This window comes from Cajanus cajan, chromosome 3, assembly GCF_000230855.2.
Source record: "Cajanus cajan strain Asha chromosome 3, NIPB_CcT2T_4, whole genome shotgun sequence".
Taxonomy (NCBI): Eukaryota; Viridiplantae; Streptophyta; class Magnoliopsida; order Fabales; family Fabaceae; genus Cajanus; species Cajanus cajan.
Genome location: NC_138519.1, coordinates 23,107,496 through 23,179,584, shown reverse-complemented (window position 1 = coordinate 23,179,584; position 72,089 = coordinate 23,107,496). Strand labels below are relative to the sequence as shown.

The 72,089-nt window shown below is 31.2% G+C and overlaps 2 protein-coding genes and 1 long non-coding RNA gene across 4 annotated transcripts; 1 reads left to right on the top strand and 2 right to left on the bottom strand.

Annotated features, from left to right (window-relative positions):
- Nucleotides 1-9,842: 9,842 nt before the first annotated feature.
- Nucleotides 9,843-10,851, bottom strand: LOC145956524 (uncharacterized). The gene is made up of 3 exons (XR_014432782.1): nt 10,700-10,851; nt 10,471-10,573; nt 9,843-10,374 (listed from the first exon to the last, which is right to left on the bottom strand). It is a non-coding gene; the product is annotated as an uncharacterized LOC145956524 (long non-coding RNA).
- A 19,944-nt stretch (nt 10,852-30,795) lies between these two features.
- On the top strand, nt 30,796-35,545 carry LOC109817898 (serine/threonine-protein kinase D6PKL1). Of its 2 annotated transcripts, none has more exons than XM_020383250.3 (3): nt 30,796-30,936; nt 31,928-33,371; nt 34,444-35,545. In XM_020383250.3, the coding sequence occupies exons 2-3, from the start codon at nt 31,966-31,968 to the stop codon at nt 35,321-35,323; spliced, it is 2,286 nt and encodes a 761-aa protein (XP_020238839.2). In that variant the 5' UTR covers nt 30,796-30,936; nt 31,928-31,965; the 3' UTR covers nt 35,324-35,545. The 2 variants fall into 2 exon arrangements, with proteins under 2 accessions (XP_020238839.2, XP_020238838.2); XM_020383249.3 differs by having other exon boundaries at nt 30,820-31,132.
- A 4,751-nt stretch (nt 35,546-40,296) lies between these two features.
- LOC109817900 (nitrate regulatory gene2 protein) lies at nt 40,297-47,381 on the bottom strand. Its single transcript, XM_020383255.3, has 4 exons — nt 45,853-47,381; nt 45,545-45,729; nt 44,346-44,569; nt 40,297-41,234 (listed from the first exon to the last, which is right to left on the bottom strand). Exons 1-4 carry the CDS (start codon nt 47,015-47,017, stop codon nt 40,445-40,447), a joined length of 2,364 nt encoding a protein of 787 aa, XP_020238844.1. The 5' UTR covers nt 47,018-47,381; the 3' UTR covers nt 40,297-40,444.
- Between the last annotated feature and the right edge of the window lie 24,708 nt (nt 47,382-72,089).

Below are 72,089 nucleotides of genomic sequence, written 5' to 3'. Positions count from 1 at the left end.
AACTACTAAAATAACTTATAAGTTAGAACTTAGTTAATTAAGGCTTAAGATGCCACGGAAACTTATCAAGTTCATTGATCAACACAGTGATTGTGGATCATCCCAAAAAACACTTTAGTTGCATTGATGATGACCGAAAATATCAAGAATTTGGAAAAAAGAAAAAAAAAATTAGTGCATTTGGCATGAATAGTAGTACTGCCCTTAGAGTTAGGACAAGTTTTGTTGGAATCTTATTCATAGTTGTATGCAGGATTGCAGGGAAGAAGTCAAGTTTGTTACAAGACATGCAGTAATATGATTTTAAAGTTTTGTCATCCCATGGAAAATAATAATATGTTTTATCATTGAAATCGGAATAAGGGCATGTTTGTTTCTTATTTTTCAAAACTGTTTTTTGTTTTTAAAAGTAAGAAGAAAAAATTATTCGATTAGAGTAATTTTTTTTAAATAATAACTCTTTTTTCGGTTTTTTAAATAAAAAATAAAACATCTTTTAAGTTATTTCAATCTTTTAAAAAATATCTTATAATTTTTTTAAGAAACTAAAAAACCAAAATAAGTGATTATTTATTATAAATAGGTAAATTTTATTATTAATAATTTGTTTAATTTTTTTGTGTTATTATTAATTGGTGGGGTCGAGACACCTCTAAATTTTATTTAAAAAATTTAAAATAAAATAAAAATTAAGGTTAAGTAATAAAGGTGTTTAACAATTTTAGAATTTGAATGATTAGGGATAATTAACTTATTTGAGTAGTTACATAAGTGGATAATTTTTCATATTAATTTTTATTATTTAAAAATTTAAGAATAAAATCATTAAAAAATATGAAAATGAAAAAATAATTTTAAATCGATGTATTTCTTTTATATATAAGTATAAATAATTTGTTCAATTTTTGTATGTGTGTGTGATGGATTGGTCTTAGTGTTAATTTCTTTATATGAGGAATAATTGTGTATTAACTTAAATAAGTTTGTGTTTAGGATATTCATGTTTCGTTCCACATCTAAAGTTAATTAATTTTTATTAAGTTTTTTTTTACAACATAGGATTTAAGTTTTAGAAATTAGATTTTGTATATTTTCAAAATTATTTTAAATTATTTTTCAACTTTAATAGATATTTTATAATTTAAAAATAAATTATTTTTAATAATTATATATTGATAATTAAAAAAATCATGATTCAATAAATAATATTTTAATAACTATTCATTGTATTCATCTATACATTCATATATAGACCTAAAAAAGGTATGTACAAAGTTCTCATTAAGGGCACATCTAGGTTGACCGAGAAACAACTCATAGACCATGAATTGATTTGTAACTTTATTAGGTGCAAGTTATGATATTAGTTATTTTTGTAATCTTATTTTAATTGGTCTTTAATTATCACAAGTTAGGCCAAAAGTTGTTAATTGTATTTTTTTTTATCAATTGTAACTTTATTTCTAAAATTATGATTAAGAAACCACTTGTTATAAAATTAGTTGTTATGAAACTAATCGTTATGAAAATATATAATGGATCCTAAATTGTTGCACCTTATTCTAAATTCCTTTTATCAAAACTTCCATCTTTTCCTTAACTTCACATTGCAGATTTTCACATATGGATTCAAGCACAAAATTTGACTTTTTTAACCAAATTATAGATGAGGAACTTGAAGACAACATTGACAAAGACATAATGAAGATGATACTCAAGATGCAACAACAATCTGATAACACCACTCATCAAAGGGAAAAAAAATAATTATAGATCAATGTCATGAAGAAATGACACAATTGATTATTGAATGATTACTTTTTTAACAATCCAATTTATGTAGATACTCAATTTCAATTAAGGTTCTCAATCCTTAGACATGCATTCCATCAAATTGTAGAAACCATTGGTCATTGTGATGAATATTTTCATAAAAGGATTGATGAAATTTAGAAACAAAACAAAACACCCTAAAGCCACTCTATACCCTAATATATTTCTAGGAGCACACACACACACAAATTACTTATATTTCTAGGAGCACACACACACACAAATTACTAACATTTGGGAAGGGGGACATAAGAGTTAGAGTGATAAGGTGGTGTGGGTTTGAATCCCCAAAAAAGCATAATATACTAATTACTAACATTTGTTTATCAAAAACACACATAAAAACAAAACATAAGCATTGTAATCCAAGAGATCAACATCTCCATACTCAACCATCCCTTGATAGTCCTCATGTAGCTTTAAGCCATCTCTATCAAGCTAATCTCATTATACTATTGTGTCAAAGATACAATACAAGGTAAGCTTGATAGCAAAAGAATAAACATATACAATAATGTATACAACATGCCTATAAGCAATTACAAATGCAACAATCCTTAGATTTCATGTCTCATTGGCTGCATTCTAGCATATTTTAGAAGGTGACACTTCATACAATTCCTCATTAATTAGAACCATTTACCAATTAAAACCCTCCATGAATAACTCTTTTTGAAATGTTTGACCGCCTTTAGGATCAACAAATATTCCTACAAATCAACACAAGACTTTTCAATATATTTTGTCCTCACTCACAAAGTCAATCATTTCTAAATCGTTATAAGTTAAACACATTTAATTGCGAAATTCTTAAGCGATGAATTATCGAAAAGTATATCCATCTTGTTGATATAGATAGTGTTAATTAATTTCTTTTAAATCATTGTTAACTATATAGTCTCTCACTTATATAAATCTTTAAATCCTTCTCATTCTAATATATTTAAGTTGCTAAAACAAGTACATAGTCACATTGTTCCCACACATTGCAACCATCATTACATAAGGAGACATAAATTACACATCCATAACACCACATCATGTAATGCATACATCTCATCACATGATTAATAATACACAATGCATTAAAACCATAAAGCCTAAAGATTCACATAGTATAGATTCACTTAAACGACATCTCCCACTAAACAACTTCAAACACTTTCCAAAGAAGCCACATCATTATCTTTTAAACCACCTTAAAAACATTTTCAGAGGCACCATAAACCAAGAGGCTCATCCTCCAACACTCACATCAACATCATCATGCAAATATGAACAAAAGAATCATGGCCAAGTTCAGACAAACGTCTCCACACAAGACATATTTACACCTCAACAAATAATTTGCCATAAATAGACACATCACACATTCGCACACATAGGACACAAAGCATAAGACAACGTTCCTAGCCTCCAAGGCTATCATGAACAACTCAAAACACACTAGATCAACATCTAGGCAAAACTTGAGACTCATTGAGCGAGCCCTTCCCGCTGAGCCAATTTTTATTTCTCACTTCAACACATTTACTTGATTAAATTAATGGAATCATCCTCTCATTTTACGATCAATATATAATAGTCCTATTCCATTCGAGTAAAATTACATTAGAGGATACATTTGTTTCGTAAAAAGACAAAGTCATCTAGCATATTATAATTTAAAACTGATATCTACCCATTATGATTATGCAATATTTTGGAAAAGACCCAATATATTTTTATTTTTTGGATTTTCTTAAGTATCTTCTTTTAAAGACAAATTGTTTGAAACACCATGGAATCACTGCTATATTGTATGAAACTAACCCCTGCTACTAATATCTGTTAACCCAACATTCTCTATTTTCATTTCAAATTATTTCATCCGAAACATGTACCAAAAAAATCATAAAAATCAACATTCACCACATTTAGAAATTAATATTCATCAACTATATGGATACACACTCTCGATCATAGTGTCCATGAAAATGTGTTATCATGGCAGATTTTTGCAAATTGGAATAATCTGCATGATACAAATTTGGTCTGGCGCAGACATGGATTAAACAGCTGTCAATTAACATCGATCTGCATCAATATTCTTGTCTATACCTGCACACACACACACACACATATATATATATATATATATATATATATATATATATGTATAAGTTGCTTTCCAGGGTTATATATGGATCGATTTAGAACACCAATCTCATTCCTTAGGCAACGGCATGCACGAGAAGTCACTGTTACACTTCAGAATTGGAGGCTGCAATATGCTCCTAACACAGCCATCATTGACAATGACTCATTTTGCCGAAATCTTCATTTTTATTAATTAATAAGTAGTTTTAATCCATAATTCAAATTCCTTACCAACATTTTGGTATAGTACGAGTGTAATTAGATTCATATCTTTTAAATAAAAATAATTTTATATTTGAGTTTTATGAATGAAAATATAATTAAGAGAAAATAATTTACGTCAAATTTTCTTATAAAGATTAATCATGGTTAAAATAAATTAATATTTTTACACTTATAACATACTGGTAAATAAAAATTCAAAATTTCACATAATGATTTAAAAAATATAGGAGAAAAAACAATCGACTTATTAACATTCGGGTAAAAAATGTCACATATTAAAGGAAAAACTAAAACACTAGGATGTTTGTCAGAATAATAACAATCATTTAACACATATTAAACTTTTAGCATAAATGTTATAAAAACCTAAATATTGTGGAAACAAACTTGTACTTATTTGAATGTAGATGATTTTTTCTTTTAATAAATAGTTGGATCAGTGTTACCACGTTAATTCCTTTAAAATTTTGGTCATTAAATCATCTCTTATTTATTTTCACAACTTTAGCTTTCTAATACTACAAAAAAAAAATATTGTGTATCGATACACAATATTTATCATTTAAAATTATTTTTATCTATACTATAAATAATATATATATATATATATTAATATATTAATTAAAAAAATATGAGTATAAACTATATAATATATGATATTGAATTTTATTTAAAATCAATATTATAATTATGTTTGTTATATATCAAAATAGAATTATATCTATATATATTATATTTATAAAGACGTCTTTTGTATGTCAATGTAGATAATATTCCTTGTAGTTTAAACAATTTTTCACCAAAAATGAAAATTTATATGTACGCATAATTAGGAAGTTACACAACAATAATATGTGTATGTAAATGAAGTAATTAAGTGTCTCATGTCTATCTTACATAACTTTTTTTCTCCAAATTTATATTAATTTTGTCAACAAAGTTATTGTGTCATTGAATAATTAATTTTATTTCTAAAATTTTAAATTAAATACAGAATTTAACCATAAAAGTAATGTGATTATATATGGTAATCCTATCCAATTAAGTAGTTACAGAGAGGAATAAAGAAGGGAATAATGTTGTGAAGTGGCAACAGTGTTTGGGGAGGAACACAAGACAAGAGTCTTTGATTGGTCCCTATTGAGTTCAGTTTAGTTTTGTTTTTGTCAATTATTATTGCACTGCAAATCTGGTGCATTGCCAGTGCACGGAAGCCGCCATGCACGCGCATGCCTTCCTTGCAGTCCAATGTCTCCCGCCATATCGTACGCTCACTATTTGTCTACTTCCAAGGGCGTTTCCGACATTTCACACCACCCCAAGACGAGTCCAACTAAATGTTTAACTTGACAAAAATATCATAACAATGTTGGATATAATTGAGTTCTTTTTAAGTATCTTGATAGGAGTTTGGTCTCTTATTAATAATTTTTACATCTCAAAAGGAATAATTTTTTTTTATTATTGGTTAAAAGATATCTTTATTGTAATATTTTTTTATTAAACTGTACTTTAGGTCCTCTTAAAATTTTTAATTTATAATTTTGGTCCTTAACTTTTAAATCAATAATTTTAACCTTTTAATTTTTTAAGATGCACATTTTTTTCAAATATTAAATATTTATCTGTTAATCATTAAAATTGTTATGTTAACTATGATTTGACATTAAGTAAATAATGTGATAGTTAATATTTAATATTAGCTCTACTCGTTATTATAGAATCTAAAATTTTAAGTTATTTTAATTTTTTTAAGATTCAATTTATTATGTCTCAAATGTTAATTATATTATTTTTTGTCCCTATTAAATACTTTTTAAAAATTCAAAAAAGTAAATAAAATCTATTTAATTTATGTCTCTAAAAGTACAAATAGTGTCATTTTTATTTGTTTTTAGAGTGCAAATTATAACACTATTTTTTCTTCTCCAATATACTTGGTTTATATGTGTTGTTTATGGGTCAGGAGAAAGTTAATGATGAAAAAAGTCTTAGAGTTAAGTATCTTAGAATTTATAGAGAGAGAGAAAAAAAAATAGTTTTATTTTGAGAGAGCATGTGAAGCGAAAGCTGTCACAATGGAATCCTCAAGGACCTTATTATATATTCTTTGTGTGTAAGATTAGTCATAAAAAGCTAATTGACTTGTGTTAGAGATTGACATGACAAAATCTACTTCATGTAAACTTTCAGTTTATTCAATAAAGTGTAATATTCAGTTAATCTTTTTTTCCACTCTTAATGGTTATTTTGGGATTGGCCAACCATAATATCACTACTACAGGATGTATTATCTACATCGGTTTTGGAAGGTGATCTACATCGGTTATAAAACCGATGTAGAATAGAGAGACTTAGTAATACAAAGACTTCTACATCGATTTTAAAACCGATGTAGATTTGTACATAATCTACATCGGTTGTCAGAAAAACCGATGTAGATTTACGTTCAAATTTACATCGATTGTAAGTAAAATCGATATAGATTTGACCATAATTCTACATCGGTTATACCGACAACCGATGTAGATGTATACTTAAATCTACATCGGTTCTACTTGAAATCGATGTAGATTGCATTTAAAAAAAATTAAATTATTTTTTTAGATTCTTTCTGGGTTACTTGTATAAACATATTTCATTCATAGTATAATTTCTAAATCTAATTTTTGAGTTCCAGTTCCCTCAATTAGAGGTTATCAGATACAATAACTACTCTAATAAAGCTATAACTTTCAATTCCATTTTATTCCCAAACAACAAAATAGAAACATTACTCCATTCCATCACAAAATATCAAAACACTAGTATTGTAATGTTATTCCATACCATCTCATCTTTTCCATTCCACCCATCATTAGATATCCAAACATAGCCTAAGGATTTTAAAAAAAATGACATGACATGACATGGTTTTTTCCATTCTTGAAAACTTGATTAGTGTTGCACCTTCATGAGTCAAATTTGTTCTTTCCATAAACTACATCTATCATGTTTTTGGGTAAAAGAAACAAGGAAACACCAAACTAATGATATCGATGATGCCATGTGCATTCTGAATTTCAGTCAATATCAATATCATTCAAAGTAAAGAAATTGTACATGCATCAATATCATTCAAAGTAAAGAAATTCAAAATCTTCATATCAGTCAATTGCTCAAGTTGTAGCAGCCAATAAATTCAGACAAAGTAAATGTGAATGCCGATTTATAGACAAATCATGCATTTAGCTACTATTTCAAAAGATTCCACTCTAAGGCATGCTAACAAGCTACAGAATAATATTTTGGACAAATTACAAATAGATCCTCTTGACCAAAACATGATAACCAAACTTTAACTACTTAATTTATATTATTTTCGGATAAGAAAATAAACTTAAAAATAAAGGCAGAAAATTGTTTTGGAGATATATTGTAAACAATCCTAATTAAACTAAAAATCATGCACTATTTCTAAATTTTTCTAAAAAGAATGTTGCCCATTGACTCTGAATGTCTTCCAATTTGGTTTCCAGCAATGGTGCAACATCATCAAAAAGCTGTAACATACCGTATAATATATTAGTTACATAAAAATCATGTAAATAAATTAATTAATGATAGTAAAAGTAAAAGAATTACATTACCTCAATCCAATCATTTATTACTTCCCCTTCAATTATGTCTAACATCCAATTCATCACATAATATCCACATTTGTAACCTCTTTGTTGTTGATTACTCTAAAATGAAAATTAGATTGAGTTGTATAAGTAATTTTTAATTTAAGCTAATAAAAAAACATTTCAGGCATATTGAGGTTACAAATCAATTACCATGGGATAAATCCAATCTAGGTTCTTTGGTTGTGTTGTAGATCTACCCCCCATGACATTATAGACAACCATAACACAGAAAATAAATGAATGTAAGTTACATGGTTAAAATTTATAACAGAGAGCATAAAATAAATACCTGTTACAAACTAAATCACTACAAGAAATTCGTCATTTTGCGGGGGTTTTTTTTTAATAATGCGGCGGTTTTCGCCCCCCTCAAAATAAGTAATGGCGTTTTATAAAAACGCCGCAGTTACGTTCGCCACTAGCATTATACGGCGATTTTTACAGACCTCCGCTACCGTTTCCATTTTGCGGCGTTTTGTTTAGAGGGAGTTTTTGACCTCCTCAATTTGAATGATGTTTTTTTTTATTTCACAATATATTTTATTTTTTAATCTGAATTACATTTAATCTGAATACAAAAAAATAAGGAGGTACTCATAACATAATCCAAATCCCATTAAGTGGACAATTTAAATAAAAAAAAGGAGATACTCATAATATATTTTATTTTATTTCACAATATATTTTATTTTTTTAATCTAAAATAAGGAGGTACTTATAAGAAAAAAAAAAGAATTTAAACTTAGCTAGTTCAATTTATTGCACGCCCTTTTTCATTTAAAAAAAAAGGATTGTACGGGAAAGATAAATTTAAATATTAACTTTTCAAAATTGTAATTGTATATCAAAACGTATTTTCGGACACATTTGATCAATTTGACATTTACTAAATTTTTGTATATTTTTGTTAATCCACATCCAAGATTATTCTTACACATTCTACAATAAAAACCCGTACAAGGAAAATACAAAATTCAACCCACAATGAAGAGTCCCAATTTAGTGACCTTTACCACTAGCATAAGTTTCAAGTTTAAATTTTCACCAGTATTTCCATATAAGTGAAATTTTCTCTACCCCTTAACCCCAACTCTATTCCTTCTTCCTATTTCAAATTACTCATGAACTCCTAATATGTATCTTGTATCGTACCCTCACCAAACTTGCCGGGGAATTTATAGACACAGTAAAGAGAACAGGTAATATGTTCAACGAATAATTAAGCATAGCAAAGCAAAATAATTTTAAGAAAGGAATACAAAACATAAGTAAAAACTACAATAGCTGTCCACTAATTCTCAAATTGAAGCATCCAAGGCGAATGGAGACTGCAACATATTTTACATACTCGCAAATTAAGGACTAAGCTTCATTGTTTAGAAGTTTAGATTAATTCACACACACCAGCTAGAAAAACCAAAACCACAGAAATTTTAAGAATAAAAAAGTCATACCTAGCTAGCAATCAGAGTACGTAGTGCACACTACAAAATAGTCGTAAACTTTGTCTCTTGCTAGTATCAGCAATTTAGACAGTCACCAACTGAAGTGAACTAAAGTAAATTGAACTTCACACTCTCTTGGAACTAAACTAGAAGCATATCCATCAAACTGAAACATTTCTGAGTGCAACAATTAAAATTTCTAACATTTGCTAATTTAAGTTTCTAACATACTAAAAGTAGAAGAAAAAACTCCAAAATGACCTTACTTCATATGATAATAAATATATAAATAGGGTAAGTGTACAACATTAGTTAATGTTAACTTTTGTCAATTAAAATATTATGTTAATATATATTTAAAATTCTATTACTGAATTGATACAAATGTTCATATTATATTTGAATAAATTTAGAGTTTAGTGTCATTTAAACAAACCTTAAGGCAGTGGATTTTAATTTACTCTAAATATATTTATCAGCATATCAATTATATATTTATATGAACTGGTAAAACAAAGAACAAATGCAAATGTATCATATTTTATGTTATTAGCATTACTAATGTAGAAATAGAATTAAAGAACACAAAGGACAAACCAGTATTCATTTTATGTCTATCATTAAGCAGTTCCCAAGCAACACAAAGCACTTTTCAACAGTTGTGGAAGAGAAAACTAGCTTGCTCTTAATTTTCCAGAACAAGACAACATAGAGATATCATGCAAAAGTTTTTCAAAAAGCTTAAGGGAGATTTAGAGGGATATCGTGTAAAATGGTAATATCAAAACAAATTGACCACCAAAAACAGAATTTATATAAATCTAATCCTGCAAGGGTATGTAGATTGAAGTACAATAGACTAAAAGTTAAATACTACATGCCTTTATTGACACTACGACCAAGATTGTTGTTTTCCTTCAATGGATCAATGATGTTAAGATGTTTCTAGGGAAATGCATGCAAATTTAAATCAGAGTCCCTTGAAGGTACTGAGAATGATTCCACACAGCTTCTAATGAATTCTTCAGTCAGTAGAGTATTCCCTCCATTTTCAGGCACCTCAGCTTCACATAGCAAGAAATAGATAATTAAAAAAAACCCATAAAGCTACTTAATGATACAAAAAATAAATAAATTAAATTAAATTAAAAACTGCCTACCTACTACATTAGGCAGAGAAAATTTGCTAATTGGTCCCTTCAAACTAACACAATAATTGTCCCAATCGAATTTACTGAAGTAGTCCAAAAATCTGTAGAGAACCTGGAAAGGCAGAGTGTACAAAATTCTTACTGAAAGGATGCATCACGACCATCATCATGTGTTGCAGATTTGCTTTTCCATTTTTTCAAGAAAAAAGTATGATCCAGCTAGATTTGATGAACTTACTGCTAGAGGACCATCTAAGGATACATGAAACTGATGGAAAATATACAGAACCAGTGTTTCCAAAGCATATGTTGAAATCAGACCATGATGGGCACCCAGTACACGGCTCTCATAATAGCACCAAGCTTTAATCCGGATGATACTTCGTTTGAAGAGATGATCCTTGGCAACAAGTCGATCAATCTATAAATTATAAGAGCATAATTTACTTAATATCAGATACTAATGGGATGTAATATAATATAAAACAAAAGGAAAAGTCACTGTAATAATGCACAATATTCCAAACTATAATGTTAGTAAGCATATAGATGCTATGACACAAAATAATTGTTTCAAAAGTCTCGAGACTGCTCAAATAAAATAAAGAAAATCAAATAAATAAATTAAAATCATTCTGTTTTCTGAAATGTTAAGTGAAAATGCAGAAAACTTCAAATTAAAAGCATTGTGTTACAAATATGGCCCTAATGTCGTCGTCTAGGGCGAGAGAGAGGGTTGAGCAGAGAGAGGGTTGAGCAGGAAACATACTTGAAACACTAGAAGCTAGGGCGAGAGAGAGGGTTGAGCGGAGCAAAAACATGGGAGATTGTCCCTAATGTCGTCGTCTAGGGAGAAGAATGTGGGAGGAGCGACGCACGGATGAACGAAGCTGCACGCGTGGATGAACGGAGTAGCGCGCAGATGAACGAAGCGGCGCGCAGCTGAGCGAAACGGCACGCGGCTGAGCGGAGCGGCGCGCGACTGAGCGGAGCGGCGCGCGACTGAGCAGAGCGACGCGCGGCTGAGTGGAGCGGTGGAAGTGGATGAGTTAAGTGGTGCGCTTGGATGGAGAAGCGGATTCTGTAAAAGGCAAATGTGGTGAAAATTGGAGGGATTGGCTGAAAATAAATTGTGGGGGAAAAGTAAAAGAGGGAAAATGGTGAAAAGTTTCAGGGAAAAATGCCTTTGAATTTGGGAGGGCATAAACCTCCTCAAAATATGATAAAAAACGCCACTATTTTTACAATTTTGAGCGTTTCTCCAACTCGCCGCAAGTCATGTTAATTTGAGGGGGTTTTTAAAACCTCCGTAAAATAACCCCCACTAAATAGCATTTTTTTTGTAGTGAATTTTACCTTTTAATTAAATTTTTGATTTGAACATTTGGCTTACGATGCAAAGAACAAAACCAAACAGCAACATTTTTTGCCAGACAGAGAACCAATAACTGCCAATGATTTCTACATTTAGGCACAATTAGTTATTCAATAGATACATAAATACACAAATTAAATGGAGTTCACAAAGATGCACTTACTGATCAACATAAGAAGCAAAGTAAATTTGCTTTGGTGAATTTCGTAACCTTTCAATGATATAATTTTGAGACTCCGGTTTTTTATTCCCGGATTTTTGAATTGATTGGGGCTCAAGAAATCCATACAAGTCACCATGATTGAGTTCTTCAATTTTACGATTCAAATATCTAAAATACATACAAAAGAAAAAAATTAATAGTGAAGGAAATCATAATTAAATAGATAATGGCACTAACAATTGTGTACTTACAACATCCATAATTGTATAATTGAGATGTTAAGCATTGCTTCACGTTGTAATAATTCATATATATCTTGAAATGAAATATACAACGTAAAATCATCATCGCTGATCCCAAATAGACTTGCAGGACATATCACCTGAAATTGGGAACTTGGGTAAGTAGCAAACTTAAAATATAAATATGTTAAATAGTCTTTATATTAGTTAGTCAAGTCACCTGAAATGGTTGTCCATAAAGTAAGGACTTTGATGCCTCACGTAACCCAGTGATAGGATCACCATTGGGTTCCGACCTATCAATAGATGGAACTCGTTTATTTGCTCGATGAATATCCTATAGAATAAATCAAACATCAAACATTAACATGAATAAATAATATGTATTTGTAATTAAAGTTAATATGATTCCGGGAGTTCCTCCAAACACTTCAATACGGATGAATGGAGATTCTGAAAAAAGTGATTAAATCCATAATATTGAAGTGTTAAGACATAGTTAACCCAGAAAAAGAAAAAGACAAATTATGTGATTAAATATATTACATTTCACTACATGATTAAATATATATGTGAATGGTTGAATAATTGAAAAATAATAATGGTTGATATATAACATTTTAAGACCCTCCACTACTATCAAGTTTCAAAGTCTGCTCCAAGTCAGCTAGAAATAGACGTTGGACTTGATTGTTTTAGAAAGATTGGACAAGATACTATAAACTAAAGAAAAGCAAACAAGTCCATAGAAAATTAGGTAGTCATACAACAGTGGTGAGTAATAATTAGTTATGGTTCATGGTACAATTTCTGCAAAAAGGATTACAACTTGAAAAAAGTGGACAACAAAGTATGCTCGAAGTTTCTTAGTGGGTTGTGTTCGCATTCATAGCAGGTTGTGTTCACATTCACAGCAATTTGCAGTATATATACACAAGAAAAAATATTCACAACCCGTAATACCACTAAGCCATAGACACCCTGATCCAACTATCAATCAAAAAATCCACAAATCGAAAACGAAATGAAATTAGACATCAGCGGGTAGAAAAGATAAATAAATAAAATTAAACTTTTCTTTGGATAACAATAAGAAGCAACTACATAAAACAACCTAAACCCGATCAAACCCTAAACATTCATTAGAAAGTTACACCAGGTGAGACAAACCTGCTATTCGAAAGCAAGACAATGAGGTTTCCGATGCTTCAAGAGAGGCTTCTTCGAGGGAAAGAGCTTGCACGAAACAAAAGAATAAGCAAACGAATGCTTCCAGATTTCAGATGATGCTTATAGAGGGTTATTCAGGGGAAAAGGATTCAGGGGCAAGGGCTTATGCACGCGCGAGGTAAGCAAATGAATGCTTCTCAATATTACATTGGTCACTTAGTGAACCAATGTAGATTTCTTTATGTTTTAGGGTTATTCACAAAAATTCCACCGTGCTTTTAATACTACATCGGTTCTTCTTAAACCCAATGTAGAACATTTAATATTTACATCGATCCCACTCAAAAATGATGTAAATATGCTTTATATTATACACTTAATTACAATAATGCCATTGTGCCTTATTTTTACATCGTTTTTTTGTTAACCAATGTAGAAATGGTGATGTAGATCAATATTTTTGTAATAGTGTATGAACCCATGGATTTAATTGTTGTGGGGAAATACTTTTAAAATCATGATCTAGAAAGGAACCCTAATAACATTGATTAGTAGAAATAGTGTAAGAACTATTAGCCAACATGGAAACCTCATATCTTAATACAAATCCCTTAATTAACTTTACCAAAGAACAAAGATTTTAATTAAGATATTTAGAATTTCTAATCTAAAGGATTATGATTAAAATACATTTTGTGGGTTATTGGATTAATAAATATTTAATACTAAATTAAATAATTGATAGATGTATATGAAGAAGGTTAGTGAAATCAATCCCCATAATTGTGATTACAACAATTTTACATTGCTTTCTAAAATTGAAACCATAAAAGACAATTTTAATTTACGTATTCAAAATCTAATTCTTATTTTCCTAAATAACATTAAAATTAAATTAGTAAATTATTACAAGAGTTTATATGAATTTGATACTTGAATTTGACTCATTTTACTATTTGCAATATTAGTGCGCTTGCCAAATATCTAACATCAAACTATATTGTCTTATATTAGAAAGTCTAAACTTTACAACCTTGTGACTTCGATCTAAAGTCAATAAGAAAGTGTTAGTATAACATGATTTAAAAGAATAAACAAAATCCACAACATAAAAAGGAGGATTGGGTGTTAATGAGGGAAAAAAAATAGAGAGGAATGACGAAAAAGAAGAGGAAAAAGAAGAAAGGGGAAAAATGTTAATAGGGACTAGAAAAAATTACTTATAGAGGTAATGAAACAAGTAGTTTTCAAATGTAAGGACTAAAAGGTAAAGGTTGTGCAAATATAGAGACCAAAATGTATATATAGTGCAAGCATAGGGATTAAAATGCAAAGTTCAATACATGTCAATGTCACATCAGTACTACACCATCCACCATTAGTGGTGTTAACAGTTTTGCTAACTGAAGAGGCCAAAAGGAAACTGAAAGTACTTGTATAAGGACTAAAGTAAATAATTTTTAAATATTGAGACTAAGGTAAAATTTTTGTAACTATATGAATCAAATGTGTAACTAAACCTTATTTAATGTATATCTTTATGCTAAAAAGTAAAGTAAAATTATAATAAAATATTTTTATTTATAAAAAAGACTTTAGATTAAAAATAAAATATTTGATAGTGAAAATAATCGATTTTGTTTTTAAAAAATCATAGGCATTAATAAAAGATATAATTAATAAAATTTAATATTATGTAAATAATATATATGATTAAAACAATAAACAAAAATATTTTTTTGAATAATATAATACAATAAATAAAATTCTAATTATCTAAGTGATAACTATATACAAGTTAATTGTGAATTATTAATATCAAGTTCACGAAATTTGATCTTAGTTTCGATAGTATATGGGTTGACATTGTTAGGGTTATCACCTATGAGGTATTGTTTGTTTTAGTGCTTGATGAACCGTTATGTTTTTTCCTTGAAAAGTTGTCTCAGTGAGTTAAAGAGAAAAATGTTTATAAACTAAACTTTATCTCAACACCTAAATAATGTGAGATTTTTTGACATACTAGGACAAACCCGTAGTCAAAGTTAAGAAAAAGACACCTTAATGAATTATAGGAGGAGAGTGTTTATAAACTTTCCATGAACTCAATTCCTAAACAATATAAGATTATTAGACATAATAGAGCATATTTCAATTTATTTAAATATTAAAATCTAACAATAAATTTGAACCTATTTATCTACTTAAAATATTATTTAATAGTTTGGGATAAAATAATTTACTAACACTTGAGCTCATTACACTTAATTATATTGGGTGCAAAATGAATTTTTGTTAGATGAAAGAAAATTTCTTTTTTCCTATTTTTCCTTCATTTATATATCAATTGTATTAACTAATATTCTATAACATGATTAAAGAATTAAAAAAAGTGATTTTATATTAAAATATAGTATTTAATATTATAAACATAATATTACTATTAGTTTTAATAAAATATATTTATTAATTTATTAATAATTATTATAAAAATAATAAATAAGAATAAAAATGATACATGTACAACAAATTTTATAAATTAATGTCAATGTATATTATTAAAATAAAACTCAAATTCTGATTTAAGAATAATAGGAACAACATCTATTGTAAAATATCTTATATAATTATTATATATATATTTTTTATATCTCAATAACAAAAGTGTTTTTTTAGTAATAGGAAGTGGACCAAATGTTAAAAATATATGAATGTTAGTGATATTATTTAACATTTTTTTCAGCACGTTTTATTATTGGTTAAAATTTATTAAAACATTAATTATAAATTTATTTAATTATTATTGTAATTCTTACAAAGAAAAAGATAAATTCATTAAATGAAACAATCCAAATGTTAGATTTTTTTAAAAAAAATTTAATATATTGTTGTAAAAAAAATAATACATAATAAAGAATGTTAAAAAAAATTCAAAGAGAGTCTTATTATTATTGTTCGTTAAAATAATAGAGTTGAATGTCTATTTATACTGTGTTTAGGCAAGATGATTTAGTAAGGATTTAAGAGGAAGAGAATGATTATCATGAATTTTTTTCTAAAAAAAATCATGTGTTTGGGAGAGAGGAATTAAGAGGATTTGAAAGGATGAGACCTATCATGAATTAATTTCACTCAAAATTCCTTGAATTTGCATGAAATTTTTTGTAAAAAAAATCACAAAAAAAATTGACTTGCAACACTTATTACAAAGATAATAGATACCTATAATTGATTGTGAGTTCCTTTGACTTGAGATTGTAACATTGTGAGTCATAGTGTTGTAGTTATTTTAATTTATTTCGTGTCATTGTGTTGAGGAACTTTGGAATCTAATGATTCCTTATGAGTTTAAGTAGTTTTAGGGGGGAGGTGTTCTCTAGGCAAAGGTCTAGTTTGATCTCGAGGGGAGAAGTATATAAAATTTTTGTTTAGAATTGAGTTTCACAAGTTTAGTTTTTCAAAAACTTAAAGAGAGGAAATCTAGATAAAAGTGCTCTAATCCGCAAGTCTTCTTCTACTCTAAATCTTCCTCACTTCTTTCCAAAATCTCATTTGTGTTGTTTTGTTGATGATTCAGGTTAGTAGAAACCTTGAATCTAGAAAGGTGATCCATATAGAGCATCTAGAGGTTGTGTGAAGTTTCTCTTCTTCTCCTTTCTCATTTTCTAATTGATTTTAAGGTAAGGGAAGTTGGATCCTTGTTCTTAGTTGAATTGTTGAAAAATTATTGAGTTAAATGTTATGTAAATTTTGAGATTTTATGACTGTGTTGGTTGAATTGAAGTATGTTGCATGTTTGAGAAGGTGAGATTTTGGTGTTTCAAGCATATGTAGAGAAGTTTGAAAATTTGATCAATGTGATGGTTGCATGTTAGTTATGACTATGATTTTTAGTTGTTAGAAGTATGTATATATGGATTGTGTTGTTACATGTTTGGCTTGTTGAGTTTCAGGTGAAGGGGGATGATTTTTTCTATTTGCATAAGTGTAGAAGTCGTGTTGCATCGAGCGCGGTTTCAACATGAGACTTTCTGTCTTGTTACATTGGGCGTAGGATTGGTGACATCGGACGTGAGGAGAGAGACTCATCTCATGTTGGAATAACGTCAGACGTGGTATGAATGACGTTGGAAGAAAGAGCATTGGGAGGTTTTTAACTTGATGACACCAGGCCTCAGGTTGAGTGACGCCTCGCATTGAGAAGTCAAAACTCTTTGCTTAGACGATGTTTAACGTACGCAGTATGGTGACGTCGAACGTGAGCTAGATAGAGACTCTTTGCCTAAAACGAGATCGGGCGTGGTACTTTGCCACGTTAGGCATGAGGTTCTAGGGGCCTCTACCTTACTCACACTAGGCAAGAGTTGTGTAGTGTTGGATGTGGGGGAGATATAGACTTCCTTGCCTCAATGGTGTTGGGCACAAAGTGTGTGGCACTGGGCGCTAGTTGCTTGATAAAAACTAGTTGCTTAATTTCACAATTTGTGAACCTGAGTAAAGTAGATTAATCTATTGCATGCTTTAAGATTCTATGTGTTGTTTATTCTATACATGAATATAGGTTGATATCTAGATAGGATTGATGGTTGATAGTTGGAAGTTTAGTTGATTGTATGTTGTGTAGTTGTGTTGAATATGTTTTATGTATATGGTGTTGTGTTGTTGAGATGATGAATGCTGAGAATGTTTTAGGCATTGAGGCATGACGTTATTTAGTTGTGTTGACCAAGACTAGAAGAGAAGTTGTTTTTAAAGTTGCATATCTCATTGTGTGGATATTGTGTTGTGGTGCCCCTAAGAGCCTAGATTTGTTGAAAACCCTTTAGGACGTTGACCCTTGAAGAGGATAATTGAGATGAGTCTCCTCTAGGACGTTAGATGGTACCGTGTAAGCAACATTGAGGCACAAATGTATAAAGCAACCAAATTGAGTAAAATACAAAGTCAAGAATTTAGTTCCTAACCGAGCATTGAAAGGCATGGAATTTGAAGGTAATTAGTGGGATAATCCCATAAGAGACTTAGTTAAGCTAACTAATGTCATGGTAGAACCATATCCAAGCTATTCTACCTTGATAATAGTACTAGACTTCCTAGTTTAAGTGACGACATCCAAGAAACCAAGTTGAGTTGTGGATTGTTATCTAAAAAAGATTAGCTATTGATCTAGCTAGATTGAAAAGGTCCCATGTGTTGTTGATTTGGTAGGGTCTGTGACACCCTTCTACCCCATAATAGATAAGTAACAACAATAAGAATAATTCAATAAATATAACATCAAGAAGGGTCCACATATTTTAATAAAAACTCATAGGTTCACAAGTCTTGAAATAAATAGAAATAATAATAATAATAATAATAAAGTTTTACTCTTAAAAGAAAATTATCAAGGTCTCCAAAGAAAAATGAAAGGGATCCAGAATTTACAAATATAAGGTGAATATAAAACTCCTAAAAATAAGTCTCCTCAAACGACAAATAACAATTCATAACTAAAGCATCCTAAATTCATGCCCCAATGTCACATCCTATCAGAGCAGAACCCTTTCCATTTAGAACTCAACACTATGAGTGCCTTCATCTTCACCTAAAAGAAAACCACATAAAAACAGGACGGTGAGAGATAGATAACATCATATATGAACATAGAGCTACCCAATTCCCACCCCACACCGTGCACCAAAATATCATCAGTAACTATAAACAACAAATACATCTCATATAATTACCAAACATCATTTTTTTTTCAATCATACAAGCTTTCATACACATGCTCACTATATGCTCATACACATCTCCTCTCCTAAGAGTCTCAACTTGGCACTCCGCACAATGGGCGTACCTCGTCAATTCCCTTAGTTGTTGCCAATGCGGGCATACCGTTCTCACACCCTCCCAGGGCCGGTATGTTGCACGGTTAAACACCCAGCGGCCCGTGCAAAGGCAATCCACCCACCGTTAAACCCTCTGTGGCCAGTGAGCTGCGCAGTTAAACACCCAACGGCCCACGCATGGAATGCCTCCCGTCATGGTCCCCCCTGTCTCAACCCCTCTCTGGGCCTAGGGTCCAATGCAATATAGCCACGTCTGGCTTCTCAAGCACTACACGCAACTCATAAGTCTCATGCAACTCATGCATCCCACGTAACTCATAATTAATGCATCTCCATTATATAACATCATCACATGTCAATAACAATCCATGCAATATCATCCTCACATGCTAGGTACCTATCATTAAGTTATCAACATCATAGACCACAAATTTCACATAATTCTTCACACACATCACAATATCTATGACATTCAGTTAATAATTTAACCATAACTCGAGATATACATATCCTTTCTAAGTGATCCCAACTCCATTAGAATCCTAACATCAATATCTACAACTTTCATGAAGAACACAAATCCTAATAAAGTCGTTTAGGTTACCATTCAGGGCTCACAAAAATTGATGTTGTGGTTCGCACACAGATTGGAAGGCTCAAATTTCAACTCACATAACTTGATCAAATATTAATATTTTTACACTATTCTTGTGTCTAAATGGTAGCCCCAGATGTCTAGTTTCTAACAAAACAAACGGCACTCGATTTGGATAACTACACAGAAAGATATCGCAAAATTACAAACGTATGTCGGGGTCCCGACGCCCGACGCCCAAAACTGGCGCTGAGCGCCCAAATCTCTGCCCAGACTCCCCTCTGTGAAATTAAACTTGCGTTTTACGAGTTTCAACAAGGTTTTTACCAATTTTCACTACTTCTACACCCCGTTGGTTCAGTTTAACTCCATTTATATTCTTCATACGTTCCAAATCAATCCATACACATCTCAAGCCTCAAAAATTGGTTTCCATTGGTTTTACAAAAAAAAAAATCTAAACTCTTCTTAACACATAAAATTCAAGTCATCAAATTTAAGGATAAAGAATTAACAAGAAAGCCCCAATGGAAGTCAAAGACAATTCAAGAAATAAGTTCTTCCAAATGAATTAAGAATTTAGAACATCGATTGCACAGATAATCGTTCAGAATTTTAAATAGAGTTCCTTGAGGGACTTAGGGATTGCCCTCACTACCCGAACACCCCTATATTCACATATGAAGAAACCCATCTCCCCCGTACCTGGATGAGCAGAAGATGAATGGTCTTGGTGTGATCTAAGATCGTTCCTGAGTACTCTTCCTTAGAGCTCTTTGTTTCTCCTCTTTTTTTTTTCCTAACCCTTCAGAACGCAAATGAGGCAGATAGGGTTAACACCACCTGACTCCTTTCTTAAAATTAATCCATTGGACTGGGTCAATCCAACCCATTTTCCTTCTCTTCTAACCCACTTCTAATTTTCCTCAAAATAATTAAATAAAATAAATACATGTATATTATAAAATATTTTTTTCTCTATAATAATAATATATTTCTGACCCTAAATATAATAATATAATTTCAATAACAAAATATCGTATAAAATCAACATTCTCTTAAAACATATAAATATTTATTTAAAAATGCTAATAAAAATACTTATTTAATACGTACAAAATAATTGTCCAAAATAATAATTATTTAAAACGTACAAAATAATATTGCTCTGTAATTATTAAAATAATTATGACCAAATCCCATCTAATAATAATAATAATAATAATAACAACCTTTTTGAAAATTGGGGTGTTACAATACTCCCCTCCTTTAAGAAATTTCGTCCCCGAAATTTTTGTAATGGTAGACTTCTCTCTTCTTACTTTCTAATCCTTATGCAACCTCACTACCTTATTGATGTACAACTCTATCAATTTCACCAAAGGATATCTAAAGGTAAAACAAGTAAACTTGGCGAGTCTATCCACTAAAACACAAATATAATCGATCTCTTAAGTATCTCAGACAAACCTACAATTAAGGTCTATCCACTCACCATTACAGTTCCAAAATGGGACGTCTAAGTGCTACAAAATTCCAAAAGACTTCTTGCATACTAAACACGAGCATACAATTTCTCTACTCCTCTCTTCACCTTAGGCCACCATGCTTCCGCTGCACCACTCTGATACATCCTCCTAAGGTCCTGATACATCTCAGTAGCTCCTAAATGAATGTCCTTCCTCTAAAATCATCTTTCTTAATTGAAGGTTACTAAGCACCCAAATTTGTTCTTGCACCTCAAAATAACATCGATTCTACTCAAAAAAAATTATCTACACTCCTACCAATCTTTTCCACTTGGTTCTCTAAGAAAGGCTCTAACTCCTAGGCTTCTCTAATCTCATCCATTAATTCACTAGTCACTTTCAACATAATCAATTCAATGCTCCTAAGGATAATCTCACACACAAAGCATAAGTCTCTAAATTCTTCAATCAAATCCAACCCTTAAATCATCATAAACGATATACCAGAGGTTATCATAATCAAGGCATCTGCTACAACATTGGTTTTACTTCTATGATCATCTCTAAAGATTAAGCACCTAAGCGTAAGTTCACTAGGTATACATATCAGATCTCTAATTTCACCACTCCATCTACACCCAAGTCAAACTCTTATCCATCACCTTATCCTATAGCCTCATATCTTGTCACCAAAATTGTGCTTCTCCAATTTCCTTCAACAATCCATTCGTTACTCAAGTCATACTTAGTCTCACACTACTAAGAGTAACCTTATAAGCCAAACTTAAATCTCTAATTTGAGCCAAAAGGATTCATCTCTCTAATCATAAGAGAAGATAAATATAAAGGTTTCCTACACAAAACATCGATCACCACAATAGCTTTACTCAATTAACAACTAAGTTTGAAATATTAGTCCTCTAGAAATTAAACTATCTCTTTAGTCACATAATTAACTACTCAGTCAACAGATAATTAAGGCTCTAACGATCAAAAAAATACTTCAAGCTTAGAATCATATACATAATGTCTCCAAATCTTAGTATAAATATTAAAGCTACTAACTCAAGGTCATAGATAAGAAAATTCCTCTCATGAATTTTCAATTGCCTAAAATCATAACCTACTACCTTTCCTTCTTGTCACAATACTCCTCCCAAACATATCTTTAGAAGCATAACTATATATCACAAAAGGCTTACTAAGATCGGCCAATGCTCACACTAGCGCACTAGTCGATCTTTCCTTAAGAATTTGGAAACTACTATCACACTTACTATCTCACACAAAAATAACACTCTTCTTACTCAATATGTTCAAAGGTAATGCTATCTTAGAAAGTTACTCAATAAATATCCAACAACAATGAGCTAATCCAAGAAACTCATAACCTCGCTAATAGACTCATGTATCTCTCACTTAAGCACAACTTCTATCTTAGATAGATCTACGTTATACCTCCGCAAGAAAATTACATGGCCTAGAACACTCATCTCATACAGTCAAAAATCATACTTAGATAATTTATCCTAAATTTATCTTGGATATATCTTCACACTTAACTCTTAATATGGTGATATCACATCCTAAGATCAATCTCATTAATACAAAAACATCCACTAATTGATCCATAAAGTCATCTATCCTCATATATACATACATGCATATCAAATCATATTAGAATACCTACTTTAAAATCTTCATATATACTATCCCTAAGCATATACGAATCAATCATCGTTTACACCATAAAGCATGAATCAACTTTACCACATAACATCATACAATCTTAAACAACCTCTCAATCCACCTAACATCTTAGAATCATGACAAAAATCAATTTTTATCCTTGCATTGTCTAACGATTCAAAAATATCATGACACCATACATATCCCTTCAACAATGATCAAAGAAAATGATACCTAGAGAGTTATACTCATCCAAATGATCTCAAACCTATCTCAAAAGAAAGCTAAGAGAATAAGTTAAAACTCTTATGAAGACATAAAATTCTAAAAGATCCTCTTCTTAGCTAAAAATTTCAAAAACCGCAACAGATATATTCGGCGCTTACAGCTAGACCTTTGATCACCAAAGTAGCTATAACTGGAGTTCTAAACCTCCGTTTTACCTGATTCCTATTCCATTGGAAAGATAACATCTAAGGCTACAACTTTTATGAAGATCATAAAATCTAAATCTGTCAATATGGTAGTCATAATGGCACAACAAAACTACAGCGAAAATATCCTCTACACCAAATAGCAATAGTATATCAATATATCTAAGGCCACAAAAATACATCAACCCTTCCAAACTCACACCTCAACTTCATATTCAAGCTTCCCACTACAATCCTAAACCAAACAACTCACATATTTAGCACAACAGACTTAGAAAATAAAACTCACATGCTACCTAAACCATAAATGGTAAACATGCCAACACCAACACTCAAGGGAATTACCAACATTTCAATCTCTCATCAAGGATACCAGAACTCCAATTCTCATATACAACCTCCTTGGATTCAATCGCTACAACTATAGATTCTAGAAACTCCATTAACCGTAAACTCTCGACAAATCAATGTCTCACCCAAATCTAAGGTCCCAATAATTTCTAGTTGATTAGCAAGACTTCGTCCACTACTACTGGCACATATGCTTGCAATACGAGCGATACCACTCAACCACTACTTCTTACGTAAGCAAGAAGTATCAAAACAAATAAGCAATCATGAATAGCCTCAACTAAGCTATATCATGTCTTTCAGCCAAATTCTGAGAAAACAATATAAGTGTAAGCACAACACTAACAACACAAGGGAAACATCATCATCATCATCATTATCCTCATCATAAAGCAAAACATATTCCATCATTCATCTACCAAACAAGCATAGTAGACTCATAACTCACGGCCGATTGGATCGACCTGCTCTGATACCACTAAATGTGACACCCTTCTACCCCATAATAGATAAGTAACAACAATAAGAATAATTCAATAAATATAACATCAAGAAGGGTCCACATATTTTAATAAAAACTCATAGGTTCACAAGTCTTGAAATAAATAGAAATAATAATAATAATAATAATAAAGTTTTACTCTTAAAAGAAAATTATCAAGGTCTCTAAAGAAAAATGAAAGGGATCCAGAATTTACAAATATAAGGTGAATATAAAACTCCTAAAAATAAGTCTCCTCAAACGAAAAATAACAATTCATAACTAAAACATCCTAAATTCATGCCCCAATGTCACATCCTATCAGAGCAGAACCCTTTCCATTTAGAACTCAACACTATGAGTGCCTTCATCTTCACCTAAAAGAAAACCACATAAAAATAGGACGGTGAGAGATAGATAACATCATATATGAACATAGAGCTACCCAATTCCCACCCCACACCGTGCACCAAAATATCATCATTAACTATAAACAACAAATACATCTCATATAATTACCAAACATCATTTTTTTTTTCAATCATACAAGCTTTCATACACATGCTCACTATATGCTCATACACATCTCCTCTCCTAAGAGTCTCAACTTGGCACTCCGCACAATGGGCGTACCTCGTCAATTCCCTTAGTTGTTGCCAATGCGGGCATACCGTTCTCACACCCTCCCAGGGCCGGTATGTTGCACGGTTAAACACCCAGCGGCCCGTGCAAAGGCAATCCACCCACCGTTAAACCCTCTGTGGCCAGTGAGCTGCGCAGTTAAACACCCAACGGCCCACGCATGGAATGCCTCCCGTCATGGTCCCCCCTGTCTCAACCCCTCTCTGGGCCCAGGGTCCAATGCAATATAGCCACGTCTGGCTTCTCAAGCACCACACGCAACTTATAAGTCTCATGCAACTCATGCATCCCACGTAACTCATAATTAATGCATCTCCATTATATAACATCATCACATGTCAATAACAATCCATGCAATATCATCCTCACATGCTAGGTACCTATCATTAAGTTATCAACATCATAGACCACAAATTTCACATAATTCTTCACACACATCACAATATCTATGACATTCAGTTAATAATTTAACCATAACTCAAGATATACATATCTTTTCTAAGTGATCCCAACTCCATTAGAATCCTAACATCAATATCTACAACTTTCATGAAGAACACAAATCCTAATAAAGTCGTTTAGGGTACCATTCAAGGCTCACAAAAATTGATGTTGTGGTTCGCACACAGATTGGAAGGCTCAAATTTAAACTCACATAACTTGATCAAATATTAATATTTTTACACGATTCTTGTGTCTAAATGGTAGCCCCAGATGTCTAGTTTCTAACAAAATAAACGGCACTCGATTTGGATAACTACACAGAAAGATATCGCAAAATTACAAACGTATGTCGGGGTCCCGACGCCCGACGCCTAAAACTGGCGCTGAGCGCCCAAATCTCTGCCCAGACTCCCCTCTGTGAAATTAAACCTGCGTTTTACGAGTTTCAACAAGGTTTTTACCAATTTTCACTACTTCTACACCCCGTTGGTTCAGTTTAACTCCATTTATATTCTTCATACGTTCCAAATCAATCCATACACATCTCAAGCCTCAAAAATTGGTTTCCATTGGTTTTACAAAAAAAAAAATCTAAACTCTTCTTAACACATAAAATTCAAGTCATCAAATTTAAGGATAAAGAATTAACAAGAAAGCCCCAATGGAATTCAAAGACAATTCAAGAAATAAGTTCTTCCAAATGAATTAAGAATTTAGAACATCGATTGCACAGATAATCGTTCAGAATTTTAAATAGAGTTCCTTGAGGGACTTAGGGATTGCCCTCACTACCCGAACACCCCTATATTCACATATGAAGAAACCCATCTCCCCCGTACCTGGATGAGCAGAAGATGAATGGTCTTGGTGTGATCTAAGATCGTTCCTGAGTACTCTTCCTTAGAGCTCTTTGTTTCTCCTCTTTTTTTTTTCCTAACCCTTCAGAACGCAAATGAGGCAGATAGGGTTAACACCACCTGACTCCTTTCTTAAAATTAATCCATTGGACTGGGTCAACCCAACCCATTTTCCTTCTCTTCTAACCCACTTCTAATTTTCCTCAAAATAATTAAATAAAATAAATACATGTATATTATAAAATATTTTTTTCTCTATAATAATAATATATTTCTGACCCTAAATATAATAATATAATTTCAATAACAAAATATCGTATAAAATCAACATTCTCTTAAAACATATAAATATTTATTTAAAAATGCTAATAAAAATACTTATTTAATACGTACAAAATAATTGTCCAAAATAATAATTATTTAAAACGTACAAAATAATATTCCTCTATAATTATTAAAATAATTATGACCAAATACCATCTAATAATAATAATAATAATAATAATAATAACCTTTTTGAAAATTGGGGTGTTACAGGGTCAAACTACTTAAATTGTTCATCCTATGTTGTAAGAGATCTTTTAGTTAAAATGTGTGATGATGCATGTAGTTGTTATGTTGTATATATTGTGTTGTTGTGATAAAAAGTCTGAGTTGTTGATATAGTGATGTTCAAGTTGGTATTGTGCTATGATAGCCTGAGTTGTTCATGTTGATATATATCGGTTGTGTTGTGATGTTATATGTTGATAGTGTTGAAGGTGCAATGAAGATGTGATGATATATTAATGTTGATTGATTCTTTGTATTGTATATATGTTATTTCTTTAAACTCTAGCTTACCCTTGTGTGTTTCCATATAGATGGATTAGGATAATCATACTTGATATGGGAGTGAAGCAAGGATATATTTCTATGGGAGTTGTTTTGGAGACCACATTGTGATTTTCGATATTGATGTTTTGTGCTACCTTGGAGTAGCTAATTGATAGTAGAAGTTGCTTGACCACCAACTTAAGTTGTATATTTTACTTTTATTGGACTCTTGTATTTATATCATTTATGTTTATATAGTTGTTTCACCTTCATATGAATGATATGCTATACATGTTCATATATCAGTAGACATATAAGTTATTAGTTGCCTTTGGTTGTCAATTGATAAACTGTTAAGTGTAGGGATCATAACGAATCGTTACAAAAATCATAATCTACTATATCAGATTGATTATGAGTTCCTTTAATTATCCATTATGCTTAACATAGTGAATTATGATTCCAAGTCAAAAGAATTCATAATCGGTTATGAGTAGTGTGTATTTAATTTTTTTAGGACAAAAATAGTGTATATTTTTTTTGTAATTTAAATTATATATATACACTTTAAAATATAAAATAAAAATAATAACTATAACACAATGTGTTGTTTCTTTCTATATTTTAGTTTGAGAAGATAATATGTTGTTTTTATTTGTTTATCTTTATGATTGCTTTTCGTAGAACTAGAATTTGAAATTGTTATATTAAAATGATGACTATTTATTATGTTAATCTATTTGTGTTTTACTATGTACATATTTTGAATGAAAAATTGTGTAAAATGCTCCCGTAATCAGCTTTGGTGGAAGCATAATCCATTATATGTAAATGCAAATGTAAGAGATATATTCAACTGTTAATATTTCATAATACATTATAGTTCAAAAATATGGCCGGTATAACATTTTATAATAATGACAATATTTCAATATCTTAAAATGTTAACACATTTTGCTGATAAATCATGAAAACAACACTCATCATATTTGAATATGTTAGCTAGTAATGCATTATATAACTTAGGTAACCATATCCAACTAACTTAAAAACTAAATGTAATATTTATAAACAGTCAAATAGTATAATTATTGATCATGTCAATTACCATAACATTATTATATTATATATAAAAAAATTATAATGTCACTTCAATACATGTGAGGAATAAAATAATATATATATATATATATATATATATATATATATATATATATTAAATCTAATTATATAAAATATAATTTTAATTTTTTTATCAAATTCTATTTTATTAAACAATTATAAAATTTAACCTTATTTTTTTTATCTAGAATTAATTTTGGCCTATTTTCTTCTCTCCCTTCACCTAGAGCTGTCAAAATGGGCTTGGCCCGGTGAGCCAACCCGGCCTACCACGGGTTCGACTCGGGTTGGGTTGAAAAAATTGAAATTTTCAATACGAGTTAATTTTGAACCCACAGCTCACCCGGGTTGAACCCGTGGTGAGTCGGGCTGGCCCACCAACCCGTGAATAAAAAAAATAATAAAAAAATACAATAATTATTAGGCCATGGTGCATCCCAACATGAGACAATAATGATTTAATGTTGGATTGTAATTTGTAATTTTTATGATTTTGAATTGTATTTGAAGTTTAAGATGATTTTGGATTATATTTGAAGTTTAAGATAATTTTGGATTATATTTATTTATTTAAGATTATTTAGATTTGATTTGATTGCATTTAAAATTATCATTTAATGTTCGGGATGAATGATTCATTTATGAATATCTTAATTAAGAATATTAGATTTTTAAAATAGGTTTGAATTTTTTCAGCTTTAATTATATATTAAGAAAAAAAATGAAAAAAATAATTTTTTTAAAGGTGAGCCAACCCGTGGTGGGCCAGGCTGGGCCCAATTTTTTTGAACTCACTTATAAATAAAGTCGGATTGAGTTAGCTCACCAAATGATCAACCCATAGTAGACCAGATCGGACCTGACTCGTTTTCACAGCTCTACCTTCACCTAGGGATGGCAAATATACCCGTACCCGCGGGTAATACCCGAACCCGTCCCGACTTTGACGGGGAATACCCGGTTTGACCGGGTACGGGTACGGGTACGGGTAAAACCCGATATATTAAATCGGGTACGGGTACGGGTACGGGTATGTACTTACCCGCCCCGTACCCGTACCTATACCCGTCCCCGTTCTCATTTTTAATTAAATACTCACTTTTAATTTAATTATATTAAAGAATTTTAGTATTTTTTATGTGTAATTGTTTATTATAATATGAGATAGAGAAATAATCTAATTATAATTATAATATAATTAAAAAAATAATTTAAAAATATTATATTTTAAAAAAATAATAATAAAATAAAAAATTTGACGGGTACGGATACGGGTACGGTATACCCGATACCCGACGGGGACGGGAATGAGGATGAAAATCACATACCCGACGGGTACGGATACTGGGACGGGTATGGATTTGGCTCGCGGGAACGGGGACGGGTATCATGAAACCCGTACCCGCCCCGCCCCGTTGCCATCCCTACCTTCACCTCACCCAATAAAGCATTAGAATCTTGGCGAGGGATATTCTATTTGTAATTGAAAATGAAAAAGAAAGCGACGCGCAAATGAAGAGAGTGGAAAGCACGCGCCGCGCCATGTTGAGAAATCAAAAAGCGGATCAAAGAAAACGGCTTGACGTGATGACAGTGCTTTGAAAACAAGTGTACCATAAAGAACCAACACGTGGGTCCCACTCTCATTTTCTCTATCTTCCCAACAAAATTAAATCAAAAAAGGAGCATAAATGATGTTTAAATAAAATTCACCTTTATATTATAATTTAAATAACATTATGTAATTTTTCTTCCTATCATTCGTCTGTTAGTAATTTTTCTTTTGCTAAAAGTTGTTTTTATCTAGATATCAATTGTTTTATTTAGTTTTTTTTAAATATTACTAACATGTTATTTTATTATAATTTGCTTTTATAACTATAAATACTTTACACACAAAATAAATGAAAACAAAATAACAAAATTACATCGAAACAAGTTTTTTTTTCTTCTTTTCTTTTAAGAGACTAATAATTTTCAAAAATAAAGTAACACTAACAAATATGAAAATGGTAATGGGTGGAAGAATTTAAAAAAAAATGCTAACCGTACTATGTAATACAATTTTTTTTATTTATAAAAATATACTCTTGATTATTAGGTCTCACAATTTATTTAATAAATTTTATTTATATATATTTTTTTAAAATTTAATAAATTCTAACAACAAAATATTCATTAATACAATAAAATTTTAATTTCTTTCATTATCAATGTAAGTCTTAACTATTAATTATAATTTTTAATTTTTAATGTAATTATTATAAAAATTAATAAATTTCTCTTCCAATATACTTTGCAATTAGATGAGGAAAACTTATAGACGTTCAATACATGTAAAATAAAGGAGTATTAACAACATATTTTTAACGCATTTTTTCTAATACTTATTAAAAACTATAAAAGCACGTGTAAAGTCTATTAAATATGAAATGAAACTCAAAATATTATGTAATTTTGAATAATTTTAAGTTAATAACAGAAAATGTATTCTAATGAATTATTAAGGTCGATTTAAAATAAAAGTTGAGTAGATATAAGAAAATTTAAGTTCCATCTACATTGTTGTTGTTATATTTCTTTATGGATAAAAAAAGAAAACGAATGTGTGAAAGAAAGTTACTAGTGTAGTGAGGGAACGTGTTAATAGTATTTTTCTTAGAATCAAATTCATTAAAAAATAATTGACGAAGAACAAAATAGCAAAAAAGTTGAAGAATGTAAGCATAACTATCACCACCAACAGCAACAGCATAGAGCAATACTTTAGTGAGAGAGAAACTCGCTTCTGGTGAGAGGGAAATCTTTTTTCTTTCACTCTTACGATTGCATTTCTAGAGAGAGAGAGAGAGAGAGAGAATTGGTGTGTTGTTGAAGGAAATAGGAAGAGGGTGTTTGTTGTTGTTGTTGTTGGGTTTGAAGTAGTGGGGAACAAAGGGAAACCCCATTATATTATTACACAGTTTTCTCCTTCATTTCAATGCTGGGTTTGTATTTTCTCCCTTTTGCTCCATTTCCCTTGTTTCTTCTTCTTCTTCTTCTTCTCTACCCTTTTGTTTTATGGAGCCAAGATCTCTCTTTTCTCTCAGAACTTTGGCTTGGAAGTTGGAACTTTTGGGTTTATGTGGGTATTGTCGTTTCTCAAGCAATGTGAATAGAAGAAAATGTGGGGTTTTTCTTTTTAATATAAATATGTTTCCTTTTTTTAATTTTTTTTTAAGAGATTGGGTTTTGTGGGTTTCTGTTTCTATGAATGGATACAATTTTTTAAAGTTGGGTTTGATTGAAAATGGAGTTAGTGTGTTGATGATTCAAGTAACCATGTAGTTTCCTGATCTGCTTGGCTCTCATTATTATTTTCCAAGTTGGGGTGGTGTTTTGTTGTTAAGGGTTTGGAATTTTAAGGTTTTCTAAGTAATATTTTTGTCATCAAGCACCAAATAGCCCAATGACATTCCATAATTCCACTAACATTACATAATTTTTGCTGAGTAGCTTTTTCTTGTTGATGATGAGGCTTCAAACAATTATTACTATTTACAATTGACTTTCTATGTATAACATTTCCTTGTTGATTTAATTTGGAGTGGTGGTTGTGTTTATATCTGTCTAATCTAAAATAGAGCAAAGTAGGATCACTATTGTTTCATTTTAAGTTCTTCTGTTTAAGATTTGTCTTGGTTATGTTCACCATCTTGTTTGTTGGTATATGGTTGTTTATTGAAATTCAAGTTAAAATATATGAACCCATTGTTGAATGAACTTATGGTTTATATTTACAGGGACTTGTTACATGGAAGTGTTTAAGTGATATTGGGACATGGAGAGGGTTGTGGAGCCGAAGGTGCTTCCTCGGACCTTGCCTATCCTGGTTGAGGTATCGAATGCACACACAGCTGCTGCAAGAGAGTCAAGTCAGAGACTAAATCGCCGGGAGGGATCGAGTGTTGGTGGAATTTCGGTGAGGGAAGTGAGTCAATTGTCCAAAACAAGGGATGTTGAGGTGCCAATTACTCGATTGGCCTCTCTCAGGGAAGTGGCTCAGTTAACGAATGCACGGATATACTTGGTTCAAGAAGATATGGGATTCGATACTCGATCCTCTGAAGAATCCCTCACCTTTGAGCCTACCATAGCATGGAAAGGAAAGGCCCCTTCACCAGAAGCAGAAGAATTTGTGCCTGATGTTGAGACATTGAAGGGAAGCAGCGATTCATTTGAGGACAGCGATCCAAGTTTATTTGCTGGTGCTAGTCATCCCCCAGAACCTGTTGATACAGATCTTATGAGAACTGTTTATGTGCCTATAGGTCAAAACAAATCTGAGGCTGGATGTTTAATCAGGAACTTGCCTACAAAAGGCCCTCTTTTGGAAGATCTCTCGATTCGTGTTCCTGCAAAGAAACCAAGTCCAGCTGCCCTTTCCCCTGAAGAAAGTCTGGTTGAAGAACTAAATGATATAGGGAACATAGCATTTTTGGGTCCTCGGGCATCGCAGAATATCGAGAACTCTCTCCTCCCTCCAGATGCTGAGGAAAAAGAATGTGTTTGGGATGCTTCTTTGCCTCCTAGTGGCAATGTGAGTCCTCTTAGTAGTATTGATAGTACTGGTGTTGTCACTGCTATGAGCATTGTTAATAGTTGTGCTAGTACATATCGGAGTGATGCAATGACTAGTGATGGCATGCTTAGTTTAGACAGGAACTGTGATAGTACTAAAGGGAGTGTAAGGGGGGATTCACTAGAGAGTGCTAAAACTAGTGCTAGTAGAGCAAGTGATAGCAGCGGCCTCAGCGATGACAGCAATTGGAGCAACATTACTGGTAGTGCCAATAAGCCTCACAAAGGAAATGATCCTAGGTGGAAGGCTATCCTTGCTATCCGATTACGAGATGGGATTTTGGGCATGAGTCATTTTAGGTTACTCAAACGACTAGGATGTGGTGACATTGGAAGTGTATATCTCTCGGAGCTGAGTGGAACTCGGTGTTATTTTGCAATGAAAGTTATGGATAAGGCATCCCTAGCAAGCAGAAAGAAGCTGACTAGAGCACAGACAGAGAGGGAGATATTGCAGTTGCTGGACCATCCATTTCTACCAACTTTGTATACGCATTTTGAGACTGATCGATTCACGTGTTTGGTAATGGAATATTGTCCAGGGGGTGATCTTCACACTTTAAGGCAGCGGCAGCCTGGGAAGCATTTCTCAGAATATGCTGCACGGTATGCTTTATGTTTACATAGTTGCTTTCCTTTACCTGAGCTCTTTGTAATGCTTTCCATCGTGAAGATCTGCTATTGACTGAGATTTCTATGTATTTTTGTGTTTATGTGCATGGATTCAAATGTCAATGATGTAATTACCTTTTGTTTTTCATGAAACTTTATCTAATCTGGAGAAATGATAATTTTTTCCTGTACCTCAATCTTTTGCATTTGGAGAGATTTCCTTTTTTTTTTAAAAAAATCTTCAAAATAAAGGGGTAATTTAGGATTTGTACTTTATCTTCTTTTTACTTCTCATTTGTTTGTTTTTCTTAATCTACGATATACTAAAATGACATGCTAAAACTCTAATATTATGTACTAGAGTGAGTAACATTATTTTTTATTTCTTGTTTCTTTCGTGTCTTGCCTTTATTGAGATAAAAGTATAATTTTATAATTTGGCTTATGCAATTGCATTGGTCATGTTTTTCCTATGATTCCTTCACTAAAAACTAAGTACATGGATTGCTACTTCTAGTCTCCCTTTAACAATAGCCTCTGTTCAAGATTTGAAGAGAAATTAACTGCTCTTTATAGGTCTTCTGTGTATGGTTGTCTTATCTTCATCTTTGTGAAGTTGTGAATCATGCGCCTGGTGCTCTTGTGAGTTCATGTGTCTTTCATAGTTGATAAACTAGCATAAATGATGTTATAATCATGCAGTGTTCCAAGCTACTTGTCAAAGTTTTGCTTGCATTGAGGTGCAAAGTTATTCAGAATCTTCAATGCCTATTTATGTGTGTATAACTTAAACTTTTATAGTATTATATTTTTACTTCCAGGATAAAAAAGATATTATCTTTACTTGTTTTCTTGATCTACTAAGCTGTGCTTATGCATGTGATTGATGGTCATATATATTATTTTATAAAGATTCTACTTTAAGATGTTTTTGGCTTCTATGAATATGTGATAGAAAACTAGTGCATGATCATCTTGCTCTCCATATCTTGCCTTTGCACTTGAATGTTATTGTTTGACTTAGAATCATCATAATTATTCACGTTGTCATTTCCTCTCCATATAGGTTTTATGCCGCGGAGGTCCTGCTTGCTCTTGAATATCTTCACATGCTTGGAGTAGTGTATAGAGACCTTAAACCAGAAAATGTGTTGGTCCGAGACGATGGTCACATAATGCTATCAGATTTTGATCTTTCCCTCAGATGTGCTGTTTCACCTACTCTTATCAGAACTTCCTATGATGGTGACCCGTCAAAACGGGCCGGTGGTGCATTCTGTGTTCAACCTGCATGTATTGAGCCATCATCAGTGTGCATCCAACCTGCATGTTTCATCCCTCGGTTATTTCCTCAGAAAAACAAGAAGTCTCGGAAGCCAAGAGCTGATCCTGGGTTGCCTTCCAGCACACTTCCAGAGCTTGTTGCCGAGCCTACACAAGCTCGATCTATGTCCTTCGTTGGCACTCATGAGTATCTTGCCCCAGAAATTATCAAAGGAGAAGGTCATGGAAGTGCAGTTGATTGGTGGACATTTGGAATTTTCTTGCATGAGCTGTTATATGGGAAAACCCCTTTCAAAGGGTCAGGAAACCGTGCCACACTTTTCAATGTAGTAGGTCAGCAGCTCAGGTTTCCCGAGTCACCTGCTACCAGTTATGCAAGCAGGGATCTGATCCGTGGCTTGCTAGTGAAGGAGCCGCAGCATCGGCTTGGTGTTAAAAGGGGTGCAACTGAGATCAAGCAGCACCCCTTCTTCGAAGGTGTGAACTGGGCGTTGATTAGGTGCAGCACACCGCCAGAAGTGCCGAGACCGGTGGAAAATGAACTACCAGGGAAGGCTGGACCAGTTGATCCTGTTGGAGTTGGCACTGGCAGCACTAGTAAGAGGGTAGTAGGTACTGACATGAAGTCTGGGGGTAAATATCTGGACTTTGAGTTCTTTTAGTTTGGATTCCTCAATCTGCTTTTTTATTGTATTTGCCATTATTAGTCATTTTCATGGGTGCTGCCCAGCATTACCATGTCATTTCAGCTTAGTAAAACTCCATTTCAGTTGGAAATATGATACCTCAAGTTTAGACTAGGTTCTTTATGTCTGATCCCATAATTCCTATGGATAATCCATAATGTAGTATTTCTATACAGAATTTAAATACTTCTCACGAAATTTATAATCTTTCTACAGTTTTGAGGCAAGATTTCTGATGTTATCAGGTGCAGCTGATGGCAATGTTGTGTGCTTTTACTTCTTTGAGTCTATTGATTATCATGGCAGTTAACATAAAATGCTCTTAGAACAATGATAAGGGACAATCACAATTGGTTTTAAGGGCCTGTTTTGAAATGCGGTTGCTGGTTCCATTTTTAGAATTATTGCATTAGCTAAGAGTCTTTAAATAAATAATAAAATAAAATAAGTGCTCTAAATGGAGTTTGTTTTTATAAGAAAATAATGCAAATGATATCTTCTAAAACTCTAGTAGCAATTATGCAAAGTCTTTCGGAATCAAGAGGCTACCTTGCTCATTCATTTTGTGTTTGAGAAAGCCTGGCTTTGTAAGAAAAGATTTTTGAATCTTGGGTATGACACATTTTGTTGGTAATAGTTATGCTAGAATGAGACATTTTGCATATTTTGTGAAATTTAATTTAAAATTATGCATTAAGTCTTCCCCTTAGAAAGGAGATAATGTCTTAATCACACTAACAAATTTTACTTTCAGTTAAGCTTTCCCAGAAAGTATTATTTTAACCTGAAAAACGTATTCCTGCAATTTTTCTATTCTTGTATTTTGAAAAACAACCTGGAATCTAAAATGCATTTTTATTTGTTTTCCTAGTGTAACTTTATATTTCCATTGTAAACTTCTAATTTCCCATTTGTAAAACTAAACAAATACAAGATAAAAGTATGAAACCATTGAGTGGATGTTAAAATGAAAGAGGGTTCGAGCAATTTACAAAAGCCAAATGTGGACCACAATCCGTAGCAGGCTTTCCATTTTAATTATACAATCACTACTTTTCATGGTTTTTGTTTGGTCCCCCTCTACACCCTTTGTGTTGCATGTGTGAGATTCTTTGCGTGGGGATGAAAGGAGACTTGTCAATATAATGTAGTCTTTTGTAGCCTTGTCACAATTTGCTCATCTCCCATTATTTCTGTCTATGGTCCATTCATGAAAACATAGATGTTTCTGAAAGCTGCAACAGGACTAGTTGATGACAATGACATACCATGGCAAACATAGACTGGAGTCAAGGTATGTTTGAATGGAGGGGTAGGAGAAAAAGATAAAAAGAGATCAGTTTTCATTTTTAAATTGAATATATATATATATATATATATATATATATATATATTAAAAATTTATAAATTTAATTTATGCATTAAGAATTTTTACTTTAATAATTTGATTGTTAAACTTTAACATACATTATGAGCTATTGAGTGAAATAATTTTATCTAAAGTTATTTTTGGAGTTATTTGATCCTTCCTTATATATATATATAGAGAGAGACGCACACAAACATACAAGAGGGATCAAATTATGCCAATATAACTTTTATCAATTATCACACTTTGAACAAAAAGAAGTACTTGCAAAAGGAAAATTCGAGTCCTACATGTCCATAAAATTAGTGAATAAATATAATGTAATTCTAACTAATCATTTTTAATTAATTGAGTTATTTGCGTAGTGCATGATGATATATAGAATTATTTAGTGTCTGTTTGAGTAAACAATTAATAGTTTTTATTAAATAAGAGCTAAGTTTGACTATAAATTTTATTGAAATAAGTTTAAAAAAATTATTTAATAAATATCTGTAAAATTGATTGAAATAGACTTAAAAAAAAGAAACTTATTGAAGGTACCAACAACTCACATCAAAGAAGCTTTTCTAAAATCTAACAACTTCCTTATCCTTTATCCTTAATAGTTTATGTTGTTAGCCACATTTTATCAATTGACATATATATATATATATATATATATATATATATATAGGGAGCGTATCAAGTGAGAAGTTTTTATTGTGAGAAGGTGAGAAGGTGAAAATATAACCCTTAGATTAATCAAGTGAGAGAAAATTTGAGATTTAATCAAGTGAGAAAAAATTAATCTAAGGGTTATATTTCCACCTTCTTACAATAAAAATTTCTCACTTGATACGCTCCCTATATATATATATATATATATACTTGCCATAAGATTGGATCCCTAAGTTCCTGATACATAATTTGGACTTAAGGTCAACTTATCTAAGTTCATAGTGATGTTAATAATATTATTCAAAATTCCCTATTCAATTGGTACTTGCATGTTGCATAGTTGCATTGCTGCTTGGTTTATCATAGCAAGTTGGTATTTAACAAAGAGTTACTCACCTATACATTATTAGTGTAAAGTATTTTTAAGTATTTTTACACTGGTAACCAATTAGATCTTTTAATAGTGTCATGTCACTAAACACATTTACTTTTAACAGTGACATAACACAGTTAAAAAATTTAATTGGTTGCCGGTGTAAAAAAAACTTTATACTGGCAGTGTATAGGTGATTAATTCTTTAACAAATTGGAGAATGAGAAGAAAAGTTCCCAAATTTTTTTTCTAGATTTTGAAGTTCTTGCTATATATTTCCATCCACATTTTTCATTATCGTCCAGTTGAACTTAACCATCTTTCAATATCAGTAGCCTAAGGATACTTCTAAATCTTATAATATAATTAGCGAATAGCACTTATCAATCATGGGTAGTCCATTAATCTGAGTAAAACTAAACTCATCTATTAAGTAAGATTTCAAATATGAATTTTATAATTAAAAAAATGTGAATAAGAAAAAAAATTACATTAAAATAGATACTTTGCACCAATAATAAGGAATCACAGGTGGCCTCTCTCTTAATCTACCCTTTCCTTTCCTTTTCTCTCATGTGAGTTTGAAACAAATTTTGAAGGAAATATCTCCGAAACAATTAAAACAAATGACACAACTAACGAGGGTATTTCTGTTGAGTGTAAATGACTTGTGGGACCATTAATGCCCCCACTAACCTTTCGGCCTAATAACTACTACATTTCAAGCCCAACCCTAATGTATTACACTTCTCACATCACATTCCATGTATAGTGGTTTAATTTTTTATAAAAATGTTTTATTAATAAATAAATAGTTTTCTATTTTTTTAGTGCTATTCCAAAATGTTTATTTTAAAAATAAATATTTTTCTACTTTTTAAGAAGCAACTTCTATATGCATCTTTGAATTTATTTTTTTAAAAATGTTGTTTTTTGTAACTGTTTATTATTATTTTTATTTTTTTGTTAAGTTTAATCAAACTGATCCGATAACCACTATGGTTAGCCTAGTGATTAGGAGGGAAAGAGTCGGGATAGTTAGAAGCATGAGAACCTAAGTTCAATCCTCATTGCGTTCATCTTTATAATGTTTCCTATTTTTACAAAAAAAAAATCAAACTGATCTAATATAGAATACCAAGCTAAAAGGAGGCACATTCTTTTATCACCCATTTTTCTAAGCACACTACCCTTCATTTTTTTATATCAATTTTATTTCAACAATATTTCTAAAAGTTGTGAGAAATAATTTTCTTAATGAATTAAAATTTAAAAGTTTGTAAAATTGTATAGCTTTTAGAATTTAATTTTCAAAATATGGAATATAATCACATACTAAAAGGATTCTTTCAATTAAAATTTTCACTTAAACTATCTCAAGTGAAAATTCCCACTACTAAAAACCGATGTTCCTTGTTTTTATTTCATTGTTATTTAACTTCTCTTTCTTTTATTTTAAATTAACGACTAAGATTTCACCGACATAAATGTTACATGAGAAAATTTAAATCCAGCTATAACATTGTTAAAATAAAAATTGACTAAAACGACGTCGAAGAATGTTCTTATTAAAACAAAAACAAAAGAGAAACTTAAAAGGATATGCTTTCTCTTGAGTTGCTATATAGTCCAACAATTTGAAAGCTTTTTGACAAATGAGAATAAAATCTCCAACTGATCAGGTCTTTCTCATGTATATTCTAAATTAAAATAATTTTTACACTATTTAACTTTTACTGGATAATTTTATCTTAAAATCTATAATTAGATTGGAGATTTTTATCTTATAAATTATATCTACAAAATCTTAAATTTATCTAGGATTATTCAATAACGAAGTATATACTTTTAAAACATATAAAAATAAGAACTCAATAATTATAATTTTTATAATAATTTAAAATTTAGATAAAAAATTCTTCATGGAGAAAAGAATGGTGCACGAATTTGTATAAATTATAGCAGTGTAATTTAAAGTAATTTGATCCCCTTATTTTGATATTCCTGTAAAACTAATACCAAAAAGCATTCGGGATTTTAGGAAGCAAAATCACCATCTTAATTCGGGAGCAATTTATATTAACTTATCAAGATAAACTTGACATGAGTAAACCAAAAAGTACAATGCTCAAATTTATTTATAAACCGAAATTCGCCAACCTCTGATACAATAGTTCAAGAATTTTATCTGTACAAAAAAGAGACAATTCACTTTTCCATAATAATAATAATAATAAAAAGAAAGAAAGATAGAGCCACAAAATTCTTCATTTCTACATTTCAAAATAAACCATACAGTTAATTAGTATCAGCAGTCCTGTGGCCATAAAAAGCCAGCTTTAAGCTACACCATTGACAAATGATATGACTGAAGAGGAGTCATAGCAACACTCTCTAATACTCATTTATTCATGCTCTATTATTTGTTGAAATTTTTTAGAAGTTACAAATTTTGTAAGTCTCGTATCTCATTTAATGAGTTTGTCTCTTGATTTAGTAACAAAATCTATCAAAATTTGTCATTTTTAACAAATAGTAGAGAGAGTATTAGTAAAAGTTTATTAGAGGGAGTCTCGCTAATATTTCTCATGATCAAAATAGTGTATATACCTGAAGAACAACATCACCTAATTAACAAGTTAATTTTGTAAGATTAAGTTAGATTCAAATCTAGATTACAAAACAAATGAATGACCTACTTGACGGCACATGAATGGCTACATACCGACTCAAGAGCCTCGGTGAACAATGAAGAAAAACTGGTCAAAGCATGGAACACTCCAGGCAAGCCTGTCTGTAGATTGTTGAGTGTCATGGCTCTAGTCACCTCAACAGCCTTTGAATGCCTCACCATTTCATCTTCAACGCGCCTTTGGCAAGCTGCTAGTTCCACTTTTTTCTCAGCAAGAGGGTCTCTTGCATCCAAGCCTTGTCCATTATTATAAGACTCATGATGAGGAGGAGTAATATCTACCATAGAATATGAGTTATAGAACTTCCTTTCTATGCTTCTTATAGATGAAGTTCTTTTCTCAAGTTCCTTGGAAGCAGTCTCGGTTCTCTTCTTAATCTTGAGCTCTTCAGATTGCTTCACGGATATCACATGGACAACATTGATGAAGCTTTTGATTGCCTCAGAAGCAACCGTGTCCGGAACACGGTCAAGAGCAAGTTTCCATTCATCACAGAAAGAGAACACATCAGATGGTTCACTTTTGTTGTTGTTGTTTTCATTGTTGACTGGAATAAGGTTCAACTTGAGCCATCCATGTAGAGACAGGATGAAGTCACGTTGGAATTTTATGAGGCGGCAGAAACTGGAGTGCCATGCTGACACAGCTGACTCAAGATCCCGAGTTGCCTGCTTGTGCAATTCAGATGTTGAGTGACCCTTGCATGATTGGTTCACAAGGCCACGAACTTGCTGCACAATGTTGCTTTGAATTTCATGGTACTGGTGCATTGACCTCCACATGTGCATGATTCTGCATTTAGTATAATATCACAAAAATATAAGAGAACAGTCGATAACATCACATTTTGTAAGCTTGAATTAGGCCAAATCTACATTCTAAGAAGCAGAGCCAACCCCATCTTTAGAGTTGAAGTCTCTAAGAGTATCCATATCAGATATATATTGGTAAAGTATATGTGAGTTATCAAATACTTAAAAGATACGTGAAGTAAGTTGAAGTGTATGTTTCAATGATTTAGACCAAAATTATTTGGTAAAGAATTCCACTATATGTTTTACGACATTTAATTTTTTATGAAAGAAGACAACATTTTTAAATAAATAGATTAAGATGTTTTCTTTGCATTAAAACGCGTGTAGAGATGAGCAGGATCATTACAGGCACAAGTCACAACACTACGCAGCTTTATATCAATACCTAAACAACTTGGTTATCAAGTTTTTACTGAAATTTGTATTGCATTGCATGATCAATTGCAACCAAGATTCTTTACCAAGAATCATACTTCAAAATTTCCTCGCATCCTCCAATTTCATATATCAATGCAAAGTTGGCCCTAACTAATGATTTGGAAATAGTAATAACAAGGCAAATAATTATTGTTTGATGACTCTTTTTATAGCCCCTGCAACCAGTCAAATAGTTTATTAGCAGTTAACAATCATAAGGGTTTATTTTACCATAATACAATAATTATTTTAAGCTTTTAACATAGCAAAGCCCATCAGTATATTATATTTTCCAAAAACAGTTTTGGAGATCCTATATCGTTTATAATGGATGGCCAAAATTCACTCTCTTAAGAAACTGAGTCCTAAAATTTTAAAGAGTCACAAGATTTTGGCAGGTGCAATAGTGGGCCAACATGTGTTTACCAAGTGCTAGGCAGTAGTTGTTGGATTTGGACAGACAGTCTGGTACAAAGAAAGAGGCACATGATCTTATGCAGAGCTGATGAAGCGAGTAGCCATAATGCTTCAACTACCATACACTACATACATTAACTGTGATCCAAACTAGCATTGTTTCACATTAGATGAGTTCTGTATCCTACTCCTCACAATGAATAGTTGAATCAAGTGGTTCTCAATTTAATTTCTTTCAGAGGGGTTGTTATAGCAACACAGCGAGCTGCACATAATTTAAGGTGCCTTTGATCACGAAGTCTCGCTTAATTCACATTGTGACACATAATATGTAAGAAAACTCTCAAGTCTAAACGCATGTTTGGATACACGTTCCAAACAATTTGATCCGTGGCAGTTTAATTAGACGCATCACTTTGTAGCTTCCAAGTTTTTCATTGGTTTGGACGTGAAAATATTTAATATGTGGGATTTTAACGGTAAGCAAACACGCAATAAACTGACAAGAAAAAATCCTAATAACACTCTTTAGTATCGATTATAATTTATTAAAACAAAATTATGTAAATATCACTCTTAATTTAAATAAGTCTCCTTCATGATTTTGTAACTTCTAATATATACTACCTTGGTTTCTGATCATAATATCCAATTTAAAATAATTATTTATTCTGATCCAATTCTTATTATCTTCTATATTATTTTAGGTTAAAATATTCTTAATTAAAGTATATTTTTTATTTGATTAAATGCATTAATATAGACTTTTTTTTAAGAGCATACACTCTAATTAGTTTAAAAAATAGAGTATTAATTAGAAGAGATAAATAATGTAGGCCATCTACTCTAATTCGTTAAAATATATTATATATATGAATATTAATAAAAAAAAGAAGTAATATAAAGATAATTTTAAAAAAATATATAAATAAGATAAATTTATTGTTATCAATTAAATTAATTATTTTTTTTTAATATTGGTGAAATAGGTAATTAGATCTTATATATAGGAACCAAAATAATATATAACCAATAGTTGATTTTGTTCTACCATTACTATAATATTTAACATCTTTAATAACATTTGCCTATTTATATTTATTAAAATGTTACTATAAATTAAGTTAATAATATATTACAACATTTTTTTTTTCAAAAAGATGTTACTATAGATAGAGTAACAAATTTTTTAATCTCAATATTATTCTTGTTAATAGCTTCCCAAAATTAAGTTTCATACCAAGTAAAAAGAATGAAATATAAAAAATATACTTCCCCAATCTCTAATTATTTTCGAAAATTAAAATTTCACATAAAGAGTATATATAACTATTCTTGCCGAAAAGTAGATGTAAAAAGTCTTGAGTTGAAGGCCTTCTCAACTTCTTGGTTCTTAGCCTCTAGGTTAGGTGGTTTGTACTTCAAAAGAAATTTTAATGTCAAAGTTAGTAATTACTCTGAGTATTAAAGTGTATTGTGACACCTATGGGTCGAGGACTTCAACTAAAGTCTTCTTGCATCTACTTTTTTTGGCAAGAACAATAATTGTAAAATGAAACTTAAAATAGAGGAATTTTGATATGTGATATATATATATTTAGTAATAACTAACTTAAGATATATTTTCTTTTTTAAAAAATAAGATATCTTTAACTTTAAAAATTTATTAACAAAAGTCATAAAATATAAATGATAGTACAATCTATATTAATATTAATTATTATTTTATAAAGTTTACAAAAGTTTAACAATATTATAAAAATGTTACAAAATATTACTTTAATAACATTTTTAAAAATATTATTATAATATATAAAATGTTTTAAAAAAAATTTAATAACATAAGTTTTATCTTACATATGATAAAATGATATTTACTGAGAACAGTTTTCCTGATGTTTTTAGAAACACATCGTAGTGTACAGCTGCACCTCATTGACAAAAGACTCCTTATTTATTCTTTTCTCAAACACTTGAAAATTTTGGGGGCCCAATGAAGTTATTAAAGTTCATTCTCATTTATGGCAGTACAAAAGCCAATTCAATGTGCTCCCATACCCCTTAATTGCCTTGGTTGAATGTGGAACACCTTAGTTCCTAGTCCTTGTTGATCACTAATCTAAATTCCTTGTTAACCACTACTCTAAATTGAAAGTGTAATTAGTATTTTGAAAGGGAGGGAGTGTTTAACTGTGCTTTCATTCTTTGAGCATATAAAAATAGAAAAATAGTTTCAACATGAAGAGACACATACCTGTGACAGAGCTCAACAAGCTGAGGAACAAGTTCAGTGTCCCTAAGACCATTAATGGCATGTGAGGTGGTAGACACAGCCTGAGATGTGACAACAATTAATGACTGCAACCTTGTTATGGAAGCCTTGGTTTTATCTAGCTTTGCTTCATCACCCCCCTTGCACTCTTGACTCTGCAGGGCTGATAATTTCTTTTCATGCTCAATCTTCACACCTTCTCTAGCCTGAATATTATCCAAGGAAAAAAATTGTAGCATGCATCAGCACATGCAGCTCCAAACCTGCATGACTTTAGCTAAAAATAAATGCAACATAATTACCTGACTTCACTTTGGTAAAACGACAGCCTATGCTACACACACTACATTAATGAAAATTCCCAACATTCATAATCCATATTCTATACATTACATTTTCTATCCATTTTTTCACAGACAATTTTTATACTACTAAATCAGACAATCACACTCTTTATTATTAATTCAAGCTTACCAGAAATTATAATTTTTCACGAGTTTAATATTTTATTTAAGAGTTTTTCTTCATACTTATTTTAATAAATTTTAATCAATACTTTCACATATTTCTATCAACAGAATGAAATAATTCATCACAACTGAGTGTGAACGATGAATCACATAAGGAACGAAAGTTGAAGACACTGACACAGGCAATTTAGGTGCCTTATTTTTTCTTTTTCATTTAATATGTTTTCAATGATAATTATAAAAATGTTATATTCTTTTTATTTTATTTTTTATTTTCAACCACCACAAAAACCCTAAACCTACACACTTTTAGTTACTACTATCATTTTGGGACTTCCCCTCTTGCAGTAAACAGTTTGTCCCTACTGGGATAGCATAAGAAATAGGGGTTTTCTTAGTCATTTAGAAAAGACACGATAAACAATGCACTTATCATAGTCAAATACACCGAAAGTAGCTCGTCCCAATCCATCTATAATGGTCCCACTGCAACCGTACCTACAGAGTATCTTAGTCAAGAATTTTTTTTTCAACATTTTTTATTATCCATTAACAAATTTGTGTAAATTTCATTATTTATTCAATAAAATCTTCTCACAATTTTTATCATTAATTAATTTTATTAAAAATGGACAGTTTTTCAACATCAGAATTTTATACGATAATATATGCGAGATGACGAAAATACCCTGAAATAAACCACAAAATTACCTTCACTTCTTGATACAGCTTCTTCTCCCAAGCTAAGAGCCGTTCCAAAGTGGAGCAGAGACTCTTCGAACCGCCCGGTCCATTCAACGAACCGGCATCGAACCGGTACTTAACCACCAACGGCGGTTTAGAAGTCCAACTCGAGCTGAGGTTGCTCAGTATACTATTTGAGTGGTAAAGTGTTTCTGCATTTCAAACCCTTGCACTATTTATTTTAACATCACAAAAAATAATTAAAATTGGATTAAAAAAATAAATTTGAAAATTTTCCCGCACTTTCCGAGTAGCAAAGAACACGAAAACCTTACTCCTCAATTGCTTGAAACTCCGATCAAGGTGCGCTCTGTTAACCTCGAGCATCTCCGATAACTGGTCTCCGGCAACCGCAGCTTTCTCAAAGTTATCCCTAACCGCTTCAACAATCTCCTTCAAATCCCTATGCCTCACCGCCACATTCGCCTCCGTCGCATCATCACCTTTTTTTTCATCCTTCGCCGCCGGAGCACCGCCGCCGGCGACACTCTCCGCCCTCGCCGCTGAACCAAATCCGGTCACTCCTTCCTCCGGCTCCGACGAACTCGAGGAAGTGTAACGGTCCTCCCACTCGCTGCACTCAACCTCCTCGCGCTCCGGCTGAACCGGTTCATGTAAGTATTCGTATTCCGATTCCGTAACCTCTTCTCTTTGTTGCGAATCAACGTTTGCGTTTTCGGTTTTGAGATTACGTTGAGGCCTCGAGTGGAACATGTTGTAGGTAGATTCGGATTCGGATTCTGATGTTTCGAAATTAGGTGTTTTCGATTTGTGATTTTGTTTTTGTTGACGGAAGTAATCGGAGCCTGGAGGAGACGGAGGAGGATGGAAATTCTCCCAATTCCAAACCGAAGAGGCTTGCGAAGTAGGCGTGGCTTGAGCTTGTTGCGCGGTGGCGAAGAAATTCGAGTACTCGCTCCGCGGCGAGGAGCAGAGGCTCGATTCGGAGAGTATGTGAGGGAGCTTCGGCGGCGGCTTGCGGTGGCGCGTGGCGGCGAGAGGAAGAGGATGCGGTGGTTGTTGTGCGGTTCCAAAGAAATTCGAGTATTGGCTTCGCGGCGAGGAGCAAAGGCTTGAATCGGAGAGTATGTGAGGGAGCTTCGGCGGCGGTTTGCGGCGGTTCGCGGTGGCGGAGGTTACGATGCGAGGGAGTTTGGGGCTTGTGACGTCGGCGGAAGGAGGAGGAGGTTGAGGATGAGGATGAGGATGTGGCGGTGGTGTGCGGAGGAGGACGGCGGGGGTCTCGTCGGCGACGGCGAGGGGCTCGCCGGCGGCGAAAGTGTAGAGTGCGGAGCCGGTGAGGCGGAGGCAGTGGCAGTAGTCGGAGTGCGCCGCCGCGAGGTGGTGGCGCGCGAAGACGGCGTCTTTGATTAGACGACGGCGGTCCTTGCAGCGCTTCACAGTTTCCTCGTTGTCCAGTTTGGACGCCGTGCAACCCATTTTTGGCGCGTATACCGTATACTATACTCGTATAGTTACGTGTGTATACATAAAAATTATTAATATTATATAAAATATGAAACGTGTGGGTGTGTGTGTGTTGTTTTGTGAGGTGGTGAAGGGTGGTGGCGGGTTTAGTGGCGGCGTGTTCCGAAGGGGTTTTGGAGTGAAAGAATGAGCAGTGGGAGGTGCAATTGTTTTGAAGTGGCGGTGATGTCCATTTCTTTATTTCTTGTTTTTCTAGTTTCTTCCTTTCGTTTTTCGTTCTCGGTGTGTGATAGCTGTGTCTGCTTTGTTTTTGTTTGTATCTAAAGGGATTTTATCAAAGACTAAGAATACTTTTTTCTGTTGCTTTGTGGGGTTTTGGTCTTGTTAAAGTCAACAGGGAGTGGTTCCATTTGGTGATGTGTTCCTTCGTGTGATGTGATCATTGATCATTTTTTTTTCTTTTATTCTTCAAAAATAATTGAGTTAAATTAAAATTTTGACTTCTCAATTTTTTAATTTGATTAAATATGAAGTGAAGTTTGCATAATTGTATATTTTTAATAAATTTTCACTGATAAGTTAAAATAAAATTGAAAGAATGTATTAAATAATATACTAACATTTTTCTATTTTTTGTTTTTTTTATTTTCCTTAATTTCTTATCTCTTGTTAGGGGTAGGCAATGATTGTGTTTGGTTGGGTTCGGGTGAAAAATGTTCAACCCATTGTAAACTGACTTTGGAAAAATATGACCCATACCCGACCGACTAAGCTTTCGATTTGAGACTGTTCGGGTTAAAACAGATTCAAATTTGAGCGGGTGAGTATAATTGGGTTAAAAGTTTTTTGTATACCAAGTTATCTTAACGAAGTTGTAGCTTAAAACGGTAAAAAAAATATTTTTAAAGTAGTGTACAAAAGTAGAATGAAGGTGATAATAGATGGTGCAAGTAAATTCGTAGATGAAACATTCACAAACTAAAGAAGTAAAAACAAAAGATAACAAAATCCATAGTTGTTACATGTAAAAGAAATATAAAGTTAGATTACAAAACTCATAAGAAATCACGGCTACACAAGTTATACTCAAAATGAAGATAGGAAGATGGAAAAGAAAGACAAAGAAAAACAAAATGAAAACTCTAAAATTGGACTAGTGTGTTGAGAAGTTGAATGAGGAAGGAGAAGGCAGAAGAAACATTTAGATTATGAGAAACAGGAAAAAAAATAAGTTACAAATTGATGACTATATTATACTTGAAATAAATACTTTTGAGTTTGGACCATTGTTGTTTAGTTATACAAAAATAATAAAAATCTAAATATATCTCATTTTCGGTTGGATTCGGTTTTTAGCGGATTTAATAATTCAAAACCGAACCCGCCCAGTATAACCCATATAAAATCAAAATTTTAACTCAATTTACCTATAAAACTCATCCGAACCTATTCAAAAATAATATTTTTTTATCAAATTTTTCAGGTTCGGTTCATGTGTCAGTTTTATACTAACCGAGACTCTTGTCTTTTCATTTGCTTGGCATATACATTTAGTAAATATATAACGAGTATTTTTCTATTGAGCAAGGGTGCCTTTTGTTTTGCTATGGAGAATGACTCTCATATGGGTCATCTCATATATATGGCATTGGATGAGAGTGTTTGACTTGATAATTAGGATCAGATATGAGAAGTATTATATATGTTATTGGAGGAGAGTATTTAACTTGAAAATTAGGATTAGATAAGAGAGATACGGTGGAGAATCTAAGCACTATGTATATTGTAAGCATCAACTTGTTCTTTTAATTGTGCTTTATGAAGGGCTATAGCGAAAGAATATGCACTTTTTTTTTGTTTACAATATTATTTTAAACCTTTTTTTGTCTGCTTTATTGGATTGAAAGATTTTGCTTTATTTAACTACTTGCTTTATAGTATTTTTTTCCAACACCAAAAATTTAAACAATCACATCGTTGGATTTTGGTCCTTTTACCATCAAATTGGAAAAGCCATTATCGTTTGATAATGATTTTTTTATCATTTTTTTAACTTTAGGCCACAGTAAAAAATAATTGTTTTACTTTAGAATTCATGTAACTTTTTTTTTTTATAAAAAAAATCCTATATTTTATTTTTGTATTTTTATTTTTAAAACTTTTGTTATAACGTCAAGAAGGGTCCACATATTTTAATAAAAACTCATAGGTTCACAAATCTTGAAATAAATAGAAATAATAATAATAATAATAATAATAATAAAGTTTTACTCTTAAAAGAAAATTATCAAGGTCTCTAAAGAAAAATGAAAGGGATCCAGAATTTACAAATATAAGGTGAATATAAAACTCCTAAAAATAAGTCTCCTCAAACGACAAATAACAATTCATAACTAAAGCATCCTAAATTCATGCCCCAATGTCACATCCTATCAGAGCAGAACCCTTTCCCTTTAGAACTCAACACTATGAGTGCCTTCATCTTCACCTAAAAGAAAACCACATAAAAACAGGACGGTGAGAGATAGATAACATCACATATGAACATAGAGCTACCCAATTCCCACCCCACACTGTGCACCAAAATATCATCATTAACTATAAACAACAAATACATCTCATATAATTACCAAACATCATTTTTTTTCAATCATACAAGCTTTCATACACATGCTCACTATATGCTCATACACATCTCCTCTCCTAAGAGTCCCAACTTGGCACTCCGCACAATGGGCGTACCTCGTCAATTCCCTTAGTTGTTGCCAATGCGGGCATACCGTTCTCACACCCTCCGAAGGCCGGTATGTTGCACGGTTAAACACCCAGCGGCCCGTGCAAAGGCAATCCACCCACCGTTAAACCCTCTGTGGCCAGTGAGCTGCGCAGTTAAACACCCAACGGCCCACGCATGGAATGCCTCCCGTCATGGTCCCCCCTGTCTCAACCCCTCTCTGGGCCCAGGGTCCAATGCAATATAGTCACGTCTGGCTTCTCAAGCACCACATGCAACTCATAAGTCTCATGCAACTCATGCATCCCACGTAACTCATAATTAATGCATCTCTATTATATAACATCATCACATGTCAATAACAATCCATGCAATATCATCCTCACATGCTAGGTACCTATCATTAAGTTATCAACATCATAGATCACAAATTTCACATAATTCTTCACACACATCACAATATCTATGACATTCAGTTAATAATTTAACCATAACTCGAGATATACATATCCTTTCTAAGTGATCCCAACTCCATTAGAATCCTAACATCAATATCTACAACTTTCATGAAGAACACAAATCCTAATAAAGTCTTTTAGGTTACCATTCAGGGCTCACAAAAATTGATGTTGTGGTTCGCACACAGATTGGAAGGCTCAAATTGCAACACACATAACTTGATCAAATATTAATATTTTTACACGATTCTTGTGTGTAAATGGTAGCCCCAGATGTCTAGCTTCTAACAAAACAAACGGCACTCGATTTGGATAACTACACAGAAAGATATCGCAAAATTACAAACGTATGTCGGGGTCCCGACGCCCGACGCCCAAAACTGGCGCTGAGCGCCCAAATCTCTGCCCAGACTCCCCTCTGTGAAATTAAACCTGCGTTTTACGAGTTTCAACAAGGTTTTTACCAATTTTCACTACTTCTACACCCTGTTGGTTCAGTTTAACTCCATTTATATTCTTCATGCGTTCCAAATCAATCCATACACATCTCAAGCCTCAAAAATTGGTTTCCATTGGTTTTACAAAAAAAAAATCTAAACTCTTCTTAACACATAAAATTCAAGTCATCAAATTTAAGGATAAAGAATTAACAAGAAAGCCCCAATGGAATTCAAAGACAATTCAAGAAATAAGTTCTTCCAAATGAATTAAGAATTTAGAACATCGATTACACGGATAATCGTTCAGAATTTTAAATAGAGTTCCTAGAGGGACTTAGGGATTGCCCTCACTACCCGAACACCCCTATATTCACATATGAAGAAACCCATCCCCCCGTACCTGGATGAGCAGAAGATGAATGGTCTTGGTGTGATCTAAGATCGTTCCTGAGTACTCTTCCTTAGAGCTCTTTGTTTCTCCTCTTTTTTTTCCTAATCCTTTAGAACGCAAATGAGGCAGATAGGGTTAACACCACCTGACTCCTTTCTTAAAATTAATCCATTGGATTGGGTCAACCCAACCCATTTTCCTTCTCTTCTAACCCACTTCTAATTTTCCTCAAAATAATTAAATAAAATAAATACATGTATATTATAAAATATTTTTTCTCTATAATAATAATATATTTCTGACCCTAAATATAGTAATATAATTTCAATAACAAAATATCATATAAAATCAACCTTCTCTTAAAACATAAAAATATTTATTTAAAAATGCTAATAAAAATACTTATTTAATACGTACAAAATAATTGTCCAAAATAATAATTATTTAAAACGTATAAAATAATATTCCTCTATAATTATTAAAATAATTATGACCAAATACCATCTAATAATAATAATAATAATAATAATAATAATAACCTTTTTGAAAATTGGGGTGTTACAATACTCCCCTCCTTTAAGAAATTTCGTCCCCGAAATTTTTGTAATGGTAGACTTCTCTCTTCTTACTTTCTAATTCTTATGCAACCTCACTACCTTATTGATGTACAACTCTATCAATTTCACCAAAGGATATCTAAAGGTAAAACAAGTAAACTTAGCGAGTCTATCCACTAAAACACAAATAGAATCGATCTCTTAAGTATCTCAGACAAACCTACAATTAAGGTCTATCCACTCACCATTACAGTTCCAAAATGGGACGTCTAAGTGCTACAAAATTCCAAAAGACTTCTTGCATACTAAACACGAGCATACAATTTCTCTACTCCTCTCTTCACCTTAGGCCACCATGCTTCTGCTGCACCACTCTGATACATCCTCCTAAGGTCCCGATACATCTCAATAGCTCCTAAATGAATGTCCTTCCTCTAAAATCATCTTTCTTAATTGAAGGTTACTAAGCACCCAAATTTGTTCTTGCACCTCAAAATAACATCGATTCTACTCAAAAAAATTATCTACACTCCTACCAATCTTTTCCACTTGGTTCTCTAAGAAAGGCTCTAACTCCTAGGCTTCTTTAATCTCATCCATTAATTCACTAATCACTTTCAACAAAATCAATTCAATGCTCCTAAGGATAATCTCACACACAAAGCATAAGTCTCTAAATTCTTCAATCAAATCCAACCCTTAAATCATCATAAACGATATACCAGAGGTTATCATAATCAAGGCATCTGCTACAACATTGGTTTTACTTCTATGATCATCTCTAAAGATTAAGCACCTAAGCGTAAGTTCACTAGGTATACATATCAGATCTCTAATTTCACCACTCCATCTACACCCAAGTCAAACTCTTATCCATCACCTTATCCTATAGCCTCATATCTTGTCACCAAAATTGTGCTTCTCCAATTTCCTTCAACAATCCATTCGTTACTCAAGTCATACTTAGTCTCACACTACTAAGAGTAACCTTATAAGCCAAACTTAAATCTCTAATTTGAGCCAAAAGGATTCATCTCTCTAATCATAAGGGAAGATAAATATAAAGGTTTCCTACACAAAACATCGGTCACCACAATAGCTTTACTCAATTAACAACTAAGTTTGAAATATTAGTCCTCTAGAAATTAAACTATCTCTTTAGTCACATAATTAACTACTCAGTCAACAGATAATTAAGGCTCTAACGATCAAAAAATACTTCAAGCTTGGAATCATATACATAATGTCTCCAAATCTTAGTATAAATATTAAAGCTACTAACTCAAGGTCATAGATAAGAAAATTCCTCTCATGAATTTTCAATTGCCTAAAATCATAACCTACTACCTTTCCTTCTTGTCACAATACTCCTCCCAAACATATCTTTAGAAGCATAACTATATATCACAAAAGGCTTACTAAGATCGGTCAATGCTCACACTAGCGCACTAGTCGATCTTTCCTTAAGAATTTGGAAACTACTATCACACTTACTATCTCACACAAAAATAACACTCTTCTTACTCAATATGTTCAAAGGTAATGCTATCTTAGAAAGTTACTCAATAAATATCCAACAACAATGAGCTAATCCAAGAAACTCATAACCTCGCTAATAGACTCATGTATCTCTCACTTAAGCACAACTTCTATCTTAGATAGATCTACGTTATACCTCCGCAAGAAAATTACATGGCCTAGAACACTCATCTCATACAGTCAAAAATCATACTTAGATAATCTATCCTAAATTTATCTTGGATATATCTTCACACTTAACTCTTAATATGGTGATATCACATCCTAAGATCAATCTCATTAATACACAAACATCCACTAATTGATCCATAAAGTCATCTATCCTCATATATACATACATGCATATCAAATCATATTAGAATACCTACTTTAAAATCTTCATATATACTATCCCTAAGCATATACGAATCAATCATCGTTTACACCATAAAGCATGAATCAACTTTACCACATAACATCATACAATCTTAAACAACCTCTCAATCCACCTAACATCTTAGAATCATGACAAAAATCAATTTTTATCCTTGCATTGTCTAACGATTCAAAAATATCATGACACCATACATATCCCTTCAACAATGATCAAAGAAAATGATACCTAGAGAGTTATACTCATCCAAATGATCTCAAACCTATCTCAAAAGAAAGCTAAGAGAATAAGTTAAAACTCTTATGAAGACATAAAATTCTAAAAGATCCTCTTCTTAGCTAAAAATTTCAAAAAACCGCAGCAGATATATTCGGCGCTTACAACTAGACCTTTGATCACCAAAGTAGCTATAACTGGAGTTCTAGACCTCCGTTTTACCTGATTCCAATTCCATTGGAAAGATAACGTCTAAGGCTACAACTTTTATGAAGATCATAAAATCTAAATCTGTCAATATGGTAGTCATAATGGCACAACAAAACTGCAGCGAAAATATCCTCTACACCAAACAACAATAGTATATCAATATATCTAAGGCCACAAAAATACATCAACCCTTCCAAACTCACACCTTCATATTCAAGCTTCCCACTACAATCCTAAACCAAACAACTCACATATTTAGCACAACAGACTTAGAAAATAAAACTCACATGCTACCTAAACCATAAACGGTAAACATGCCAACACCAACACTCAAGGGAATTACCAACATTTCAATCTCTCATCAAGGATACCAAAACTCCAATTCTCATATACAACCTCCTTGGATTCAATCGCTACAACTATAGATTCTAGAAACTCCATTAACCGTAAACTCTCGACAAATCAATGTCTCACCCAAATCTAAGGTCCCAATAATTTCTAGTTGATTAGCAAGGCTTCGTCCACTACTACTGGCACATATGCTTGCAATACGAGCGATACCACTCAACCACTACTTCTTACGTAAGCAAGAAGTATCAAAACAAATAAGCAATCATGAATAGCCTCAACTAAGCTATATCATGTCTTTCAGCCAAATTCTGAGAAAACAATATAAGTGTAAGCACAACACTAACAACACAAGGGAAACATCATCATCATCATCATTATCCTCATCATAAAGCAAAACATATTCCATCATTCATCTACCAAACAAGCATAGTAGACTCATAACTCACGGCCGATTGGATCGACCTGCTCTGATACCACTAAATGTGACACCCTTCTACCCCATAATAGATAAGTAACAACAATAAGAATAATTCAATAAATATAACATCAAGAAGGGTCCACATATTTTAATAAAAACTCATAGGTTCACAAATCTTGAAATAAATAGAAATAATAATAATAATAATAATAATAAAGTTTTACTCTTAAAAGAAAATTATCAAGGTCTCTAAAGAAAAATAAAAGGGATCCAGAATTTACAAATATAAGGTGAATATAAAACTCCTAAAAATAAGTCTCCTCAAACGACAAATAACAATTCATAACTAAAGCATCCTAAATTCATGCCCCAATGTCACATTCTATCAGAGCAGAACCCTTTTCCCTTTAGAACTCAACACTATGAGTGCCTTCATCTTCACCTAAAAGAAAACCACATAAAAACAGGACGGTGAGAGATAGATAACATCATATATGAACATAGAGCTACCCAATTCCCACCCCACACCGTGCACCAAAATATCATCATTAACTATAAACAACAAATACATCTCATATAATTACCAAACATAATTTTTTTTCAATCATACAAGCTTTCATACACATGCTCACTATATGCTCATACACATCTCCTCTCCTAAGAGTCCCAACTTGGCACTCCGCACAATGGGCGTACCTCGTCAATTCCCTTAGTTGTTGCCAATGCGGGCATACCGTTCTCACACCCTCCCAGGGCCGGTATGTTGCACGGTTAAACACCCAGCGGCCCGTGCAAAGGCAATCCACCCACCGTTAAACCCTCTGTGGCCAGTGAGCTGCGCAGTTAAACACCCAACGGCCCACGCATGGAATGCCTCCCGTCATGGTCCCCCCTGTCTCAACCCCTCTCTGGGCCCAGGGTCCAATGCAATATAGCCACGTCTGGCTTCTCAAGCACCACATGCAACTCATAAGTCTCATGCAACTCATGCATCCCACGTAACTCATAATTAATGCATCTCCATTATATAACATCATCACATGTCAATAACAATCCATGCAATATCATCCTCACATGCTAGGTACCTATCATTAAGTTATCAACATCATAGATCACAAATTTCACATAATTCTTCACACACATCACAATATCTATGACATTCAGTTAATAATTTAACCATAACTCGAGATATACATATCCTTTCTAAGTGATCCCAACTCCATTAGAATCCTAACATCAATATCTACAACTTTCATGAAGAACACAAATCCTAATAAAGTCTTTTAGGTTACCATTCAGGGCTCACAAAAATTGATGTTGTGGTTCGCACACAGATTGGAAGGCTCAAATTGAAACTCACATAACTTGATCAAATATTAATATTTTTACACGATTCTTGTGTCTAAATGGTAGCCCCAGATGTCTAGTTTCTAACAAAACAAACGGAACTCGATTTGGATAACTACACAGAAAGATATCGCAAAATTACAAACGTATGTCAGGGTCCCGACGCCCGACGCCCAAAACTGGCGCTGAGCTCCCAAATCTCTGCCCAGACTCCCCTCTGTGAAATTAAACCTGCGTTTTACGAGTTTCAACAAGGTTTTTACCAATTTTCACTACTTCTACACCCTGTTGGTTCAGTTTAACTCCATTTATATTTTTCATACGTTCCAAATCAATCCATACACATCTCAAGCCTCAAAAATTGGTTTCCATTGGTTTTACAAAAAAAAATCTAAACTCTACTTAACACATAAAATTCAAGTCATCAAATTTAAGGATAAAGAATTAACAAGAAAGCCCCAATGGAATTCAAAGACAATTCAAGAAATAAGTTCTTCCAAATGAATTAAGAATTTAGAACATCGATTGCACAGATAATCGTTCAGAATTTTAAATAGAGTTCCTAGAGGGACTTAGGGATTGCCCTCACTACCCGAACACCCCTATATTCACATATGAAGAAACCCATCCCCCGTACCTGGATGAGCAGAAGATGAATGGTCTTGGTGTGATCTAAGATCGTTCCTGAGTACTCTTCCTTAGAGCTCTTTGTTTCCTAACCCTTCAGAACGCAAATGAGGAAGATAGGGTTAACACCACCTAACTCCTTTCTTAAAATTAATCCATTGGACTGGGTCAACCCAACCCATTTTCCTTCTCTTCTAACCCACTTCTAATTTTCCTCAAAATAATTAAATAAAATAAATACATGTATATTATAAAATATTTTTTCTCTATAATAATAATATATTTCTGACCCTAAATATAGTAATATAATTTCAATAACAAAATATCATATAAAATCAACCTTCTCTTAAAACATAAAAATATTTATTTAAAAATGCTAATAAAAATACTTATTTAATACGTACAAAATAATTGTCCAAAATAATAATTATTTAAAACGTACAAAATAATATTCCTCTATAATTATTAAAATAATTATGACCAAATACCATCTAATAATAATAATAATAATAATAATAATAATAATAACCTTTTTGAAAATTGGGGTGTTACAAGCTAGCTTATCAATTCAGTACTTATTTAACAATATATATATAAATATGAAAGAATATCAATTTTTATCACAATAATATCAAACATCATTAACATTAAACTAATAAATTTAAAATAGATTCATAATTAAAATCATAATATAATTTATTTTAGAATTTTTATTTTATTAAATTAATTGAAAATTAATTATATTTTATCATTTTTTAATCAAGTGAATGAATGATAATGGATTAACAAAATTTTTAAAATATATTTTAATTGAAAGTATATTTTTAGTAAATATTCGAATATAAAAGTATTTTTATAAATAATTAAATGAAAAATATATTTTAAAATTTATTTCTCTCATAACACCACTTAAGTAAAAATTTTCAAAAAAAACTAAACTTATATTTGTTTGCGTTATTTTTCCAAAAAAAAATAAAATAAAAAGAAAAGATCAAACCTTTTGATAATTAAGTCATCCAAAAATTAAGACCAAAAAATTATGTTGATTGGACCAAACTACCCAATACGTATGGACTGAGTTTAGTGTGATATCCTCCACCAAAAAGAAAAGGACAATAGACTCCGAAACTATAATGCATAAATAGAATTTGAAAATTAAAACAATTTATTCGAAACGGATACACGAGGAAAAACGAAAAGAATAAATAGTTGTTTAGATTGTGAAACTTGTAATCAATTACTAAAACCTTATATTCGATTACTATATGATTTTATAAATTTAACTTTAATTCTAATACTTATAATCCTTTAACTAATTTTTTAATTAATAAAAAATATTATAAGTAATGATTTTTTTATAATATTTATTAAAATTATACATGTAACACTTAAATCCAAAATAATGATCAAGTGCCATAAATTCTCCAGCATCAACCATATATATATATATATATATATATATATATATATATATATATATATATATATATATATCCAAATAAGGGTAAATTTTTGTTGCTCTAGCGCTTAGTGTAGGCACGTCCACACTTTGTGCCATAATTCCTTATGTTCTATATGACTCTCATGCTTAGTGAGACTCTGACCTTGCTTAGTTTCAAAATAACAAAGGCAAACCATATGCCTTTAGGAGTCTTGCGCTTGGTGATGGTAACCCTACACTTAATGTGAGCTCATAAAACCAAAATTTGGGGTTTTACGAAAATCCCTAATCAAACTTACTCTTAAAGTGTCTAGTTCTTTTAGTTTTTTAATACACAAAATTACTTTCATCTTACTAAAATATATGTTAAGTCAAAAGAGGATCCCTCATGTTTTATATGTTGTTATAATAACAAACATGACCTTTTTAGTAAGAAAATTTGTTGTAAAATTCGTTGTTTAAGACCGAGTAAGATGAAGTAGCGTCTGTAAGACGAAGCTAATCAAACGAAGCATACAAACTATCTAATGATCATAATTTATTATGACTAACAAAGTTTAAATGTTCAAATGAATGTTTTATACTTTAATAGATCGAAAACCGTTGTCTTGGAATTCACATTCTATTAGAAGTGTATAAAAGCATGAAGAGTAGCATTACAAAGGACAAAAAATCCTGGATTTCATGGAAAAGGCGTTGATAAAGGACTGCATTCTTGCCTAGACGTTGACTTTGCTTCCTATTATTCTCACTTTACTACTCTACTCTAATAATTAGCTTGATCTATCAAAGATAAGGAGTATGTTTAGGTGAAAGACATTAATTGAAGCATTTAATGTACCAACAAATACTTCCTCTCTCCAAAGACCAGACGAAGGAGTAAGATAAAGCAGTTCAATGAATCTGATTCAAGAAGCTGCAACTGTCATCTCTTTTAAAGCTACTATATAAGAATCTCTAAAAATCAAAAGAAGACATAGAAGCAAATATAGACAAACAATTTGTAATCATCTCTTAGAAAATCTTCTTCAAGATTCTTTTGTACTAAAATAATTTGTTAATGTCTTAAAAAATGACTATTGCAACTATGTAATACCTTCATAACTATTGTTATAAGGTTTGAACCTAGAGAGGCTTGTCTGTAAAAGAATACTTAAGTTTGAGCATGAAGAGGCTTGTTTGTAAAAGAATACTCAGGCTTGAGCCTAGGAAGAATTATCTATAAAAGAATACTTGGGTAATGGCTTAAAGAGGCCAGTCAAAGAACATTTGTTTGAGCCAGAAGTGGTTTGGTGAAAGAATACTTGTAATGCTGAAAGTTAGTGAAACTCAATCTGGTTGGATTGAGAACTAGACATAGTCTCGGTGGTTGAGGTAAATTAGTATAAAAATACTGTGTTTTATTGATTACTCTCACTAACCCTTCATCTGTTGTAGATACTACTTCACGAACTTGAAAATATGCAAGTTTTTGATATACATTATTCAACCTCTCTTCTAATATCTATCTTTTTTCCACAATATTGACAATCACATAATACATAATTCAAGCTAAAATCACAAACCACAAAGGTACCTATTTACACATAAAACAATCACAGAACCTAATTTATCATTAACCTCAGGCATATCAATATATGACAACAATCCAACATCACATAAACATTTCAATCAAACACAACAAACATATAGTGTTTTAGAATGTTCATAACCATCCAAAAGAAATTATTTAAATATGAATTAAAGCCTATAAGGTTGAGGGCTAATCCTGTCATTCACATTTCCACATCTTATGGGCAAGATAACTCTTTCTCCTTTTATTTGGAAAATGTTCTTGCAAAGATAAACGAGTGCAAAATAGTTGTGGTCTTCTCCTACTCACTACTCCTCAACTAGGTTTTCTAATGGCATGGAAGTTTCAAAGAGGTAAAGGAAAAAATAAGAGAGCATTAGGAAAGACTAAGTCTTGAAAACCTTAATAATTTCGTTGAGAGAATTGAGGTCATGGGACGAAAACCCAATTGATCTTCTTATAAAACACATCAACTTTAAACATATTTGTTTTTAACTCAATATCCTCCAAAATACTCTATTATTTAATTAAAACATAAAATTAAGTTATTTAATATATTTTGATTTATAAATATAATTTTTTTAAAAAAATTGACATTTTACATCTTGACACTAAATAAGTGTTGGAGAATTACTAGAGTTAGCTTAGTAGTAAGAAGATCATAATATTATACATAAGATTCTAAATTTAAAGTTTAAATCTTGTTAGTGTATTGTAATTCTTATGAATAAAAAATAAATAAAATAAGTGCTTGTTATGCCTTTTTAATTCTTATGAATAAAAAATAAATAAAATAAGTGCTTATTATGCCTTTTTAAAACGTTTATCTTTTTAGGTTTCATAAAATTAAATTAACATGGATTATGATTTGTATAAGATGTTGAGTTGAACCTATAAAATATTTACCTTAAAACAATATAGATATTAAACTAAACTATTAAAGTTAGTCTAACAGTAGAAGTTGACGTAATATATATAAAATTTTATATTCAAATTCTAATATTATCATTGTATTTTTTATGAATAAGACAAATACTCCACATCGTTGTAAATGAATCTCTTCCATTGGCTTTCATATTATCGTTATGTAATTAATGTTTCCACATCCAATATGTATAATTGCTTTCATCATTTCATTTATACATCAAAAACAAAATTGAAAAAAAAAATGCATTAACGATATCCAAAATCTCTATAATCACTAATCAGATTAATTCACTTTCCAAGTGAAATGATGACTATCATGAAAATTAAATTAAGAAATTGTTAAGACTCTCTTTGATTTTCAATTTCAACCAATTGAAATCATGTTCAACTCAATCAATTTAATACTCTTATCATTCTTTGTTGGAGAAAAGATACACACTAGAAAGAGAGTGGAATAATATATATAAAAAATTTCACACTTTTCGAAATACAGTGAAGTAGTAAAAACTTTGATAAACGAAGTGCTAGAATGTAACAACAAGGAGCATAGATCTTATATATTGGTTCATCTCAAACATACATAGAGATCTCAATCCAGCCAGATTGAGTTTCACTATTTTTCAAAAAATACAAGTATTTTTTAAACAAGCCATTTTTAGCTCAAATTTAAGTAGTCTTTGACTTGCCTCTTCAAGTAACTACCCAAGTATTCTTTCAACAAGTCTTTTTAGGCTTAATTACTAAGTATTCTTTTCGATCAAGGATCTCTAGGCTCAAACACAAAGTATTCTTTCAATAAGTCTCTCCAAGCTCAACCCTTACAAATAAAAATTTGAAAAGAGTTACAAAAATAGCTTTGTCTCTTCTACACATGATGCTATGAAAATTAAGTACGAATAAAATATACAAGACAAAATTTATCTACAAGGTATATACTTCGTTTCTTTTTGTAATTTTCCTTACACTTTTGTGTTGTATATCTATGTCATGTCTTCTATCTTGATTTAGAACCCCTTACATAGTAACTTGAAACAAAATGACTGTTGAGCAATCCTCTCAGGATGTTTCATCTGTCTTCTCTTTGAGATTAGAAAGAGAGTAAATTAGTCGTTACTAAAAGCATTTAATGCTTTGCTTGAAGATGTCAATCTCTTATCTAATCTTGACAGTTACTTATCACCATTTCGCTAGGTAAGGTGAAAAGTAGTGGCTAAATTAGAGCAGTGCGGTGTGTTTAGAGTTCCTGTCTGTTTTTTCATGATTTCCAAAAAAATAATTTCTCTTTCTTTTTGAAACAAGGATTTTACTTTCCAATTTTAGCAATTTTCAATGTCTTCGAGTAAGCTTTCTCATTCGATCTGTTAAGAAATAAAGTATTTAATAATCTTAAAAGATAATATGAATTTATAACGAGAAATAAATTTAGCAGTGATTCAAATTGTGTGCTTCTTCTATATCCTTCATCTTATAAATGAAATATGATGTTTGCTTCATTTAAAATAATCTTCCTGAAAAATTTTGTTTATTATATCATTAAAACTTATAGATTCTTAAAAAATTCAAGATCGCCTTTTAATTTTACATTTTTTCTTTTATGCATTAAAAGGTGCAAAACTTTTATTTAACATCATTCAAACAAATTTTCAAACATATCCTCAAATATTTCATAGACAAAAAGTTGAATGAACTCTTAAAATTAATACGTGGTCCACTCCACTCCTCAAGAGAACAAAGTGCCGTATATACTACTCTTTTTTTTCCAAAAAATAAATACTACTCATTTCTTTTAAGACTTAGTTTTGAAAACACTACTCATTATTAGTACGTTACTTACTTTGTATTAAATGCTATACGTACATTTACACTGAATAATAATTACAAATTGAGTAAGACATGCAGAATATATAAACTCAAAAGTTTACGCACATTATTGCCAAAGAAGACTACGATGGATAATTGATATTTCGTATCAAAACCAATATTATTTTTAAAAAAATAAATAACAACATGATTACGACTCTCCTTTCTTCTTCTTCTTCTTTTTTTTTTTTTTTTATAAATAATTTTTTATAATTTTTTGTTTTCTTTCTCAGTCTCTTCCTTGACTGGTTTCAAATTTAAAATATTCTACCGCACACATAAGTTGTAAGTAACCCTAAACCCTTCCAACCTATACAAATATATAAGTTATATCACTACCATGATTGCTAATTGGCCACCGCATACATGATTGCTAATTTAAGAACCTTATTTATTTATTTATTTTATTGTAACTATTTATTTATTTTCTAATTGATCTCACCATCATATAACAAAAGATGCATGGCTGTAAAAAATAAAATAAAATACATGATTATTTTAAAAATGGAAAGAAAAGAAAAAAATTTAAATTTTAGTTTTATAAAGTCATCTTTTCTCTTCTCTTTCTTTCTATTTTCTCTTTGAACAAGAAAAATTTATTATCAGTGTTTTTTTTTTCTTTTTTATTTTCTTTTCCTCCATCCAATGCAAAATAGTTAAATATAAGGACAAAGACGATGATTTAAAGAAAATGACATTTTATGAAAAAGAACAAGATAGAAAAGGAAATTTTAAGTTCCATATCTAATATTAGATTTTTCTTTTAATTTCCATTTCTTTCCCCACTACTTTCCCTCCTTTTTAGTCCTTTTGAAGATAAAATACAACATGAGATCTACAAATGTACATCTACAATGAGTGGCCATATTAAGAGATAATGATTACATGCCTTTTTTTTTGGTGAAAATAATGATTACATGCCTAAAATATATAGAAATGATAGTTTTTATAATCTTTGATTCATTTTACTAATTACACTTGAAAATAGTTATGTTTGACAAAATTACTATAAACTAACAATTTCAAGATTATAAACTATCTTAAAGCTTTTAGAACTACTTTGCTGAAAATTAAAAAACTTATAGATTAACTTCATTTTATTTAGAAGTATTTGATCAAACAAAATGAAGTGTTTGATCCCTATTTTTGTCACAAAAGAAAAAGTGTTTGATCCGTATCATTTTTAGTAGTATGTGGTCTTTGATTTCCTCGTACTACGTACAAATGAATTAAACAACATTCAAATCAAATTAAATCTTTTTGCTTTAAATACAAAAGAACATTAAAGGTATATACAATGCTTCGATCACATTGGTATTTCCTTTTACTTCTTATCGATCTCTTTATTGTGATATTTCGATATTCTTCTACCCCTACCCTCCATATCTTTGTTACCCTTTGAATCTTCCCATTCATCAAATGATAAAATATGAACTACAAAGCATAGAAAGAGAGAAAAATGAAGTGTTATTAAACTATACATGCATGAAAATACCCACAATAAATGAAACCTTTAGAGTGTTAATTATAAACAGAAAGGGAGGGGTGAAACCGTGAAAGGCCAAAAAAGAAAAAAAAAATGACAAAAAGTAGTTACACCTATCTCAATCTTTCCTCTTAACATCTTTTAGTTCCAAACATGCACATTTTCTTCTTTATATTTTTGTAAGTTCCAAAATATTTGTTAAAAAAGAAAAGAAAAGAAAAAGTTAAACTTTGGATGCCGTTGTTATGTTAACAACCGTGTGAAAGATCAATTGAAACCAAACCCCACAGACATCATTGATCACCATCTGGAGTATCCAAGTCTTAACAAAAGGGTAGGGTCGTTTCAATCAAAATATTTTGTACAATCTTCATTTTATTGGCCACTTTCCATATAATCTTTTCCATGAAAAATTTCAAGTGTTTCAAGAGAATCTACTCATTTCAATGAAATCATGACACTTTGATATTGCTCTTTATCTTCATGCATGTTTTCCCCTCTTATCCATCATAAGATCATTCAAGGTTTAATACGAAAAGATAAATAGGACGATTCAATCGTATTGTTTAGTGTGAAGGAGTCACTGCTAAATTTAATAATTTTAACAACGTTTGTATGCTTACATTTATTAAAATATTATTATAGATTAAGCTAATAAGTTATTACAACATTTTTTTTAGAAAATATTACTATAAATAGAGTAATTTTTTTTATCTCAATATTATTCTCTATAATTGTCTTCAAAAATTAAATTTCACATTGAGTAAAACAATGATATATATAAAAGTATGATTTTCCAACCTATAATAGGTTTTTAAAATTGAAGTCTCAAATCGACTAAAAGAGTAACATATAAAGAATATATATAACTAGTGTCAAACTTAAGATAAGTGAACTTTGATATGTGATCTAGATTTAATAATACCTAACTTGAGAATTGGGATATTTTATCTTGTTAAAAACAAAAGAACTTAGGATATTTTCAACTCTAAAGGACTTGTAGACAAAAGTCATAAAATATATAAGTGGTAGTATAATCTATATTAAAACTAATTATTTTATAAACCTTACAAAAATTTAACAATATTATTGAAATGTTATAAAATAGGTTAAATACCTCTTTTCGTCCCTCATAATATTTTTTTGTTTCAATTTAGTCCTACTTTAATTTTTTGTCTCAATTTAGTCCCCAATAACTTAAATTATTGCAATTTGAGACTTCCGTCCAAATGATTTAAACGGAGTTAACTGTTGGTAGATGTGTACGTGGACGCCAAAATTTCTGAAAAAACTGGGAACCAGAACAGCCCGTTCTGAAATCAGAACGGGCCGTTCTGGATTCACTCTTGGTGTGTTAATTTTGCATCCGGAATGGCCCGTTCCAGATGCAAAATTAACATACTAAGAGTGCAACCAGAACGGGCAATTCTGGTTCCAGAATACCAAGCACGGATGGTCACTGATTATAGTTTACGGTTGTGAATCGTGAAAGAAAAAAGACCCAAGGTACAAAAGATTTCAAACACTGAATTTGGTAATATTGTAAATGAAAATTGATAACTTCAATTGCTAAACAGTTGGGCTATACAGTGTATCATTAAGGACAATGCAGTGTATCAGTAAAGATAATGGTAGCAGGTTTTATTTCATTGTTAGTGAAACTGGAGTGAACCACTTACTACCAAATTGACACTATATAGTCAAGGATGAAACAAAACGGTGTTTTCCCTTGAAGTCATTGACAATGTACCCCAACAATAATAACATGTTCTTGAGGAGGTACAACCTGAATTTTTATGGTTTAGGGTTTCCCTTCAGCGTTACCTAGATGATTTCCTTTCTCAGTAATTTTTTTGAACTTTTTTAGTATATGTTATGTTCTAAGTTTTTGTTTTCAGTTTCTGAACTATGTTTCTATCTTTGAATTTATGATATGTTATGAATTTTTATTTCCAATTTTTGAATCACGTTGCGGCATTTTGGTTAACGGATGCATGGAATTGTTTTTTTGGAACGGGCCGTTCTGAATCCAGAACGGCCTGTTCTAAAACCAGAACGGCCCGTTCTGGTTTCAGAACGGCCCGTTCTGATGCACTGATGGTGTGTGAAATTTGCATTTGGAACGGCCCGTTCCAGTTGCAAAATTAACACACCAATAGTGCATCCAGAACGGGCCGTTCTGGTTCTAGGTGTTTTCATGCCATTTGGCGTCTACGTACGCATCTACGTGGCATCCACGTGGTCAACAGTTAACCCCGTTTAAATCATTTGGACGGAAGTCCCAAATTGCAATGATTTTAATTATTGGAGACCAAATTGAAACCAAAAATTAAAGTGAGACTAAATTAAAATAAAAAAATATTATGAGGGACGAAAAGAGGTATTTAATCCATAAAATATCATTTTGATAACATTTTTAAAATTGTTGTCATTAATATATAAAATTAATGTTGTTAAAAGTCTTTAATAATATAAATTTTATTTTATATTTGATAAAATTTTGCAAAGTATATTTATAATATTTGCTCATAATTTATATAGCAACATTTTTTTTAATGTTATTAAAAATTTTATTGTAGTGACGCTAGGATGAAATACTTTGATATATAGATTTTCATGTTCATGGTTATAGATAGTTACAACATTCTCTCCCTCTCATATATGCCTGAAAATGAGGGGCCCATACCTTGATAAGGGTACCCTTTACTCTAAATTAAGTATATACCTAAGACCTAGCTTCATTGAAAAAAATGTTTGCACCTTCTAAATATATATAGCTTGACGTCATGCCCTATAAAAATGGCTACGCCACATTTAATGTGCACATATTTATCATTCTCAGCCTTGTGAAAAATAATAGCCCTATTTGTCATCCATATATTGCCCCGGTTAATGGTTGTTAGAAAGAATTATAAGTTCAAACACTTTCTCTCCCATATATATGTAGGAATGCTTATTTTCACTCTAGATGTTCATTTTCATTAATTATTATATAATTACGTTTTATAAAATATTAGTTCCAATAATAAAAATAAAAATTTCTAAAATATATTTATATATGATTTTGTCTTGCCACCATAGGTTTTCCCAGTTCACAGAATTAGAGAGAGTACATTACTCACGAGTTTTTGCATATAGTAGAAATCAAACACCCCAAAAAAATAATAAAAAAAGACCACTTAATATTAACTTGCTTCAATATTAGGGACCTCTTAAATTTAAATATCCTGGAGTTGGAAACAGTTTGAGTTTCCCTATACATAGAGCTCCAAACCTAGCTAGGTACTACCACTGTCAAGTGCCAACTCTTGGCCAAAAGACACACAAACACACTCCTCCAAACGATTTCATGATACTCATGGCTATATATATATATATACTTGCATGCATTCAATGGGATGAAAAGAACGAGGATTTAAACAAATAGAAGAAGAAAAAGTTAAACATGTACAATTTGCTAGACCTTTTATTAATTAGGCCGAGAATACATGTCATGCAGAGTATTAAGTTCCAAAACACACACACTAACTCCAACAAGAATTAGCTAACATGTACAATTTGCTAGACCTTTTATTAATTAGGCCGAGAATACATGTCATGCAGAGTATTAAGTTCCAAAACACACACACTAACTCCAACAAGAATTAGCTCCTCATTGCCATGGAGAGCATAAAAAGTAAGATACAAAGACTTCCTAAAAATCCTATTTTATAACATTTTAAATGGGCTTCTGTTTATTTATGCTTCTATGTATTTTGATCTTTTTAGAGGTGGTCTTTGACTTGACTCACTCAAAACATCTTTATGATCAATTTAAGTGAATTTCACTTGGTCAGAGCGAGTACTCCACTCACTTAAGTTAGAAGGCATCATTTTGAAGGAGAAGTCTTAAACTTGACTCGCTCAAAGTGAGATTCTGGTCGCTCTAAGAGAATTTCAGCTTATTCAAAGCGAGCACTCTACTCACTTTAGCGAGCTAGCTTCATCTCCCAGGTGTAATTTTAACTTAGTTTGCTCAAAGTGAATTGTTGAATGTAACTTTTTGGCTCATTCAGAACGCATCTGGATGATCTTGGAGTGATGATTTCTTTTAAGGCATAGCTTCTAAGAGAAAAATAAGTAGAGAAAAGTTGAAGAGAAAAAAAAATGTATGTTTGTTTTAGAAGAGAAGTATGAGAGAAAATAAAGTCCCAGTCCTACTTGAAAATAAAATATATATCTTCTTAAATGAAAAGAAAATAGAGAAATATATGATAAAAAAAATGAAGAATTCACTTAAAATTATAAAATTTTAAGTGTATTATTCCTTATCTACTTTTCACAAGATTTATTAATTATATATATTAAGGACAAAAATGTCTTTTTCAAAAATCATTTTCTTTCTCTATGCTTTTATCTACCAAATGAATGAAGATAAAACTCTTTTCAACCAAATACCCTAAAAGTCTATCTACGTTCAGTCCAACCAAAATCAGTTTCTAAAAATGTTATACTGATAAATTTTTTCATTAATTCAATGTGTGGGAAGCATAACGTTGAAGAAAAATGTCACTATAAAAAAATTGTATTGTAGTGGTATATATATTACAATAATACAATATTTATTATTAAAAATTATTTTTATTTCTACTATATATGTCAAATAGATTTAAAATTACATATATTATATTTATAATGTATTTATAATGATTTTTTTTTTTATGTTATCACTGTTCGTAATATTTTTTATAGTGTTTTTTGTGTGAGTTTATGAAAAACTTTATCTTGAGTTTTTATTTTTTATTTTTTATGGTACCATTTATGTTACCTCCTTATTCACACTATGGCAATAGCAGCATTGGACAAAAAGGAACAATTTATCTCGTGATATTCATACTAAATATATAACATTTCTTTTACAGATTTAGCTATTATAGATACAATCCTATGTGTTAAGAAGTAACCTATCAAGTATGTTTGAATTAATTTTCTTTCCATACCCTCCTAGGTAAAGCCTCCTTTTTGGTTTGGCCCGTCTAACAACAAAAACGTTAAGATTGAAGATTTTTTTTTTTTTTTTTCGTTGGAGGTACTATCTCAAAGGCTAGAATAACTGGCTCAAAAATTTAACGCAGTTACATGCACAGATTCAAACTCTTGATCTTGTTTAAGCGTAAATCAATCCTTATTGCTGAATAAGACGTTTGAGGTTTAAGATTGAAGAATCTGATGATGATATAATTTTTTTCCCACTTCTTTTTGAAGATTAGGAATTGATTTTTAATTATTCATAATCATGCTGTCTTTTCACTTTTTTTTTCTCACTTGTGACTGCCTAATCATAAACCTAACACCGCCCATTGTTTTTACAAAAGAAGGAATTGAAACAGTGCTTTTTATAATTTATAAATCTAATTTTTGCTTTACTTAAACCACTATAATCAATCATTGAGCACAATGTTGGGTCGAGGTTTAACTTTAATTTTCTGAAGTAAAAAGATTATTCACTTTCGGAAATCTCTCACAAAAGTAAACTATATATCATCCAAATTAAACTAAATCAAATATTCACAAATTAACTTTTTTAATTAACAGTGCTAAACTGAAAATTTTAATTACTCGGGATAATAAGGAGAAGGATCAAAATCATAATTCTGTTAGAATTTTGGAGACTTAGTATTATATATAGGCTATTCTCTTTCCTTTATAAAATGCAGATTTTAAATTCAGTAATAAAAGTATTTTTCAGTTTTCAGTTTCACTCTTCTTCTCTCTTCTCCCTAACACGGGAGATGCAAGAACTGAGGTTAATTTGCAAATAAGCTCACAGTAGAATGAAGCTCCCAAGAATTTCTTAAAAGCTGTGCTGATAAATTATTAAAATATGTTTGGATAAAACAGGCATAAGAAAAAAAAAAAAAATTTCTACTTATTTAATTTATGCATAAGTTAATTTGTAAAAAAAGTATATTAATTTTTATTTTATATATACATTAATTTTAATTTTTGAATTTTATTTTTTATATTCTTTTCTTCTAAAATTACTTTTAAAGAAGCTTATCCCTGTGGAGTGTTAAGGCAATGGCTAAAAAGCTGATATCAAAGTTGTGTTGTGGATGTACAGCAATATCCAAAGAAAATGATGCAACTGCTTACTTCTAAAAAGGCAGATAGGGGTCCAAGATTTTGAGTAGAATTATCAAAATCTCCAACCATCATTTTTACTTCTGGTGGGTCCATTCATTCACTTCTGTGAAGATATTTATTGGAGGAACTTTGTCCACATGTTGGTCATTCATCCAAAGTTTTTCTATTACATTATATTTGCTTTTATTATTACCTTTTTTTTATCCCCCTGCTTCTACCTTTTTTTAAATAATGCATAATTAATCTTTTAAAGGAGGATGAATAAACAATTGGCACATAATTAATTAAGAAAGACGTTAAAAGCAATCTTTCTGGAATGCAAAATATATTTAACTACGGTAGCCTCTATAAAAGAAGGGTACCGGTACTGTTGATGATGATGTGTCATTTACGTGTAAATTCAAGTCATTTATAATTTTTTAATTATTTAAAATTCACATCCAAGTTATTTATGATGTTTTATTTTTTCAAATTTTAAATTATTTAGTCATTTTATTTTTATTTTATATATTCTAATTTATTTGTAATAATATTATTATATATTTAAATAGTTTAATTTTAATAATTTTGTAAGTATATTTTTATTTTTTCACTTAAATTTTTTGAATTTTTATATTTTAATTTTAATAATTTTTTAAGTATATTTTTTGTCTTTTTATCTTAAATTTTTGAATTTCTATATTATAATTTTAATAATTTTTTATTTCTACTATTTATTAATTTTTTATTAATTTTTTAATATTTTATAATATTATTAAAATCTTATAATTTTAATCTCTATAATTTTATCTTACTTTTTATTTTATAAGTATAATTTAGATTATTCATTTTATAATTAAATTAATTTTTTTTAAATTTTTTTATGAATTTATATAGAAAAATGTATTGAAACTCCTTAATCTTTGAGGGTACCGTAGCAACTCCCTAATTACTAATAATTGGTATGAATGATATTGAATTTGATTTTCTTGAGTAATTAGGTCTCAATGCTATATATAAGTAGTATTAAGTTCGATCTCTTTAAATAATTAAGTCTCAATCTCTTAGATTTAAATTTTGTATATAAAAAAAATGTGATTAAGAAAAGATATTTTATTGAAGATGATCAATTTTAGATATTCTAAAAAAATTAAGTAAAAAAGTCGATGAATATTTTATAACAATATGATAATTAAAAAAAAAAAATTAACTTTTCCTGAATAATCATGAATACATAACTTCTCCATGAGTGTTCAAATTCATTGAGCGGGTGAACATTGTATCTAAGCCCATGATGTTTGTACGAGGGTTGGAGGGTACCCCTATGTTCTCTTTTTATTGATATGAGAGAGAGAGAAAAAGGTGGAACTTCAAATTTTTAACAATAAGTCTGCTAAGAAAATAGTTGCAAAATTTAAAATGAAGATCAATTTCTATGATCCCTAATGTAAGCATGAGATCGGAGAGTTTGATGACATATAGCAACCAAAATCCTTTTTCACTTCTCATTAACAATTACTAATATCTTTGTTAAAAAAAATGTCAAACTCTATCCAATTCATGAGATACAATTGCTGATAAAACTGCCAAGCAAAGAAATAGCTCCAACCAGTCTCCCAATTTTATATAATATGAATAGGAATTTGACTATTTTATATATTTAGTATATCTTTTGTATAATAATAGCTTATATAAGATTATATATACAGACAAAGATACATATAAAACTAATTCTTTTTTGTTCCATCAAAACATTTTAAGTTAGCTTTTAGTAAATCAAAATTAAATTATATTCCCGACATCAACTTAAGGTTTGTTTTATTGTTAACCGTTTAAGACAATTTTGAGACTTCATTCCCTAGTAAAAACACTAGTTTTAAGACAATTTTTTGGTAGAAGAAAAATTTTCAATCAGAGAAACGCCCTTTTACACATTCCAATGTACAGGTTACAAAATGATCAATATTTTACTTTTTTGGCTGAAAGTGCATGTCTTGAGAAGGACTTGAGAAGCCTACAACCTCCATAAAC

Excerpts from the sequence above, each read along its gene's own strand:
- LOC109817898 (XM_020383250.3), top strand. The coding sequence starts at position 31,966 with ATGGAGAGGGTTGTGGAGCCGAAGGTGCTTCCTCGGACCTTGCCTATC. Across the intron at positions 33,372-34,443 it reads TTCTCAGAATATGCTGCACG|GTTTTATGCCGCGGAGGTCC; the intron begins GTATGCTTTATG and ends CTCTCCATATAG.
- LOC109817900 (XM_020383255.3), bottom strand. The coding sequence starts at position 47,017 with ATGGGTTGCACGGCGTCCAAACTGGACAACGAGGAAACTGTGAAGCGC. Across the intron at positions 45,730-45,852 it reads GAGTTTCAAGCAATTGAGGA|AAACACTTTACCACTCAAAT; the intron begins GTAAGGTTTTCG and ends TTTGAAATGCAG. Across the intron at positions 41,235-44,345 it reads CTTGTTGAGCTCTGTCACAG|AATCATGCACATGTGGAGGT; the intron begins GTATGTGTCTCT and ends TACTAAATGCAG.